Genomic DNA, 72,089 nt, shown 5'->3' with positions numbered 1-72,089 from the left:
TCGACTCCAAGACTGGATGAGCCAAAAGACAGAGAATCGGGAGTTCGGGCTCTGAGATTCGAGTCGACTCCCAGGACAGTCGAGTCGACTCGAGTGGACAAAATTCAAATTAGGATCCACGGACTACAGAGGATGAGCCGACTCCAAAATTGCCAGGTCAGCGCCAGAAGTTGGCGAGTCGACTCCGGGTTAAGTCGAGTCGCCTCCCAGTCAAGACGGCAACTTTAATTCAAACTTGGAATAGTTGCCGAGTCGACTCCGGAAAAGCTCGAGTCGACTCCTGCTACAGCCGAGCCGACTCCTGATCGCGCGAGTCGACTCCAAACCCAACGGTCATATTGTCAGGAGCTGCAGACTGGTTCCAACGGCTCTATTTTTGTCTCTAATGGCTATATTCTTGTTTCCACTCCATCTAAAGCTATAAAAACAAGAAGAGAGCTAGGGGAGAACGCATGGAAGTAGGAGAAAACATTTAGGGAAGAGATTCCAAGGGAAATCTCCCATAAGCACAATAAGGGCCATTCAAAGTGAAATAGAGAGAAGAAGAGCTTCCAAGTGTATTCCAAAGCTTTCTCACCATCCGTGTGCTGCCGCGGTGATCCTCTACTTCGTGCCAAATCAGAAGAGGGTCAAGTAAAGAAGAAGTCGAGCTCCTCCATCTTCAAAACTCGTTTGAGGGCTTCTCTTTACTTTATTTGTTTACATTGTTATATTTGCTTGTTTAAGAAGCTTTGATTTGTTTTTATTCTTTGTTTTAATATCTTGTAACTTGATTCAATCAAGGGATTGAATCAAGGGGTTAAAGGTTTGTTGGTAAGCCAAAGGGAAAACCAACGGGGTTTAAGGTTTGTTGGTGAGCCAAGGGGAAAACCAACGGGGTTTAGGTTTGTTGGTGAGCCGAGGGTAAAACCAACGTGTAAGGGTTTGATTGTGAGCCCGGGAAAACAATCGGAGTGGTTCTAGTCGGTGAGCCTGGGAAAACCGACCGAGTTTGTTGTGCGCTCGTAAAACAACAAGTTGGGTTGTGAGCTTGTAAAACAACCGGCTGTAATCTGTAGGATTATAGTGGAATTCCCAAGAGGTCTTGGGGAGTGGATGTAGGTGCTGGGATGCACCGAACCACTATATTTTTGTTGTGTTTGTGATGCTCTTTGTTGACTGACCTCCTCACTCACTTACTTAGATATTAAGCTTGCTTAACTCTTCTTCGTGCATCCTTTAGTTGCTAGCATAATCAATTTACTCAATCATTAAATTGAATAGCATACTAGGGCAAAATTAGACTAATCTTTTATTGAACCCACTGCTTAATAGTTGATTAGATTAGAATCATACTCTTGCTAAGGTTAAGCTTCACTAAGCATCCATACAACTTAGCATAATTAATCTAAAAGATTAGAAGAAGTTTAAAAGTTTTAAAAGACCCAATTCACCCCCCCCTCTTGGGTTGTCACCTTGGGCAACAAGTGGTATCAGAGCAGGTGCTCAAATATTATTTGTAGTCTTAACCGACTAGAGCCAAAGATCATGACAACTCAAATAGATAGTTTTCTAGGAGAAGGACAAGCAATTGACACACCTCCACTATTTAATGGCATAAACTATGCACATTGGAAAATACGCATGCGCATCTTTATTCAATCACAAAACTATTACTATTGGAAAATCATAATAAATGACCCTCACACACTCTCTCAAACTTTTAATGAAAAGGACTTAGCACAATTAAATGCTAATGCTATGAACATATTATATTGTGCGATTCAAGAAACAATGTTTAATAAAATTTCTGCATGCTTATCTGCAAAGGAGATCTGGGATACTTTAGAAAATATTTATGAGAAATCTCAGAGTAGCTCACATGTATTTCAATTGCATACTAACAATGAGACTGCAGAAAAAGGTGTTGAAACTTCCATCTCAGTCGAGTCGACCCCAAGTATTTTAGAGTCGACTCTCAAGTTAACCGAGTCGACTCCTATAAGGTCCGAGTCGACTCGAAGGCAAATCAGCTTCCTAAAGACAAAGAAGAAGAGGAAGCAAGAAGAAAGGAAGAAAGAGATAAAAAGGAAGAAAGCCTTGACCAAGAAAGAGTCAAGCAAGAAAATAAAAGTTAGGAGCAACAATGAAGATATTAGCTCCAAGGAACTACAAGAGGTAACTAACCTGTGCTTTATGGCACAAGAAGACAAGGTAAAAACTGAACCTACTTTTACATCAAATGATTTTCTAGAAGAATTTTCTTATGATGAATTATTAAATGCTTTTCATGATTTGTATGATGAATGTAGAAAATTAGCTGTGAAGAATAAACATCTTAAGAAACTAAATCTAAAAATTTCAAAAGAGAGGAATTCTAATGATGAAATACAAGATAAACTAAATTCTGAAAATGAAACCTTACGGTCAAACTCAGAACAATTGATCCAGAAAAATCAGAACCTAATTAAAGAAAATCAAAACTTAAGCAAAGAAATTAACCAATTAAGATCTGTTATTAACAAATTCACTGTAAGTTCAGAAAGATTAAAAATAATGTTTGAAAGCCAACATGCTGATTTTGATAAATCAAAACTTGACTTGACTCTTTTACTTAACAATAAATCTTTAGATAAAAGGGTTATCAATTCACCAAGCAAACCCTTAAATAAGATAACCTATTTCAAATATGAAAAGAATGGGCATAACAACTTTTCTCATCATTCTAACACAATTAAATCAAATGGTAAAGTTATTACTATTAAACAGATATGGGTTCCAAAAGGAACCATATGTCCTAACTCTCAAGGACTCAAGCAAGATTGGGTACCCAAAATAAAAATATGAGTATGTAGACATAGGTGTGCCAAGATACCCATGGACCAAATAGATTCATACAAATGGGTGTTCTAGACACATTGAAACTCAAAAAAAATATAGTCTTTTAGTAAACGTAATAATAATAAGAATAAGGAAATTAGTAATTCTTGCATCTCATCATTATTCTTGTTCTAGTATTTGATTAAAGTATGAATTGCATGTGTTTTGTGATATAGAAAATATTTTTGGAAATATAACCAAATCACTTCACATTATAAGATACTTTACTCACCATTGGATAAAGTTGCTAAATGATTAATCATTATTAAAGATAACTCTATGAATTCTCTATATGCTTGATTAAGAATTATTATCCACGGCATTATCCTTATTGACAATAAACACGAGAATGTGTACTTGGTGTACCTTTTGAATACATGTGCTTAAATACTAAGATCAAAGAATTCTTTTTGGCATGAAAACTTACCTTATGCTAGTATGGACCTAATTTCAAAAGACTTTGTCATAGGCTTACTTAGATTATATTCTGATAGGTCAAAGTTTGCTATGCATGATAACTAAGGAAACAAACAAAAATCATTTCTAAATCTAAAGACGTTGTTTCCATCTCTAAGTTTTTCAAAAGCTTACATTGGATTTATTCTTGGAAAAATAAAACTGAAGTAATTTTCTGTATTTACTAAATCTTGTAAAAGTGTTTCAAATAATAAAGGTTTCCAAACTGTGAAGATAAAGAGTATCATGGCACAGTGTTGAAAACCAAAATCCTGATAAAAGTTATACAGAAAATAATATTAAATCCAATGATTTCAGCACCAAGGACACCATAAGTAAAATAGAATTAATAGAATTCTTGAAGAAATGAAAAAGACAATTATGTATGATAGTCATCTACTCAAATAATTTTTAAAAGACTATCATCACTGCTTGTCATACATATGACTTCTATTAAATCTATTTTTGATGAAAATTTTGATCTTCTGAAAAATGGAAAATGAACCATTGCATATCCTTTTCAGTCGTACATGTTATGCTTGACATGCTCTTATGAAAATAATGCCAAATCTGATAAAGATATTTCTATCCTTGGATATCATTCATCAAGCAATGCATATAGAGCATTCATGAAAAGATTCTAGTTGTAGAAGTATCAATTCATTTTGATTCTTTATGAGACTAGTGATTTATTATCAAGATACTAAAATTATATAGTTAATCTTTTACATATAACAATCTGAAAAACTTGTTAATAATTAGAACCAAATTGGATTTTTCAGATATGCTCTTAATAAAAAAAAAAATTTTTGACTATTAAAAGACTAAATTAAGAAAAGATAAAATAGATCTTGATAAGATTCTTGCATAATTAGAAGTAAAAATCACCTTTATCATTTATTTGCTTTACGAGCGTTATTTTCTATCAAATGAATGTGTAGAACACACTCTTGTGTGGTTATTTCATTAAAAAGGAGATCTATGTAAAATAACCACCATACTTAAAAATACACATTACATATATGATAAAGCAATATGAGATTTGATACAAGCATCAAAAACTTAATATATAAAAGCTTAAGTAAACTTTTTGATAGAAAGCAATAGTGATAAATCTATGGATCAAAAAGAAGAATTTGTAATATTTTATTTGCTCAAAGAATGCATTGATGACATCAGTTTTGGTTCTACTAATGAAGAGTTATATGAAGATTTTACTTAGCTCATGTAAGGTGAGTTTGAAATATGTGTGATGAATGAATTAACATCTTCTCTCAAACTCCAAATTAAGACAAACAAGAAAGGGGATCTTCATTGACCAATGTTAGTCCACAAGAACACTCTTATAGAAGATTGGCATGAAGAAGGTACATCTAAGACCCCATCTTGTAGAATTTGAATAGGATGAGCAAAGTAGATCTATTGTTTAAAGTTGTATTGAAGATTGATAGAATAATTATTTCATCATACAGCTAATAGACCAGAATGTATGCTCATTATGTGACCTTGTGCAAGACTTCAATCTAACTTTAATTAATCATATTTTATTGATAACAAATAAATCATAATCTGAATTTTGATAGAAACAAATGTTTAAGATAAATTGATTAAAACATAGTTAACATATCTTATTGATAATTATCTTAAGCAAATAGAATCTAAACTAAATTGACTTAAACTATCTTGGTTAATGAATCTATCTCTTTAGTTCAAATGATATGTGCTTGCTTATATTTAGGCAATCTCTTGAGTAAAGTGACTCAACATGCAACTATTGTCATATCTTATATTGAGTCATCTAGTTAAAAAAAAAATATATATGTTGGATGAATGCTTTGTATCTTAAAGAAACTAATGACCTTCCTTCAAGAAAGAAAAATGAGAAATTTCAACTTGAAGGATATCTTCATGTAAGATACACTAAACATTCACATGCAAACAAGAGAGAGGATCTTCTTCAGCCAAAAGTTCACACATAAGAAATCTAGTTTGGCTTGAAGAACATATAATGAATAGGTAATTTAGATACCTTTCTCACAAATTAGTTGAGCAAAGTCAGTAACTTAAATCTTATTATGGCATGATTAAATTCTTTAATTATTAATTTTTGATATCATGTCTATATGTGTATTGACTGACTTATACTTTTAGAAATTATTTCATGGTTTGCCCAAACTATAATATATCTTTGCCTATGTCATAACCATGAAATACACAAGTATATGCTTAAAATGTTGATGAAAAATAACTTGTGAGAAGTTATGAAACCTTGAGCATAATGAAAATATTGTTTGCATGATATACATATATATGATACGTAAGATTAATTCTCTATTCTGCTCTCTCATGAAATTACTTGAGAATAACAAAAAGAGAGAGAGATAAAGAAAAGAAAATGGATATTATTCAAGAGAAGTAAAATCCAAGTAGAGGCAAACACTTCAACCTTAAGGAAAAGCAAAACAAACTTAATATATTCAACACATTTGTGAGACTTGTGTGAGCATTCTTTTGGAAGGGATAAAATCCATAATTAATTACACTTAAACAGGGAGGTTTTGAAGTAAACATTTTAACCTTTCTATATTGCTCATCATAGGGATGGTGCCAATGGGGAGGCTAGTGGTAGTACCCGGCACTATTTGACCCAACTATTCGGTGTAGGGCATATTAGGGACGGCACAAGAGGGAAGCTAGTGGTAGTACCTCGTGCCCCTTCCCAACTCCACCGGATAGGGAGCAAATAGAGTATAGAGCATAAGAAAGTTATAAATGAAAAACAAAGTAAATGAAAGTAGAATTAAGTCACATTTTTAATCACTTGAAAACACACTTTAAGGATGAAATCATTGCAAGATTATATTTAAATAGGGGGAGTTTATTTGAAAAGAATTGATTTTGATCCTTGACATTCTTGTACTTAGTATTTTAATGCATGACTTAACACATGGTATATTTTGCATATGGTATGATGTCTTGATTTATGGATTCTCAATATTTTGTAATGTTTCATACTTGGACAATTTGATTGAATGTTTGAATTGCTACATAACATCTTTTGTTTAGTTTTATTGAAAAGAAATTTCAGATTTGTCATTCACAATCATTGTTAAAATCTGAAAGCTAAATAAAATTGTAGAAAGGAGAAGAGAAGAACATCTCTATTTAGGAAAAATAAATTGATATTGATCTATCTTTCTACTTGCCTAACTTTGATACATAATGTCCTAATACTTATTAAAATATCCTTTATTTTGTATCGAAACTCAAAATTAAACACAAAGATTCTGAAAGTGCTTTAATGTTATTGAAATATGTATTTTTCAATCGTAACAATTTAAGATGAGCCACATTGTGAAAGATACATATCTCATATTATGACTTAGAAAGCTTCTATTGAAAATCCTATGTAATTCAGAATCCGATTTTGTATAAAAGTTTAAACTCCATATGATTACTAAATAAAATGTTAATGTAAGAAAAACAGAATTTATTTTGATTGCTCCGATACGCATCCGAAACATATCATTTCTTACCTTCAAAGTATACTAATTTTGATTCAAATGATGTGTCTTACGATGATCTTGATTGCAAGTAAATATTTTTAAAATATATGACTTTATTTTAATATTTAAAAAATTTATTGAGCTTCATGTATACATTGCTGAAGAACTGTGATTAAGAAATTGAGTTCTATAAATACACATACCTCAATGATCATCTATATGTTTTTCTCTCCTACATTCTTAGAAACTATCATCAGAATATATATATATAGAGTGAATACTATAAATTTTGAATAATTCTAGATCACTCTACATTCTCGATAACATAGAATTTCAGTTTTATTCATGTTTATTATTAAATTCTGAAATTCAACCAAAGAAAAGAATGATTAAAGAAGAATGCATCTTTTGAGGGGGAGCTTTAGATATTCAGTATCTTATCCTAAAGAAACTTTAATTTTATGGATTGATTTTGATGAACCTCCTTATATTGCAAGACATGCTTTATTCTATAAAGGCTGTCTTATCTCAAACCTTGAGTCTTATGAAAATGAGCTGAAACTTATAGAAAATATATTTTTGAGATTGACAATTTTATTGAACATTATCTTCAAATTCTAAAATCTTAAATGGAATGATCAATAGAGGGGGAGAAAGAAAATTTCAGAAGGAGAGGTCTCACGGAACTTAATTACATAAATCTATAGGAGAGGGAAAGAATACTAAATGAAAAGTGATCCTAATACTCTCCAATATGTATCATCTGAAATTTAAATATGAAAATCTTTATGATACACCTTGAGGCATGTTATTTGGTTAATATATCTTCTGCACAAATCATGAACCAAATTGCAATTCAAATAGTTGATCTTAAGAGCCTCTAATTTAATGAAAAAAGGGAAGAATAACGTGTTAAATTTTCTTGAGTATCTCGTAGAAAATCTATTTTGGAATTCACTAATGAGTCCTAATTAGCTTGCTCTTTAGAACTTCAATATTGTGCCAATTCATATTTTTATATATGTATCAAATCGTGCTTATTTTCTAGAGGAATAAAAGAAAGTCCTTAAAAGAGCTCTAAGATATATCATAAATTGCATGATTTCATAATTTGGTATTTGTGCTCAAATGCACTTATTATTATAAAGAACCTTTGAAGTCATTAAGAATTAATGACCCAACATGATGATATGTCTTTCACATATATAAGTTTTGATCTTTTACTCTGAAAATTAATCAAAATTGCTCTCATGTTTGATAAAATACTTAATAGATTGGGCAAAAGGTCTTAATTGAACAAGCTTTCATACTTATTATTGAAGAGAGGTTAGATTTCCACTCGTGTTTTCATTGAATATCATTTGTGGTACTTCTTGAATTAACCTAAGAGAGATTCCACCCACACTTGATTAGAAAACTATCTGTGGTATCAAATTAGAAAACTTCTTGAAATCACATTCAATGTGTTCTGCTCTGAAATTATCTTAATTGGCTCTGATCTGTGCTCACTAATCTGATTCCAATATTATTGCCTTGAGTTAAATGATTCATATCCTGGCAATAATGTAACATTCAAACCAGAGTACAGTAAGGGAAAGAAATATTTGAGTGTTCTGATCTTTGTGCTTAATGTTTCACTATCTTTTTGATGCTGTCAAAAAGGGGGAGAAATATCTAAGTATATGCTTATAATGCTTTGTGATAATCAGCTTGAACTGAAATATATTGATTGTGTTAAGCTGATTAAATCTAAAGCATTATCATGAAGTATGTTTTGTTTTAAATATACATGTTGACTACTTCATGCAACTTTGCTATGTATTACTTCTAGAAAACAATATCTTTTATATTGCATATACTCCAAGTTTTGTCATCATCAAAAAGGGGGAGATTGATGACCCAAAGATTGATTCAAAGATTGATTTTGATGATCACAACACCTTGAAGTATAGATACTAATGTTTATGTTGCAAGGAGAAAGATATTTATTTTGCAAGGAACATAGCAAGTTGGAAGAACACAAGAAGGCCTCCAAAAGCACTCAAGAAAAGTTAGAAGAAAGCTACAATTCATTGGCCCAACTTTAAAGTTCAAAAGATTCAAATTGGAGGAGCAAATTCAAAGGAAAATTCAAAAGAATAGTCTTCGAGTCGACTCCTGAGGAATTCGAGTCGACTCCAATGGTTGCCGGGTCGACTCCAAAGAAAGCGAGAGTCGACTCTCAGTGGTACACAAGGGAAAACTCAGAGAAGCAGTTTTTGGACACTGAGATTCGAGTCGACTCCCACAAAGTCCGAGTCGACTCCAAAGACAGCGCAACCCCAAGACAGAAGACGGTATTTTCGTCTCTGAGAGGCGAGTCGACTCCAAGACAAGTCGAGTCGACTCCAAGGCAGCGCGGCTCCAAAATACAGAGGATCAGTTTTCCGACTCTGAGATTCGAGTCGACTCCCAGACAGCTCGAGTCGACTCCAAGGCAGCGCTACACTAAGATGGCAGAAGACCAACTTTCGGAAACTGAGAGCCGAGTCGACTCCAAGGAAGTTCGAGTCGACTCCAAGACTGGATGAGCCAAAAGACAGAGAATCGGGAGTTCGGGCTTTGAGATTCGAGTCGACTCCCAGGACAGTCGAGTCGACTCGAGTGGACAAAATTCAAATTAGGATCCACGGACTACAGAGGATGAGCCGACTCCAAAATTGCCAGGTCAGCGCTAGAAGTTGGCGAGTCGACTCCGGGTTAAGTCGAGTCGCCTCCCAGTCAAGACGGCAACTTTAATTCAAACTTGGAACAGTTGCCGAGTCGACTCCGGAAAAGCTCGAGTCGACTCCTGCTACAGCCGAGCCGACTCCTGATCGCGCGAGTCGACTCCAAACCCAACGGTCATATTGTCAGGAGCTGCAGACTGGTTCCAACGGCTCTATTTTTGTCTCTAACGGCTATATTCTTGTTTCCACTCCATCTAAAGCTATAAAAACAAGAAGAGAGCTAGGGGAGAACGCATGGAAGTAGGAGAAAACATTTAGGGAAGAGATTCCAAGGGAAATCTCCCATAAGCACAATAAGGGCCATTCAAAGTGAAATAGAGAGAAGAAGAGCTTCCAAGTGTATTCCAAAGCTTCCTCACCATCCGTGTGCTGCCGCGGTGATCCTCTACTTCGTGCCAAATCAGAAGAGGGTCAAGTAAAGAAGAAGTCGAGCTCCTCCATCTTCAAAACTCATTTGAGGGCTTCTCTTTACTTTATTTGTTTACATTGTTATATTTGCTTGTTTAAGAAGCTTTGATTTGTTTTTATTCTTTGTTTTAATATCTTGTAACTTGATTCAATCAAGGGATTGAATCAAGGGGTTAAAGGTTTGTTGGTAAGCCAAAGGAAAAACCAACGGGGTTTAAGGTTTGTTGGTGAGCCAAGGGGAAAACCAACGGGGTTTAGGTTTGTTGGTGAGCCGAGGGTAAAACCAACGTGTAAGGGTTTGATTGTGAGCCCGGGAAAACAATCGGAGTGGTTCTAGTCGGTGAGCCTGGGAAAACCGACCGAGTTCGTTGTGCGCTCGTAAAACAACAAGTTGGGTTGTGAGCTTGTAAAACAACCGGCTGTAATCTGTAGGATTATAGTGGAATTCCCAAGAGGTCTTGGAGAGTGGATGTAGGTGCTGGGATGCACCGAACCACTATATTTTTGTTGTGTTTGTGATGCTCTTTGTTGACTGACCTCCTCACTCACTTACTTAGATATTAAGCTTGCTTAACTCTTCTTCGTGCATCCTTTAGTTGCTAGCATAATCAATTTACTCAATCATTAAATTGAATAGCATACTAGGGCAAAATTAGACTAATCTTTTATTGAACCCACTGCTTAATAGTTGATTAGATTAGAATCATACTCTTGCTAAGGTTAAGCTTCACTAAGCATCCATACAACTTAGCATAATTAATCTAAAAGATTAGAAGAAGTTTAAAAGTTTTAAAAGACCCAATTCACCCCCCCCTCTTGGGTTGTCACCTTGGGCAACAGCTAGCTTGCGCAGAATTTCTTGAGGCTGAAATTTGATCTTCCCAACGCTATCAACTTTTGATCCGCCTTCTTGGAAGAACTTGGAGGAAAGGTTTAAAGGGATTGAAGAGGACTTAGATCTGATCTAAAGACTCTTATCAGGGACCCCTAAAACTAATGGCACGATGGACTTAGAGGAGGAAGAAGTCAGTTAGATTGAATGCAGAATTTTTCATGCATGAACTAGGGTTCCTCTCTTTTCTTTTTCCTTTTTTCTTCTTCTTTTTCTCTCCTTTTTTCTTGAATTCGACCACCAGCTGATGGAGGTCCTTTTATTGTTGCTATCCTCTCTAACTTCATGCCAACCATCCCATATTTGTGGAGGATTTTGTGGGGTTTTAAATTTTGAATTCAAAATTCAAGTTCATGTGCCATTACATGATGAAGCTTGATCTAATCTAAACCATTCATCATGTTGCCACTTTTCTCTTTCAATTTCGAAATTCCCATGCCCCCAATCAGATTAGAGGGTCACGTGGTGATTTTGTGGTGATTAAATTCGAAATTCAACCTCAATTAGAAGTGAGATAAAGAGAAGGATGACATATGCCATGAAGAGAGAGAATTTTATCTTATCCAATTCTTTTCATGAATTTATCTCTCCATTTCGACCCATCTAATGATTAAAGAGGTCTCTGATGTTGCCAAGTGTCCCATGGCACCATTAAATAAATTAAATTAATTTTTAATAATATTAAAAATCAATATATTGCGCCATGCATGGATATGTGACAAGTGGATTTCAAGATCCAAACAGTTTTAGATCAAACCCATTTAATTTAATTAAATCCTAACAATTAGAATAATCCAATTACCATGGGTTGAACCTAATCCAATTAGGTTAATCCCTAATTAAGCATAAATTTAATCTAATTTAGTTTGGTCAACCTAAGTTCTCTTGATTCAGACCTAATCCAATCAGGTCAAAAACCCTGGTTGAGCCTAGAATTGAATCTAATTCAATTTGGCTCATCCTTAGTCTAATTACTCAATCAATTGAGTTCATTAGCAATCTAATTACTAATTAATCCTTCGATAATTACTTTAATTATTTTATAAGATAATTTGCCAATCGAATTGACCAAATTACCCCTGATTGATTCTTAATCATTCATCAGCCTTCTTGATCAATCAGGAATCTTCTATGCGTGTGACCTCATAGGTTCGAACCTAAGCCGGTAGTATAGAAACGACTTCCTACACTAATCGATGTGACCATCTAGCAATGGTACCCGACGTCCGGATAGGCCGAATATATGCGAAGCAAATATTCTGAAACCCTGAACTATGGTTACTGTATAATTCAATCCCTTTGACTCCTAATGCCAGGATGACTTAGAGCTCACTGTCAATCCTATAATTAGTACATCCATTATGTGATTAACTTTAGATATCTCGTGACTCTTCACTGGGATTACCCTGGCCAAGATTTTGCTAAATTAATCACAAGATATTATCTCCTGTTTCCAGAAGGGGTCAATTCAATCTCGACTCACAACTGACTACGCAAGTACTTGACTGCACCCAGTGACCTTCCGTCACTGAATTAGAAATCCAGGTTGTCCGGTACCAAAGTACAATAAGTTGCTTACTAGTCACAAGTTGCGGTCTCAGGTCAGAGGGCCAAACTTATACCCATATCCACTCGGAACATCTCTTGACAGTAGAGCGTTCCGGAATTGGTCACGTTCAGTGAAATGTACTCCTACACTTCACCTGTATGGCATACCAGTGTCTTGACACTCCTTGATTAAGAGGACAACCAACGTATATGTCACACAACGACCTAATCTCGATAATGTTGTCGTCCTAGTAACAACATATCATTTGGTCGCGAACAAGTTTAAGAACTCAAAGATAAATTCTCTTTTATCATAATATAAGTCCTAAGAACTTCATCATATAAGAGTTCATTTGAAGATGAAATGATGAATAATGCCAAATAATACTTTATTAATTTGTCAATTCATTTAATCATCAACATGCTGACGATTGACATTTAGGATACAATTCTAAACAAAGATGGGTATTAGATACTGTGCCGATTGGCTTTAGGCTAAGTGGGAGTTGTTAGGAATGGTATCCTAAAAGTGAATCGTTAGCATATTGATGATTGAATTTTGTAAACGAATTGATAAATTAATAAAGTGTTATTTAGCATTATTCATCATTTTATTTAACATCTTCAAATGAACTCTTATATGATGAAGTCCTCAGGACTTATTTTATGATAAAGGAGGATTTATCTTCAAGTCCTTAAACCTGTTCGCGACCAAATAATATGCTGTTACTAGGACGACAGCATTATCGAGATTAGGTCGTTGTGAGACATATACGTTGGTTGTCCTCTTAACCAAGGAGTGTGGAGACACTGATATGTCACACAGGTGAAGTGTAGGAGTACATCTCACTAAACATGACCAATTCCGGAACACTCTACTATCGAGAGATGTTCCGAGTAGATATAGGTATAAGTATCCTGATGAGAGCACAAAAGTGCGACCTATATGTCACTAAAATTAGTGTTATTGCTAACCAATAATGATAAATTCACTGGATTAATATTATATTTGGGTTTGACACAGATTATCATAAATTAGAGATAAAATGCACATTAAGTACAAATTTGACTTCAGAAGGATCCCTTCCCAGACCCGACCTGGTTGAAGATCGGGTCGGGTCCGAGCCGGGTTCAGGTCCGAATCGGGTCCATTTTGTTTGTGCTTTTGGGAAAGAATTTTGGGCAAATCTAATTTGGCCATATCATAACTATGAGGTGCTGGGTAACCCATGACTTAAAAGACTTGCACTTGACCTCCAGTCAGAACAGATGACCCGTGACGAACTGAGTTCGTCAGTCTACAAGCCAAATTTCATATCACACTATTTTTTTTTAAGTTTATCTATATGACTGATTGGACGGAACTTGGTGATTCCCACTCTCACTTCATCACAAAGAAAAAGAACTTTTTAACCTCCAATCCCATGAACAAAAGCTGAAATTACTATTTATTCCCAAAATTTCTATTCATGGCTGAAAACACTGTTCATATGAACAGTATTTGAGATGATACTGTTCATATGAACAGTGTTACGTGAAAACACTGTTCATATGAACAGTGTTACGAGAAAACACTGTTCATATGAACAGTGTTACGAAAAATATACTAATGTTCTTCTTCCTCCCGTAGTGTTCCCGCCGGATCAGCCTTCCCGAGCCACCGCTACGTCTGCAGCAAACTATTGCCACAACAACCTCCCATCATTCTGCCATCTCCTCATCCCAAACAACACATCACGGCCTCCGGTTTCCCTTGTTCGGTTCAACGCTGCCTTCTTCAACCTCGGCAGCACGTCATCTTCTTCGCGTGCGTCCTCCCGCTGCCCAATCCCGGCCGAGCCAACGCCCGAACTCGCAGCCAGCACCTCCCCGACGTCCTCCGACTCAGCATGTCTTCATCCCTGCCATCTTTCTGGAACAGCGGATGTTCTCCACGGATTTCCCATCCTCAACGTCTTCAAAGCAAGCCATCTTCTTCAGCCATTTCCATACAGTTCTTCATCAACTCCCCGGGTTCTTCTCAGCAAGGTCCCAACCGAAGCACATGTCCCCGCGTCACCAGCCGCGTCCCCGCCTTCCGTGTACCAGCCGGCACGTCTCAGCGTATCCCCGCGTACCAGCCCAACCGCGATTCCAGCTCTTCCCCGAGTATTCCGCCATCAGCAGCCGTCCCCGTCTTCCACGCGATCGTCCATCGCGTTCGCTGGCGAAGCCGCATCCCAGCTGCAAGGCATCTCCAAATCCTCCGCAATCACCGTGCTTCCCAGTTGTCGTTCTGAGCAAATGCAGTATCTCCAGCTCCTCAACCACGTGCCAGCCCATCTGCGAAGCCAGCAGCCGCGTTCCTCACACGGTTAATGTCCTAGCGCTTTCCGCATCAGGCGTCCGACCGAGTCATCCCCGCCTCGCAGCCGTCCATCTCACCGCATCCCGCACCGCATCCAGCTCCATCCGCGCGTGGCAAAGATCTCCCCCAGCGAGGCAGATCTCCAACACGTCTTCAACGTGTTTCCAAGACTCCTAAAAGAAGAGGCCACCAGGGAAGGAGAGGGGGTGTGCTCGGTTTGGGGTTGGGGCCAAGAAACAGGGGAGGTGGTCGACTGGTCCAAGGAAAAGAAGAGGAGAGCTCGGTTCGGTGGGGAGAGAAGAAGAAACAGGGGAGTGGGAGTACTCTGTTTCTTTTGGGAAGAAGAAAGAAAAAAAAAGAGGGAATTAGTATTTTCCACCGTGGGAGAAAGAGAGAGAAGAGATTTGTTTTTGTTTTATTTTTTTTTTATTTTATTTGCAAAATAGAAGGAGCATTAGGTCTCTATTTGCCATTTTTATTTTTAATCAGTTTTTCTTTTTATGAAATCCATCAATTTTCTTTTATGAAATTCTTGTTCTAGGTTTAGTTAAATTTCTGTTTTCTTTATCCAATCATTTAATTTTTCTTTTTATGCAATACATCTAATTTTCCTTTATGAAATTTATGTTCTAGGCTTTTGATCTTCTTAGCACCGTTTTCATCCAGTTTAATTTATGCCAAAGCTTTTTTTTGATTAGTTAAAAATATAAATGCTCTTTAAATCTAAGTATATGTCTTCTAGTTAATTTCAATTAAAAATAATTCTCTAATAGACTAGAGAATCATTCCACATCCTCAAAATAATATTTTTCTTCCATCATTCAAAAGTTGATTTTGAATCCGAGTGAATGTTCTAATTTTTATGCAACTCCAATCGCCTCCCTATGGATCGACCTCTTACAACCACTATTCTTCGAGTAGAAAAAGTAAGAGTAAAAATTTAAATTTAACTTTTGTTTGTCGGTTCTAACAACGATCTATCTAGCGTATTTTTAGTTAAATAGGAAACGGACGAACATATCCCTTAGACCTGAGATCACCACAGTAATTGGCAAGCAACTCACTGTACTTTGGTACTGGACTAGCAGAATTTCTAATTTTGGGATGGAAGGTTACTGGGTGCAGTCAAGTACTTGCGAAATCCGTGAGTGAGTCAAGATGGAATTGACCCCTCTTGAAAACAGAAAATAATGCTTTGTGTTCAATTTAGCAAAACCTTGGCCAGGATAATCCATGTGAGAAGTCACAGGATTTCTAAAGTTGAATCACATCATGGATGCACTAATTACAGAGTTGACAGAACTCTAAGGTCATCCTGGCATTAGGAGTCAAAGGGATGAATTATACAGTAACCATAGTACAGGGTTCCAGAATATTTGCTTCGTATATATTCCGCCTATCCGAACGTCGGGTACCATTGCTAGGTGGTCACATCGATTAGTGTAGAAAGTCGTTTCTGTACTACCGGCTTAGGTTCGAACGTATGAGGTCACACGCATAGAAGTTTCCTGATTGATCAAGATAGCTGATGGATGGTGGAGAATCATTCAGAAGTAATTTGGTACATTCGATTGGCGAATTATCCAATAAAATAATTAAAGTAATTATTGGAGGATTAATTAGTAATTAGATTACTAATAAACTCAATTTGATTGAGTAATTGGACTAAGAATGAGCCAAATTGAATTGGATTCAATTCTGGGCTCAATCGCAGTTTTTGACCTGATTGGATAAGGTCTGAATCAAGAGGACTTAGGTTGACCAAATTAAATTAGATTAAATTTGTGCTTAATTAGAGATAGACCTAATTGGATTAGGTTCAACCCAAGGTAATTGGACCATCCTAATTATTAGGATTTAATTTAATTAATTGGGTTTGATCTGAAACTGTTCGGATCTTGAAATCCACATGTCACATATCCATGCATGGCGCCATAAATTGATTTTTTAATATGATTAAAAATTAATTTAATATATTTAATGGTGCCATGGAACATGTGGCACACATAAGGGAACTTCTTCATCATCAGATGGGTCGAAATGGAGAGATAAATTCACGAAAAGAATTTGATAAGATCAAATTCTCTCTCTTCATGGTATATGTCATCCTTATCTTTATCTCACTTCTAATTAAGTTTAAATTTCAAAATTAAACACCATAAAATCACCTCATGACCTTCTAATCTGATAGTGGACATGGGAATTTCGAAATGGAGTGAGGGAATGGGCGACATGATGAATGGTTTAGATTAGATCAAGTTTCATCATGTGATGGCACATGAATTTGAATTTTGAATTCAAAATTCAAAATCCCACAAAATCCTCCCCAAATATGGGATGGTTGGCGTGAAGTTAGAGGGGATAGCAACATTAAAAGGACCTCCATCAGTTGGTGGTCGAATTCAAGGAAGAAAGAAAGAAAAAAAGAAGAAAAAAAGGGAAAGAGCCTAATGCATGGAAAGAAAAATCAGCCTTCCACTCGCCATTAATTCATCTACTAAGTTCATGTTGCCATAGCTGTTAGGGATCCCTGATAAGAGTCTTTAGATCAGATCTAAGTTCTCTTCAATCTTTCTAAGCCTTTCCTCCAAATTCTTCCAAGAAGGTAGATCAAAAGTTGATAGTGTTGGGAAGATCAAATTTTAGCCTCAAGAAATTCTTCGCAAGCTAGCACTTCCGCAGGATTGGATCTCTCCAGGAACTTCACGTGTACTTCTCGTAGAGGCCATTCATATGCGTGGCTGCGAAGTCAAGGATCAGATCCATAAGTTTCATCCATCATAAAAGGTATTAATCCTACATCAATCTTTTATTTTGGTGTTAGGGTCTAGGTCTGTTTCTCCGAGGTTTTACCCTCCTTTAGGGCTCCTCACGGAGTTATCTCCAGAATCCATTCGATGGATATTCGGAGATTAATCAGAATAGAGTGTTTAACTTTTAGATCTGATAGTTAATCATGCATAAAGTTTTAGCATAATTATTTAAACGATTCCGATATAATCCTATGTGTTCTTACAGTGCTGATTTCTAGATTTAATTTTATAAGCATGCACGAATTAAAAAGAACTATGTATGGCTTGATCCCCCTTATGAAGGGGTACGTAGGCAACCCGATCAGGTTCAGCCATGGTTTTCAAAAAAAAAAAAATTCAGCATGCTTAACACCGAAGAACCTAGAATTCACTTTCAATAACATCAAAAAACAAAATCCTTCTGAGTGCCATGGGCAACTTTCTATCTCCAGTCCACAGGATACTATCGAAGTGACTCGCTACATAAGCATGACTAAACTACCCATTCATTTTTTATTAGAATTTTATGTATGAGATTTGGATGTGAGTGTCGACTCAACATAATTAAGTCATCTTAGCCAAGCTCAACCCTACAAAGCACAATAACAATTTAGCTTAATGATGTTCGTGTGTAATTCTAGCATGTAGCTGAGTTACTAAAATAGTGGACCAATAATTGAGGAGGGGGATAATGCATGCATTCTCTAGAAAATTTTCTAGCAGAATTGGGTTAAGAAGATTAAAGGAGAGCAAATATGGAGTTTGGTAATTTAGGAAAGAATTTGTCCATTAATAGATAGAATTTGAATTAAAACTAGGAAATCGGGAACAATTGATTAGAGGTAATTAAATTAGGATAATGATGTTGCAATCAAAATGGAAACTTCTCTTCTTTTGTTGCATAAATCGCTATCCTAGATCCACATTTAACCTCCACACAATGACATTAGAGTCTACACCTGACATGTCCAAGGCCGACTAGGCGAAGATGTCTGCATTGGCATAGAGGAAGTCAACCAGCTGGGTCTAGGTTGCCTTATCCCGCTGCGAACTGATTTGAACAATTCGGTCTGTATTTTCATCGCAAAGAGAAATAAGGATGAGCTACTCTGCTAGTTCTTTTTTTTGCTCATTTTTCCCATCTTGAGCATCTAGGCCTTTAATTGGGAGAGTTTCAATTGCCAGTTTTTCCACCATAAATGAGATAACAACTGCATCATTGTGGGGGGTCTGCACTCTCTTTTGGTCGATGTCTGAAAAGGAAATGACCTTTGTAGTCCTCAACCTCTTTGGAGTCATGACTCCTGCTTGGGCAGCCAAGCATAAGTTCGTCGAGATGATGAGCTTGACACCACAACTGCAAGTTCATCGGAAATGGTGTTGATCAACCCCACTCTTGGTCGATTGTTATTCTACCACTCGAGTGTTTGCCGATCCCAACCAACGTCATCTCAGCCCTGCTAGTCATTCATATGAAAATCAAGGTACCTTTGTTAGATAAAGGCCTCAATCTTATCCTTTAGCCATAGGCACTCCTCGATGTCGTACCCATATCTCATGTGGAATCGACAATACTTCCTTCAGTCCCTTCAGCCTGCTAGTGCCTTCATCCTCTAGGGCCACTTCAAATAGCCTTAGTTTTATATCTCCATGAGTATTTATGTCCTCAGAGTATTGAGAGATGTCTTTCTCTTAAACATGTGAGATGGGCTCATTTGCCGTCAGGAGCTCCCTTCATCTCATCTAGGCTTCTCCCTCGGCTCCTTCTCTTCTTGGCTCCTTTTTCTGTTCTTGACCTTGCCATTGGTTGACTCTTGCCAAGTTGCCATTGCATGCTTAGCATTGATATACTTCTCGACTCGGACGAGACGCTCGACCAGGTCTTTTAGAAACCTCTTCTCGAATGAAAAGAGGAACCGAGAAGGCTTTATACTGCTCTTTGGTGTGGTCATCATGACGGAGTGGCTTAGGTCGCAGATCTCTAGTGTGGCTGCATTAAAGCGATCAATAAAACTTTTGAGGGACTCATCTTCCCTTCACTTCACAAAAAATAGGCTCTTCGAGCCCCTTCTTTGCCTTTAGCTTCTAATGAAATGAGTTGCAAATAGCTGACCTGCTCGAAAGAATGGATTAAGCCTGACTGGAAGCTAGAGTACCATAGCCAAGCTACCTTTCAAAGTGTTGCCGGAATACTTGACATAACACCACGTTGGTTGTGCCTTGAAGTGTCATAAGAGAGTTGAAGCTCTCCAAGTGATCCAATGGATCTAAAGTCCCATCGTAGGTCTCCAACTGAGGCATCTTAAACCTTCTAGGAAAAATAGTCTCCATAATCCTTGGTGAGAAGGAGGGTTCGATAGTGAACTCCAAATCATCCTCGAACTTGGAGTTCTTGACTTTGAGAGATTCAATGCGATTTTTTATTTCCTCAATCTTTCAATCAAGAACGGCCTCCTCTTGGAAACCCACTTTAGGTGGCGAGGGAATGAATGGCCTGATATAGAATCTACCTTGGGATGAGAACTTGAAGGACTACATCTCTAGTTTCGTCTAGGATTCTAAGGATGAGAATGATGGCTATGCTGCATTGGACCTCCATGGTGGCTCAGCTCATTTGCGTACTATAGATTGGTAGTCTACTATTGTAGGTTTTGAATAGTTGCTGTGAGAGCCTGGACCTAGTGGACGAGCAGATTAAACTGCTCAGCATTAATAACTCGAAGTGCTGGTTGAGAGCCCTAAAGAGGTTGAGTTCTTAAGGGACTATGATGGGATCCATCCGACTCCTGGGGAGCTTCCTGTTATGAAAAAATAGCGGTATCTTGGTGAATTCTCTTAGAATTCATTGTTGCATATCTCAAAATCTCTCAAACCTTCAAAAGGAACTAAGATTCTTCCTCTAATGCTAATCTGTTGTTGCCAAAATTCAAGTCAAGAGGACTGGATGAGCTAGTGCATGAAATGTGGTTGGCTATGCTTGGATTGCTCTGTTCGGATGAAGTGGTCAACTTGGACCTAGGAGCCCGAACTAAAAATAAGAGAGAAAATATCAAAGGTCATTGGATTTTAAGTGACGGAGGATCCTCCGATACCTAAGTCAGATAAAGATTTTAGAAAACGCAGGCATACCTGGAGCTTGAGAGAAAGTAATAGTAGCATGAGTGCAAAAGCAAGTATACCTGGAGGTCTTGCAGGTGTAGATTATATAGAGTGAGAGTCGGTGCTCATTACCGAGCAACGCAGGCATGCTCCATAACTGCTCGATAACTGCCCACACGTTATGCATATGCTTGGCTTAACTCCATAGGGTGTGCTTTCGTGGGCAGAGCTATAATTGTTGCCTGTTGGAAGAGTTTTTTTAAATGGCTTTATGGCACATTTAGTGGAGGCCATATGGCTAGTTGCCATTGATCGACTTTATTATCCAGCAATGGTTGGATCCGAGGCATATCCTCAACTATGGCTTAGTATAAAATGAATAATAGTCTTTATGAGTTTTCTTTTTGATATTTGCTTCTTAAAGAATTCCCATATTACTTTATAAATTTCTTGAGAGAAGGTTTCATGTTACATAACCACGAAAAAAAGCATTTATGCTCTTACTTCATTGGGTAACCAACATACTGGCCAAAAATACATCTTTTAACTTACACTGCTGCCCATCATCCTCTATCTTTATATAATGATGCAAGACAACAATTATTTTTAAGATCATAGTTTAAATTATTTCCTCCAAACTTTCTTCAAATTCTACTACTTCTAAGGACTCATACATTGCATCACTTTAACAACCGTTAATTATCTCTTTTTCTTTATAGTTTCCTAATTTTTCTGGAAGTTTTCTCATTATATGCCACAAGCAAAAATGGTGTTGAGCAAAGAGAATGACCTCTTTAACTACTTCTTGAATGCCTTTGTATTAATCTATTATTTTTGCTTTACGAGGTTTATCGTGAATGCAAGATAACTATTTTTGAAAAGCCCAATATATATTTTAGTAACTTCATTAGCAAGCAGACCATATCACAACAATACATACTATCCATGATGATTTACTCCAACAAATAGAGTGAAGGCATGCCATATTAATTAGTCAAATAAGTTGTATCAAATGATAAAACATCTCCAAACTATTTGTATGTTGCCTTTGCTCTAGCATCAATCCAAAATATATTCCAAGTGGCCTTCTTCATTTTAATCCATGCTATAATAGAAGTTAGAGTTCCAGCTCGACTATTGTGAAAATATTTCATAAGAAGTCCTACATCTCTCTCCAAGTCTTAACTTTTGTATGTTGTCTACATGGTTCTGAAGCCTTTTTCAGAGAAAGTGAAATTCTCATATCCTCCTCCTTGAATACTAATAGTATTGATGGATTTATTAAGAAGAGCACCAACATGATCATTAATTTCAACTTATCTTTCCAATAAAATGGAGTGGTTATGCTCTACTTCTAGAGCCTCAACTTCCCAATAGTTTTTAACATATTCGTACTTTACAACCATAGAGTGATAAGACGGTGCTAGAGGACTCGGAGATCGGCTGCTCAGGTCGTGCTTGGTGGAGACTTGTGGTGAATAGTTGCAGCCCGGTGTCGGATTCAGTGGCTGCACTTCGACCTGAAACAAAAAACCGAAGTTCTCTTGTTAGAGTGTGTCTTGCGGGGGATCCTCTGATGCCTAAGTCAAGATTATGCTCAGAGAATAGAAGAAGGTTCTCAACATTCAATTAGGGTGTCCGAGCACTTACTTGAAAAGTCCCTAAAGGAGTTAGTTGTGTAGGCGAAGGAGAGTACCTATCATCGTGGAATTCGGGCACATGGGTCGGCTAGGATTAGCTAACCTTTGCACGTCCCTAATATCAGGCACGGATGTTTCGTACGCAGATCATGCCCTACTTATTAAGTCGGCAGCATTTTGGAGACACCTAAGATCTCAGCTAGGCCAGTTGTAAGGATCTTTCAAAATTCAAACCTGGGCACGTGCTTTTGGGTGCATCAAGTGGCCGCTCCTGACTGATGGTGTGCAGGCTTCATGGCGAGTTCTGGTTGGACGACTCTTCTTATGAGCTATGGTCGATCCTGACGCACATCACTTGCCCCCCACTTTCATAATTAAGCCAAGCTTGTCAGCTCGAGTTTCAAAAATAGCTTTTCCGGTAGGGTCGCAATGCCTTTTTTTAGGAGAAACGAAGATTTTTTGGATCTTGCATTTGTAAGGAGTGTGGCCATGTTATCTTTCTCAAAGCATCATAATCATGAGTGAGATGCCTGCGGGCTAAATGGCTATTTGGAGTCTCACAGCGATTCAAAGAGTTGTTCTGGGATGAATGCTTGAGATTACATGGCTGAAGGTGAAACATTGCATTAAAATTGGTTGCTCAAACCCTCCATAAATAGGGAAAGCGATAATTCTAGCCCTTTCACGTTGTTCCCTTATACTCTAGAGCCTAGAGAGAGAGAAAAAGTCCAAGCATGGGGCATTCCTTGCGTGTTTCCACTCTATGGTTTTGCTTCCTTATTCTCAACCAGAGTCTTGTTTTCATCTCCGGGTGGGTTGCTCTACATCCTTTTCCTTTCCCTTGTCTTCTTCTATCCTTCTTTCGTACATCATCTATGGATCCACCTACTGGAGAATGGTCTTCTGACAGAATGGGTAGGCCAGTTCTTCCAACTGGGTCTCTGTGACTTCAGGAGTAATTTACCCTGAGATATCCTCTGGTCCAAATACCAAAGTGAGTTTCCTTGGGGAGTCCAACCTTGATCGAATTTGGGTGGTGTTTCCATCCCTTATAGCTTCATCCTCAAGTAGTCTGGACCCTCGGTTCGGGTGACTTCACCTGGGGAGAACCGAATAGCCCCATACGAGGAGTCCCTAAAGGAAGGGTTAAGGCTTCCAATCCCATCTATCATTGCTGACTTATTGGCCCAATACCAACTTGCTCCCACATAGCTCATCCCCAATGCTTGGAGGATGATAGTGGTTTTTTTCTATTTTGTTCGGCTTCAAGGAATCATCCCTAAATCAGAGATGTTTTGAGCTTTCTTCCAAGTGAAGGCTTATCCCAAAACAAAGTGATTGTGGTACCTTTCTTGCAGGACAGACTACAATATCTTTTCCCCTGACCCTTCATCTGTCCACAGTTGGAAGGGTCAATATTTTTTTGTGTCTTCGACAACTCCCTGGGGTTTTCTAACTCAGTGGAGGACACTTGGGATGTGGGCTTTAATCCTCTTCCCATTTTTGTCGGATGAAGAGCAAGAGTTTGTCAATCTGCTTCATCTAATAAGGGCACCATCTTTGGCTGAGTTGCTATGGGAGTTACTTGGTAGATACTGGCCTGAGCGCTACCTTTATTATTGGTATACCTCTTTAACTCATTCTGTTTCTTTTTTGTTGGCTTTGCTTTGCTGATTAACCTAGCTTTCATCTATGCATGTAGTGATGAAGTTCGAGGTAGACAAGCTCTTCCACTCCTCTAGAAAGAGAAAATCTAGCGAGGGTGGTTCCTCCACAAGCAAGAGAAAGAGGAGTTGTTGCCCAAGGTGACAAGCCAAGGAGGGGGGGGGGGGGGGGTGAATTGGTTTCTCTAAATTTTTACTACCATAATTTAGTCAATCGATGAGTGAGTGAAGTTTAAAAACAATATACAATGCAAACACACAAGAAGTATAGTGGTTCGGTGCTCTCCTAAGCACCTACGTCCACTCCCCAAGCGACCTCTTGGGAATTCACTATAATCCCGCGGATTACAGTTAGATTATTTTCCGGGCTCACAATCCAAAAACCTTTACACTTTGGTTTTCCGGGATCACCAAGAACCTATATTGGTTTTACGGGCTCACCAACGAACTTTCACAATTGGTTTTATGGGCTCACCAACAAACCTACACCGTTGGTTTTACGGGCTCACCAACAAACCTTTACAAGGTGATTAAAGAGAAGAAGAAAGTTGAAACTCCTAGATGAGCAAGTATAACAATTATAAGCTATAAAGAAGAGTTTAGAATATAGTTATCACTTGATGAGACTTCTCTCTTCTTTGTCAAGAATGCTTCACTCTTCAAGGATGGATGGAGCTCTTAATGTCTCTTGGAATCTGCTCAACCACTTCCTTTTAACTCTTTGAATGAAGCACTTGGATGAAGAAAGTTAGGGCTCTTGTCTTTCTTGTGTAAGCTTTGATCTTTTTCAAAAGTCTCTTTTCTCTGATGAATAGTGTCCCTTTAAATAGTTTTTCTCATTCATTGGATACCCCCCAATTGTTAGATTTCAAAAACTAGCCGTTACTTGCTGTTTGGAGGACAAAAAGTACTTCTGCAGAACTAGCCGTTATGCTTCTGCTCGTGCTTGGGTCGACCCAAAGTTTCCTGGGGTCGACTCAAACCACTGTTCATCAGACTTAGTATCGACTCAACTTTTACTGGGGTCGACCCAACTTTCACTGGAAAAAGTTGGGTCGACCCAACTTTCACTGGGGTCGACTCATGCTACATTGGGGTCGGCCCTCTCAGGAAACACAGAACCTTACATTTCACCCGTCTTTCACTTGGGTCGACTCAACTTTTTTTGGTCGACTCAAGGTTCAGGTGGGTCGACTCAATTTTCATTGGGGTTGACCCTCTCAGGGATTCCAGAGAACCAATTTTTGAATGACACAGCCTTTGGGTCGACTCATGTTCAGTTTGGGTCGACTCAGGGTGGGGTCGACTCAAGTTCCATTGGGGTCGACCCTCTCAGGGATTCCAGAGCTTGTTTTCATGAGGCTTGAAGATGGGGTCGACTCAAATTCCACTTAGGTCGACCCAAGTACTGTTCATCCGTGCCATTTTTGCAGAAGTGTGCCGGATGGTTCCTTGATGTGCCGGGGTCGACTCCACCAATCTTGAGGTTGACTCATTCCACATTTTGCTGCAACTTAAGGTTAGATTCATCCATATAATCAATGAAATATACTTCAAGCAATTTTGAATATATGTCATGGTGGTGCTACATACTCTAAACAATGAAAATTACTACCGTCCACTTAAGAGTACGTTTCACTTAAAATTTTACCGAATTGGAATTTAGAATTCACTATCCCTTTTCTATCGCAAATTTTATCTCATTGGTAATCATTGAAGTACATCTTGATCTCATTCTTCTAATGTACCGTGGGTGACGAACTTAGTAATGATGTATCATATTACCTTATAATATCTAATTAGATATTTCCTTAATGGTTGTGTTAATCATCAAAATACCACTATCATTCTCAATCTCCTCCTTTTTGATGATTACAAAATATTAAGTATGAGCAGATTGTTACTTAACTTAAAATCAGTTTTAGAAGAGCTCTAAATTTCAGCTTTTAAAATTTGAGAGTGAATTCTCCCCCTTTTTCATCCAAATATTGCCAAATTAAACTTTTTGATTTACTCCCCCTTTCTTTTATATTTGGTTAAAGATGAAACTTCAAAAATTTGAGATAAAGCAAGAGTTTCAGATTATGTATTGAGGTGTAAAAGGTATGTGCCAAATTCTGAAATGTGATTAAAAGTTTAGACTTTAACATTTTCATTGTTACATATCGCTCCCCCTTAAGTGTATATTATCCCCTTTTATTAATTTTCAACCTTGTTTGATAACCTATTGCAACTTCTTTCTTTTCTTACTTCTCCTCCTTTTTGTTATCATCAAATAGATGTATGGCAATAGATAAGTAGACGTAGTAAATAATAAACATTCAGATTTTACTGATCAAACATGGAACATTATAGTACATTAACACCAAAAATATAATGTTCTTCAATCAAAGTGCAAAGTACATGATCAACACAAAATACATATGAGAACTAGATAAATCCTAGGCACTAATCATAGTGCTAACATCAGTCTAGGGGGTATCTAATGGCTGTGATCTAGTCCTCATCCTCCTCGCATAAGTAGCGAGGGGAGGTCGAGCCTAATGGAACTGAGTCTGGTGTGGAACTCGCTGAGCTGGATGACTCTGTGCCGATACCTCTGACTCAGCTGCTCGGGGCACAGATGGACCATGAGCCTCTCTCTCCCTCTCCGTAAAGCTCCTACCTGCTCTCTGAGATCGCTAATCTTAGCAGTCATGCTAGCCATCCTGCTCCACATCCCATCAGAGAAAGTCCTCATCTGAGCTGATACAAGCTCAGTCATCTTACTCCAAAACTCCTCTGTACATCCCGTAGGTGTGGATGACGAAGGTCCAGCCTCTGAAGATGCTGTAGGATGATCCGCAGGTACCTCATCCTCAGGGATGGGGTCTCCAATCTCTGGTGCATCACCCTCTGGTGCATGTATCCCTGCTCCTGCACGCACCCACTGCCCGTTCACCTTTTCATAACCCATGCGATTTAGGGATCGTGCAGTGTAAGTGTCAGTAAATAATAGATGACTGGAGATCTCTTCCTCTACTGATATGGCATGCTGTCGGAAGACCAGGGTGAGTATCATACCATAGGGCAAGGAGACTCTCGAATTGCATATGGCCTTTCTCATCTGTCTGATCATCATAGCTGGGAGGTTCAGGGGAATGCCCTGAATAACGTGCTCCATAACAACCAGATCTCGCTCAGATATGAGATCAAATCTTCCACTTTTCGGAAACAGTATTCGACCTATGAAGTTATGCAATAGCCTCATCTCAGCTGATAGAGAGTTAGCTACTAAATTTTCTGAATAATCAAAATCCTCTCTCTCAAAAATTAGCTGTAGAGCTCTCAACTTACTTTCTAGTTTTTTCGGTGCAGCTCCTTCACAGGGGAGATGAAGCAACTCACTCAAATTTTCTTCTGAAATCCTAACCCTTACTCCTTGGACTTCAGATATAAGCCCTCCTATTCCAACTTTCAGGAAGGCATAGAACTCACGAACCAACCCTAGGTAGATCACCACATCTAGGGAGCAAAGATGCTCCCATCCTTGCCTTCGGATCCAATCACCTAATCGGAACCCTTCTTGATCCAAGAATTCGGAGTGGATCCTTCTCCCCATGGTCACCGGTCTCTCCGCATATTTTGCAAGTTGTATGAAGGGGGAGGGAGGAGGAGGAGGCTCTACACGTGTCTCACCTTGTGGAGGCACTGTAGAAGACTCTCCAGTATGTCTATCAACATGGGTTGTCTGTGAAACTCTCCCAGATCTCTTAGCAACGACTCGCTTGGGTCCCATTCCTTTCAAGATCTTGATCTAACGGCTTAGGAAAGCTTCCTTCTACTGTTTGGAGATGATTGGAAGAGATTGGAGAGTTGGAAATAGGGTTTTAGGAAGAGGACAAGATGAAACAGTGCCCTAATATCGCTCATGGGTCCCTCTTTAAAAAGTAGGATCCCGCTGTTGGGTCGATCCTAGATTTTTCTTGGGTCGACTCAACATTGGGTCGACCCCAATCTAACTTGGGTCGACCCTAGTTCAGAAAATTTTCTTTCTCTTCCTTTTCAAAAAAAATCTTCCTTTCCTCCAATCCTTACAAATTCTTTATGGGACAATGATACATGAGCAAGGAATCTATAGATGACTAGTTTGACTAATGTTTCATGGATTTTTCGAAATGGAAGGAGAGTATCATGAGACAACTTGTTCCTTTTTATATCTCCTCAATCAAAAGGATCACATATACCTAATTCCCTCCTTAAAATGCAAAATCTGTCTTCACTTAAAGGTTTTGTGAATATGTCAGCCAATTGTTTCTCGGTACACACATGCTCAATACATATATTTCTATTTTGAACATGATCTCTAATAGAATGATACCTTATTTCAATATGTTTGGCTTTAGAGTGCTGAACTGGATTCTTGGTAAGGTTAATGGCACTAGTGTTATCATACTTTATAGGAATATTATCTAATTTAATTCCATAGTCCACTAGTTGTTGCTTGAGCGAAAGTACTTGAGCACAGCAACTGCCGGCAGCTATATATTCGGCTTCAGCCGTTGACAATGCTACTGAATTCTGCTTTTTGCTAAACCAAGATACTAAGTTAAATCTTAAAATTGACATGTTCCACTAGTGCTCTTCCTGTCTAATTTGCAGCCAGCAAAATCTGCATCAGAGTATGCAAGCAAATCTAGACAGGAGTCTCTCGAGTACCATAATTCTATGTTTGTAGTTCCTCTCAAATATCTAAGAATTCTTTTAACAGCATTTAGATGTGACTCCTTAAGATCTGATTGGTATCTAGCACATATTCCTACACTGAACACTATGTCTGGCCTACTAGCAGTAAGGTAAAGCAAGGATCCAATTAAGCCTCTATAAAGCTTCATATCTATACTTTTTTCTTTTTCATCTTTGTCTAGCTTATTAGTGGGATTCATTGTGGTGCCTGTTTCCTTATGATTTTCATTCCTAAACTTCTTTAATATTTCCTTTATGTATTTAGTTTGATGAATGAAGATACCTTCCTTAGTTTGCTTGATTTGTAATCCGAGAAAAAAGTTTAGTTCTTCCATCGTACTCATCTCGAATTTTCCTTGCATTAATTTAGCAAACTCTTTGCAAAGATCATCATTAGTGGCACCAAAAATTATGTCATCTACATATATTTGAACCACTAGCAGATTTTTATCTTTTCTTTTGAGAAAAAGTGTTTTATCTACATTTTTCCTACTGAATTCATTATTCAGTAGAAATTTGCTTAGTCGATCATACCAAGCCCTAGGTGCTTGTTTCAATCCATATAATCCCTTATGTAATCTAAACACATGATTTGGCAATTCATAATTTTCAAAACCAGGAGGTTGCTCTACATATACTTCTTTCTTTATAAAACCATTTAAGAAGGTACTTTTTACATCCATTTGATACAATTTGAAATCCATGAAATATGCAAAAGCTAGAAGTAATCTAATAGCTTCTAATCTAGCCACGAGAGCAAATGTTTCCTCAAAATCTATCCCTTCTTCTTGATTATATCCCTTAGCTATAAGTCTAGCTTTATTTCTTATGACTACCCCATTTTCATCTAATTTATTTCTAAAGATCCATTTTGTTCCTATTACAGAGTTATGCTTTGGTCTCTTAGTTAATATCCATACATTACTTCTTTTGAATTGATTTAATTCTTCTTGCATAGCATTTATCTAATTTGTGTCTTTTTCAGCTTCTTCATAAGTCTTAGGTTCTAATTGTAAAACAAAAGCAAGATAATCATTTAAATTTCTAAGAGAGGATCGAGTTCTTACCCCTTGAGATGGATTATCAATGATTAAGTCTTTAGGGTGTCCATGTGCATACCTCCATTCCTTTGGCAAGTCTTGAGATTATGGTGGCACGGGATCATTTTTCATTTCTTGATTGGGCACGTCATCAAGATTCAATTTTTCAAAGTCAATAATTCCTGCATCATCATCAAGAATATTTTTTCTTCTAGGAGACTCACTATCAGACTCATCAAAAATGACATTAACTGACTCTTCAACTACAAGAGTTCTTTTGTTGAATACTCTGTATGCCCTGCTAGATGAAGAGTATCCTAAGAAGATACCTTCATCTGACTTGGCATCAAATTTACTTAGATCCTCCTTGCCATTGTTTAAAATGAAACATCTACATCCAAATACTTTAAGATATTTAGCAGTTGGTTTCTTATTCTTCCAAAGTTCATAAGGAGTTTTCTTGGTTATGGATCGTATTAGAACACGATTTAGAATATGGCAAGCAGTACTTATAGCCTCAGCCCAAAAGTACTTTGGAAGATTTGACTCGCACAACATTGTGCGTGCCATTTCTGCCAAGATCCTATTTTTTCTTTCAACAACCCCATTTTGTTGAGGCATTCTAGGTGCTGAAAATTGATGTGAGGTACCATTTTCATTACAAAATTCTTCAAAGTGTTGATTTTCAAATTCAGTTCCATGATCACTTCGAATTGCTATTAAGGTAAGCTTCTTTTCCGTTATTATATTTTTATAATATTTCACGAATGCTGAAAATGCTTCATTCTTTTGTGCAAGAAATGAAATCCATGTATATCTTGAGAAATCATCTACTATAACTAGTCCATACTTCTTCCCTCCTAGACTTGCGGTTCTAGTGGGTCCAAATAGATCCATGTGTATGAGTTCAAAAGGCCTAGTGGTTGATACTATATTCTTTGATTTGAAGGATGATTTTGTTTGCTTTCCTAATGAGCATGGACCACAGATTTTGTCCTTTTTAAAGATCAATTTTGGCACATCTTTTATCAAATCCTTCTTGACTAGTTTTGATATTAAGTCCATACTAGCATGTCCTAGTCTACGATGCCAAAGCCAACTTGTTTCACTTTTTTTTTTCTTCATTAGTAATTAAACATAATCCATTTTTCTTGCCTAATTCATGAAGATCTACCATGTAAATATTTTTTTGCCTTTGTCCTACAAGTACAATGCTATTATCTTTAGGGATTTGTGATTATGCATACTGAGGCTTCAAATGTGACTTTAAAATCTTTATCATAAAATTGACTTATGCTAAGTAGGTTATGTTTCAGACCATTAACTAATAAGACATTTTCTATAAAGATAGATGGAGTAATAAAAATTTTACCCTTTACAATGATATACCCTTTTCCATTGTCTCCATAGGTTACTACTCCATCCTTCTTAGATTCCAAGGTGACAAATTGTTCTATGTCACCTGTCATGTGTCTTGAACAGCCGCTATCTAGATACCATCGTTTATCCACCTTATTAGCTGCAAAACACTCCTGCAATCAAGATCAAGAATAAGCTTTAGGTACCCAAACTATGTTGGATCCTTTAGGGTTAGTGATTGATGTTCCTTTTGGAACTCAAACTTTTTTGGATTTTAGCTTATGATAATTACTCAATTTATTGTAGCTAGACTTTCTATAGTTACACTCATATGCTAGCTTATGATAATTACTCAATTTATTGCAGCTATGACAAGTTATATTTTCATTTTTGGCTTTCACAAATATGTTCTTTAAATATTTTTGTTTCCTATTTGTTTTATATCCTAATCCAGCTTTATCATATACAGCTTTTTGACTATCAAGAATCATGTTTAATTTAGTTGAGCTAAGTGTAAACTTGTGTACTAAGGATTTGTATTTTTCGGCATCTTCCTTTAACTTGACATTTTCAGCAATTTGGATTTTGGTTTCATTGGTGAATCTTCTACTTAATGTTTCATAGTCATTAGATAGTTTTTGCTTTTCTTTGATAAGATATTGATTTTCATCTTTTAAAACTTTATTTTTATTGATTAATTTCTTGTGTTCTTTCATGAGTTCTAAAAAATGCATCATGTAACTCTTCTACTGTAAAATCACATTCAAGTTCAGAATCTACCTCATCGTCATTGGCCATATGACAGATTTGGGCCGTCTCTTGTTGATCTTCCTCTTCCGAACTTGACTCCTCACTTTCACTCCATTCAGCTATGTGATGCGATCCGATAGAATTTGATCCGTATCTCAAGATTCTTGACTCTTCTTGATTTTTGGAAGGGTGGTTCCGACCTGATTGCAGACATAATTTCTGAAGATCCATCCGTCAGATCGATCTCAATTTTGGATATTTTGTAGATCTACGCGTTAGCTTTCCAGCGGTAGGTCGTGGGTCTAGAGAGGATGTCGGGATCTTGAGATATCAGCCTCTGACGGATGACTGCGTAGGGAAGGACGGGCTGATAATCCGACGGGATGGAGTTGTTTGTAGAGGCTGGAAGGGATCAAGGAGGAGAGGAAGAAGAGGGAGAAGGTGGCTGGCCTCTCGGGACAGAGGTGGTGCAGCCGGATGAAGGAGGGGGCGGCGGCCTTGGACGGCGGCCTAGGGAGAGGGGGAAGGTGTCGCAAGAAGAGAAGAGAGAAGGGAAGAGAGCTAGGGCAAAAGCCTTTCAATTAATTTTTTGCATGCTGAAATAGGTGCTCACCTCATCTATTTATAGGTGGCTACCTGACCCCTTAACTTGACTTGATCTAATTGAATTCAAGAAACAACTAAACCCAAAGCGACTCTAATAAAGGCCAAGTCGGCTAGCCCGAGCAAGGCCATGCTGAAATAAAATTAACATCAAGGACTCAAAAGCAAAAATAACCAAATGATTAAGTCTGAGGCGGTCTAGTGGATCCAACCGCATCACTATGAAGTTCTTCTTCTTAAGTTTTCTTGCCATCCACTTCAATTCCGGACAATCTATCTTGAAATGCCCGGGCTTGTTACACTCATAGCAAATTGGCGTTTTCTTTTTCTTTTCTTTGTCCTTACCATTTTCTTTGCTTGAGCTACCTTTGAAGAAGGGCTTCCTTTTATGAAATTTCTTCTTTTCTCTCATGAATTTTCTGAATTTTCTTCCAAGCATAGCCATTCCTTCTTCATCATATTCCTCCTCATCATCAGATTCTTCTGATTCAGTTTTCTGTTTTGGAGTAGTAGACTTCAAGGCAATGGTCTTTCTTTTCTTGACCTCATCTTCTAAATTTTGCCTCATGGTCAACTCATGGGTCATGAGTGATCCTAGAAGTTCTTCCAATTGCAATGTATTGAGGTCCTTTGCTTCTTGAATTGCTGTTACTTTGGCCTCCCAAACTCTTGGTAGAGACCTGAGAATTTTTCGCACTAAATTAGAGTTAGTATAAGACTTTCCTAAACTTTTTAGCCCATTTATGATTTATGTGAATCGAGTAAACATTTCAGTTATGGACTCAGTGGACTCCATTTTAAACAGCTCATACTTATGAACTAATATATTTATTTTTGACTCCTTGACCTGATTAGTTCCTTCATGTGTGACCTTTAGTTTATCCTAAATTTCTTTCGCGGAGATGCATGTAGATATTCTATTGAATTCACTTATATCTAGTGAACAGTAAAGTACATTTATTGCTTTTGCATTTAGTTGTGCTAGTCTTCTATCACTCTCATTCCAATCCATTTCTGGTTTGGGAATGATTGTTCCCTCTATACTGATTGTGGGTGTGTGTGGTCCTCTAGTTATGATATTCCACAATTCATAGTCTAGAGCTTGAATGAATATCCTCATCCTAGCTTTTCAGTATGTGTAATTTGAGCCATTAAACAGAGGAGGTCTATTCGTGGATTGCCCCTCATTCATAGAACATCCTACTTGGGTTGTCATGATCTTTGTCTTTTGATTGTGAGATCAACAAATACTATGTGAGCACCTCGCTCTGATACCACTTGTTGCCCAAGATGACAAGCCAAGAGGGGGAGGGGTGAATTGGTTTCTCTAAATTTTTACTATCTTAATTTAGTCAATCGATGAGTGAGTGAAGTTTAAAAACAATACACAATGCAAACACACAAGAAGTATAGTGGTTCGGCGCTCTCCTAAACACCTACGTCCACTCCCCAAGCGACCTCTTGGGAATTCACTATAATCCCGCGGATTACAGTTGGATTATTTTTCGGGCTCACAATCCAAAAATCTTTACACTTTGGTTTTTCGGGATCACCAAGAACCTATGTTGGTTTTGCGGGCTCACCAACGAACCTTCATAATTGGTTTTACGGGCTCACCAACAAACTTTTACAAGATGATTAAAGAGAAGAAGAAAGTTGAAACTCCTAGATGAGCAAGTATAACAATCATAAGCTACAAAGAAGAGTTTAGAATATAGTTATCGCTTGATGAGACTTCTCTCTTCTTTGTCAAGAATGCTTTACTCTTCAAGGGTGGATGGAGCTCTTAATGTCTCTTGGAATCTGCTCAACTACTTCCTTTTAACTCTTCGAATGAAGCATTTGGATGAAAAAAGTTAGGGCTCTTGTCTTTCTTGTGTAAGCTTTGATCTTTTTCAAAAGTCTCTTTTCTCTGATGAATAGTGTCCCTTTAAATAGTTTTCCTCATCCATTGGACACCCCCCAATTGTTAGATTTCAAAAACTAGCCGTTACTTGCTGTTGGGAGGACAAAAAGTACTTCTGCAGAACTAGTCGTTATGCTTCTGCCCGTGCTTGGGTCGACCCAAACTTTTCTGGGGTCGACTCAAACCACTGTTCATCAGACTTGGGATCGACTCAACTTTTACTGGGGTCGACTCATGCTACATTGGGGTCGGCCCTCTCAGAAAATATAGAACCTTACATTTCACCCGTCTTTCACTTGGGTCGACTCAACTCTTTTTGGGTCGACTCAAGGTTCAGGTGGGTCGACTCAATTTCCATTGGGGTCGACCTTCTCAGGGATTCCAGAGAACCAGTTTTTGAATGACACAGCCTTTGGGTCGACTCATGTTCAGTTTGGATCGACTCAGGGTGGGGTCGACTCAAGTTCCATTGGGGTCGACCCTCTCAGGGATTCCAGAGACTTGTTTCCATGAGGTTTGAAGAGGGGTCGACTCAAATTCCACTTGGGTCGACCCAAGTACTATTCATCCGTGCCATTTTTGTAGAAGTTTGCCAGATGGTTTCTTGATGTGCCGGGGTCGACTCCACCAATCTTGGGGTCGACTCATTCCACATTTTGCTGCAACTTAAGGTTAGATTCATCCATATAATCAATAAAATATACTTCAAGCAATTTTGAATATATGTCATGGTAATGCTACATACTCTAAACAATGAAAATTACTACCGTCCACTTAAGAGTACGTTTCACTTAAAACTTTGCCGAATTGGAATTTAGAATTCACTATCCCTTTTCTATCGCAAATTTTATCTCATTGGTAATCATTGAAGTACATCTTGATCTCATTCTTCTAATGTACCGTGGGTGATGAACTTAGTAATAATGTATCATATTACCTTATAATATCTAATTAGATATTCCCTTAATGGTTGTATTAATCATCAAAATACCACTATCATTCTCAGGAGTGCACCAACAGACTCTTCCGCTATCGAGGCCAGGCCCTCTGCTGCATTGAGTCTTGCCAGTAGGGCCAAGGAGGGACCCATTAGGAGAGGATTGCTAGAAGTGGAGGTGATCAATGTCCTCCCTATCTCTGTACGACCTCCTTCTATAGGGGTTGGCCAAGAGGGCCCTCTCCGTAGCATCTCCAAGTTCACTCCGGTGGCCACTCCTGCGGCTGCTCCATCTTTTGTGATGGCTTTTGTGGTCGTGCCTGTTTTGCAGGCCACAGTGGATGCAGCCGATCCTTCTTTGACCCCAACAGAGGGGTCACATTGTGCGCTGCTCTTGCCACTACCGTGCCGTAGGAAGAGGCGTCCGAACCAAACTTTGACCCTCCCACCGAGGGCACGCATGCATCGACATCTTCGCTTCGGCCTACTCCACGAAGCGCAACGTCGAAAACCTTTTGCCGAATTGGTCCATAAGGATTTTTGACTCGGTGCTGCACCAAGTTCATCCCAGCATCATGTGGGATATAGTCCAGGGGTTCATGCTTCCTAGATATGAGGAGTTGTTATGATGGCCACTGGAAAACGTGCTTACTTTATCCTGTAGCACCACTATCAAGGTAACAAGATTGGTTCTTCTTTCTTTTTGTCCTTCTCTTTTTTTCTTATTTGAATGACTGACCCTCTTTTTGTTTTTATAGGAATGTACACTGCTCGCATACTTATTGAGGTCATTTGCTCCTATCAATGAAGATTGGAGGTCTCTGACTGCCGCCTTCAAGAAAATAAGCATAGTAGGGCCCGTGCTGAGGAGGAGTGGGTGGAGGCCGAGAGGAGGGAGGAGGCTGAGGCACAAGCTCGCTTCCACAGTTCGAAGACTAAGAGTACCTAGACAAAGCTAGGGCGGATGGTAGTGCGGTTGCAGGAGATGCAGCAAGCTATCAGCAAGGAAGGGGCCCATACTAGGAGGGAGGCCGATGCAAAAATCACTCGCCTGAAAGAACTATGGCCACTGCATAGCAACCCATGCATATTGATCATCCTTCTTACCCCCATTATTTTCATAAGCTGCAGTACTTTTTCAAGTTGTCTACAAGTCATCAATCTAGACAGAATTCTCAAGAGGTCCATGCCTTGAAGGAAGGGGTAGCCCTTAATCCAAGGACTATGTTTCCTGTGAATTTTGAAGTAATTACTCTGAGAATAGGCCTAAATGGGCCGAAACCGGCAGGCTCGACCGACTTCAGCCCAAGCCCCAAATCCAGAATAGGGGATCTTTCGCTCCATCTTCCTTGGAGCGGAGAGGCCATAGAGTCGGCACGACTCCACGGGTAGTTAAACTTTCCGACCATGCGGAAAAGTTAGAACGACCACCGGCCGTTTCGTGGTGCCGTTGCCCATGATCCTCGCAGGCGGCGCAACCGCCTTGAGCTTATCCATTCAGAAACTCCATAAAACCCCCCTCATTCCTCTGAGATCACCACTCCACATCCCTCTTCTTCATCTCCTCCCTCCTCCTCCTTCTCTAGTGGTCGGCGTGCCACCCCGGCCAAGCATCACCTCTGCCACCTCCCTCTCCTCTGCTCCCCAGTTCCGAGGCTCCTTCTTCCTATCTTGAAATCCACCGTTGCTACTGCTAGCCACCAAACTGAGCCACCTCAGCTAAGACCCCTCCTCTCTGCCACTCGCCGGTGAGCTCTCCTTTCCCCTGTCCTTCTATTCCTGGGCAACCCAAACTACCCTTCTTCCTCTATTCCGACCCCAAACTAAGACCATTCTCAATTTCTCATTCTTGGCTGGCCATCGACCGGACATAGCCTCCGACCACCCAGGTCGGCCAACCCGCTAGCTTCTTTTTCCCTCTCTTCCTTTCCTTCTCCCCCTGTTTTTGAGTTTAACGAGATGTAGAAAACTGTAGGCCGTGAACATTCAATTGGGCCCTATTCAAATTTGGGCCCAACTCAATGATTTTGGGCTTGTTAGGTCGTGCCCATCATAGGTCGAGTTCGGTCCTGTTGGGTCACGCCCATCGTGGGCCGAGCTCAGGCCTGTTGGGCCATGCCATTGTGGCTCGAGTTAAAGTCCTATTGGGTCGTGTCCAATGTGGGCCATGTTCGGGCCTGTTAAGTCATGCCCATTATGGGCCGAGTTTAGGCTCCGTAGGGTCGTGCCATTTTGGGCCGACTTCGGGCCCTATTGGGCTGTCCAATGTGGGCCAAGTTCAGGCTCTGTTGGGCCATGCCCATTGCAAGCCAAGTTCGAGCCCTGTTGGGTCGTATTCACCTTGGACCTGCTCATCCATTTCGAGGTTGTGTCTAATAGTATTTTTGACTTTGTTTGGCTCTAAAATTAACAAAAAAATTAATTATATTTTAATGATATTTAAACTAGTGAACCTGATCTGCCTACCTGAAGTTAGATTTAAGCTAGAAAAGGTAAGTACTTAATACTTCAAAGTGTATTTCCTAAATTATTTGGTAAATTAATTAGTAGTGGATTAAATTTTGATATATATTTTATATTTAGTTAAAAAGGGTCAGGCATGTTAATGATCATTTTGAATTTATGTTATATGTATGCAGCTTGAAAATGTGGCTGGACAAATTATAAAAAATCTGCTTTATATGTATGTATTCTCGGCATGGCTATAATCTGTTCTGGTTTTGCTTATGAGGATTATTTGTTGGCTTTGTCAACTTATATTTGTGAGAAACTGGTTTCGACACCACACCACCGGTGATTAGAATAGTGGTATTTCGATACCATTGCCACCTGTGATTAATAATAATGAATTTGGCACTTTGTGCAACCCATGCCACTGGGTTACATGGTCGTAGCTTATTTATGTTGGGATTATGCTATCAATTTTTACGAAAATTGTAATAAATTTTTTTTAAAAAAATATGTTCATTGATGATTTATTTTTCAGTTATTATTTTATGTTTTAAAATAAATATTTGGCATGTTTGACCCTACTCTAGGGTATTATGTTGCTTACTGGGCTAGTGTAGCTTATCATTTTGTTTTTTCTATTTTTCAGATTCAGATGCATAGATGCACGATCACTCGGGGCTTTGGGAGTGCGCTAAATTTTCTGATGATTTCCTCAGTTATTGGCATATTAGTTAGATTGTTTAATTTATGTTAGAATATGTTAGTTTGAAATTATTTTTAGAACTATTTGAATAAACTAATAATTAAATCAATTTGTTATTGCTTTGATATGTTCCGTTACCCTGCATCCCTGTATACGGTCCGCCGTATAGGCATGCGGCGTCTGCCGTGCTCTAGGCTCAAGGCGTGACAATTGCTCTGGCTGAAGGTAGAGGGATGTGGCTGGCTCTTCTTCCATGTCTAAATAAAGGTTCTTGTTTGGAATTATCGGGAGCTACAAACCTCCCATTCGTTAAATATGCTAGGATGTTAGTTCGTCACCGCAGGCCTAATTTCTGTTGTTTTCTTGAGATAAGACTCTCTTTGGAGTCCTTGTTTCGAGTTCAGAGAATCCTGGGACCATCATGGGAGGTCTATATGATGCTAGAGTTAGGCCTTGCAGGTGGAATAGTCATCTCTTGGGGGAAAGATGTGGTTGAGGTCAGCCTTACCCAAATGGATAGACAGTTGGGTTGAGGTATAATCTCTTTGGGTGCAATGTGGGTTATGGGAGTGGTGTATGCCAATACTTGTAGCATTCAACGCAGAGCTGTTTGGGACTTCCTATTTTCCTTGTGGGGGACTTCAATTGTACTCTTTATGCTGTAGATAAGAAGGGGGGTAAACCCTTTAAAATTGATCAAGATATTCGGAAATTTCATGTTTTTGTTTGATTTGGGGTTTTCGGTCCTAAATTTATTTAGTGCAATAATAGATGTGGCCTAACTAGGTTGTGGAAGAAGTTGGATTGGGTATTTGTTACCGACTCATGGCTAGATCTTTATCCGGAATCCACGGTCCAGCATCTTGAATGTTTTGCTTCAGACCATTGCCCGCTCCTCATATTAATTACTAATAAAAAATAGTGGTTAGGCCCCTTTTCAGTTTGCAAAATTCTGATACATGGAGTAGGAGAAATATAGGCAATATCTTTTGTCGTGGAGAAGCAATTCAGTAGGCAATTCTCAACCTCCAAGCTCTAGAGGCTAACCAAGGAGGAGAAGAAATAGAATCAATGTGTTGAAGAATGATGCAGGGAATACAGTAGAGAGCTAGGATGGATTTCAATCATTGCTCCTACAGTATCTCCAACAGAGGTGGAGGACCAGATGGATATCAACCTCTTTTTCAAGAGTTTTGGCACATTATCAAGCTAGAGGCCATGCTTTCTATTAAATATTTTTTTCGATATATTTTTATGTCTGACTCTTGGAAGCAAACCTTCATTACTCTCATTCCTAAGTCTCTCAACCCTGTTATGGGTTGCGGATTTCAGGCTTAGTTAGTGTAACATTGTATACAAGCTAGTGGAAAAAATCCTTGTCTACAGATTGAAGCCAATCCTTCCATCCTTTGGTGTTTATTGAATAGAGGGCCTTTGTTCAGGGATGAAATATCACCAAAAATATTCTCTTGGCTCAAGAAGTATTGCATTCCCTGATGAAGGCTCCCTGCATCAGATTGTTGATGGTCCTCAAGTTGGATATGGAGAAGGCTAACGATGACTGGGTACAGTGGGACTATTTGCTACAGGATTTGTCTCAATTTGGGTTTCATCCAAAATTTATCAGATGGGTGCGGGCCTATGTTTTCCATCCACAATTTTCTCTTCTAGTTAATAGCTCGTGTACCGAATGGCTCCATTTCTCATGCAGCTTGAGGCAGGGGTGTCCTTTATCACCGCAACTATTTATTCTTTGCTCCAAAATATTTTCTAGGACTCTACAGGCCATATGCAAAGTGGGTTGTTGAGGGCTTTTAGGCCTTCACCTGCAAGTCCAATTGTTTCTCATGGCTTATTTGTAGAGGACTGCCTCTTGGTGGCCAGAGCTGTGATCAGGGATACTATTATGTTATAGTTACTTATTGACGCTTATTGCTACTTTTCTAGTTAGGCAATCAATGTTGGGTAAGTCTTATATTGTCTTTAGCCCCTCAATGCCCAGATCCATAAAGCGGCAAATCCGGAACATCTTCCAAATACCAATCCAAAGTGGGGTATGGATGTATCTTGGAGTCCCCCTCTCAGGTATGAAGCTGATGGTGACTGATTTTAACTTTATTATAGATTAAATGGCAACTAAGCTAGCTAGCTAGAAGTGGAAGGTTCTACCTTTGTCAGGCTTCACTACAGCAAAAATAGGTTTCTCCAACTTTTAGCTATTGACGTAAGAAATAAGCATAGGCAATTTGATCACCGCACCAAAATTTGTCGACGCTTTTAGTAGCATTAAGACGGATCTGGATTAGACGACGCTTATGAGCATCGTCGAAATCTAGAAGAAAATGTGTAAACATTTCAATAAAAAAATTTTAAATTTCTTTTAAAAAAATAATTATAACCATGCTTTAAAGCATCATTATAAAAAATATCAGTTAAAGGTCGCTAAAAAGCATCGCTAAAAACCGACCCTTTAGCGACACTTTCCAAAAGCGTCGGTAATTTTTTTTTCTATCCTCACATTACCGACGCTTTTGCGATGCTTCGTAAAGCAACAATAATAAATTAACGACGTTATAAGCGTCCGTATAGGAAATAAAAAGCGTCGGCAATGCCTAATTTTTTTTTTATAGTGTGTAACAACCCATCCGCAGTTTGTGTTGTCATCTATTCCTATGTATACACTGTCTTGTACTCATATGCCGGTATTTGTCATTCGTAACCTGGAAAAAGAGTATAGATCTTCTTTATGAGGGTATCTGACTGAACGAAAAGGCCTCCATCTTATCTCCTCGGGGTTAATTTGTAAGCCTAAGGGAAAAGGTATGTTTCCTCGAAAGATATGTACCATCTTGTGAGGGAGTCTTCTTCACGTGATACTTTTTCATCCTTCGTGGGGATTTGGAAACTATATGCACCCATGAGAGTTAAATACTTCTGATGGAAGCTTCTGTGGTTAAGGATACCATTCAAAGGTGTGTTACACCATAGGTGCATTAATCTCACTACATGTTGACAGTCTTCAACTGAAGAAGGACAGAGATCACAGAAAGTAACCTTTTGAATGTGACATTCGATTTGTACCTCAATCTTTGTCGGCTCTGCAAAATTTTCTTCTCGGTGCTAAGGTGGAGAAAGAGGTTCAATCTATGGTTGCATATATGGCATGGAGATAGGGACAACAAGGAGCATGCGATTGTTTCAATTGACTCCTTCAACACCAGAAGATTTGGTAAGAAGGGTATCCTCCTTTTATTTTCAGCTACAGGAACTGTGGATTGAAGGCGACTCTGCAACTATTATTCAACGGCTAAACAGGTCTCCAGTTGATCCCTCTAAGCTCCATCCTTTTGCCAAAAGACATCCTGGCATGGAGAAGCTTGCTGCAAATGCTTGTGTGGCCACCCATACCTTTCGTGCATGTAATCAGGCTGCTGATTGGCTAGCAGCACAGGCGCTTTAAAGGGATTTTCTTCTTCGCTGAGGTAATCACATTCCCCCTTCATTGGTTCGAATCTTGCTACCTTCGTGGTGTTGGCTGTATGCTATTATTATTCTACTGCTGAGAGGTTCTGTTTTCTGTTGTACAGACTGCTGACTCGGCGAATCCTTTTCCATTTTGTCTAGCCTATGGTTCCTACTGTGTACTAAAAGGGGGAAAAAAACATCCCTGGATGGATTCTCACAAACTCTCGTGATGTTAGATTAAAAATTCAAATCCAACCATAAATACTATAGATCGGCCTCAAAAAAACATATTCTATAGTGTCTCTTAGTTCACATAGGCTATAAGCCGAATCTATTTAGATACTACGTGTAACAACTTAGGACTTTACTCAAAAAGCAGGTAAGAAGTTGTATTTTGGATTCTTAATATGGCCTTACATAACTATGTAAGATCTTCATAGCATACAATCAATGTAGGATTAAAGATATGCCTCCATAAATCCTCACATATATATTATATACTTATCATCTAAAATCTATATTAAAAGGCCTAGTACAAAATCATGTTAATTATGGACTCTATAAATAAAGCATGATATACCTGGTTCGAATGTATAAGCTACCATACAATACATACTACCTACTATTGCAAGTCCAAATAAATATTGTAAGTATTTTATATGATTTTTTAAAATTTTAAATCATGTAGAGAATTACTATATTTGTACAAATATAATTTTTGATTATTTTAGTTTTATGGTGATTTAAAATCTCCGATTATTTTATATTTAATTATCTTATTCTATAACATAGACATATTTCTTAGAGAAACATGTTGGTTATTCTACTAAGAGATGCATCCAATGTTCTTGTGGTTTCTTTTTATAAAAGAGTGTGTCCCTTTATAAAAGAGTTGTATCATGAAGGACAGCTTTTAAATATCACATCTCCTAGATTACACTCATGGGGAAATCACAAAGCGACATCCTAGTGATAAAATCATGCAAATTCCCAATATATTCATTCTCTATTTTCAAAGTTTGTCATTCTGTTATCCATCAACATTCGGGTTCAAACATGAGAATGCCCCATCATGTTCATTTTCTTTGCTTCAAAGTTTTACCTTGCGTTGTCTATTAGCATTTGGGTTTAACCTGTCAATTCACCCTTGAATTATCTTATCTGAATGTACTTTAAACCAATCATGAAGCAATTCAAATTATCTTGGGAGTAGACCATTGCAAAAACATTTGTACATCTAGTCCAACTCACTACGTTTGCTTGTATCTTTATGCATCGATATAATAGGAGGTCAACCTCCTTTTCCTTATGAAGAGAGAGAGAGAGAGGATATTTTTGGAAAGCTTTTCTAATCCATTCTAATTTTTACAATAAGATCAAAGAGTGATGATATCAAAAATATTTTGATGGTCTAGTTAATCAAATTTTCTCATCTTTTAACCAATTATTTTTCTTTAATATTTATTTGGGTGTTTTTGCCTGACTTTACTTGACCACCAGTTAGAGGCATTAGTATCAAACGTTTCAAAGGATTGGTGTCTTGGCTACCTAATTAGAGAATTATTAATATTGAGTTTAGTTAGATTTTGATTTATTACCACTTTTATGAACAGTTGTGAGAACAAAATACAAACTATTATATTTTTGACATTCTAATTAATAAAGAAAAATGTATAGACATACATGCGTGTATATATATGTGTATGTGTGTGTGTTTACACCACATCTAGATCAACTATGATAAAAAAAGTCGACACACTAATGGAGAGGTAGGCCAAAACACCAAGAGTATAAACTGAGTAAATATGGTGTAGATCGAGGGAGGCGAAAACTATCGGTTTAAGACCAGAAGGGATATAATTGTCATGTATAGTGGGCCATGTGGCACAAACCAACAAGTAGTCATACTTAGCTGGCTACCATTCAAAGAAAGCAAGGTGTAGATAGTTACACCTATCTTACCACTAGTCATACTACTACCTAGAACATGGAAGAAGTGGTATAACTACACATAATAAAAGAGTAGAGTAGGGAAGACAACTATGATGCATGCCAATAATGGTCCACCAGCACAAACCAACAAGGATAAATGTCAAGGTTAAGTGGTGTTTATGCCACATTTTTACTCAAAGTGGCACCTAGGAGACACATACTCGTTCAGCTATGTGGTGGGATTAGAACATGACGTGTAATAAGGCATCAAATGAATAGGAGCTAAGGCAAAAGATAATAGATATCATAGAGAAGATAACCTAGTCAACTGAAAAGTACCATGCTATAGGCCAAATAAATAGAAGCACCCAATATATGGGACAAACTAAATGAAGACAAGTGACGATGCAAGGTCGATCAAGCAAGGTTATCAATTTGATAAACAATACAAAATCTGGCCATTATGACAACATAGGTATTGGAGTACAATTGGTGCTAGTTATCAGAACTATCAAGGAAAGTAGAGGCCAGACATAGGCTATCATCATCGAAGTGGGAAGTTACCATACCATTTGTCTTCAAGTAATAGATTATGATCTAAAGAAAGGACCTTTGGCCCATCAATGAAATCAGTTTATCTTTAAGTTATCTTTATTTTATCTTTAAATTTGTTACTCTTAGTTTACCATTTCAATTGTAATTTATCCGTAGGAATAGTAGTAGAATACTTTGATTGCACTTAGGTACAACCTATCCTTCTTTTAAACGAACAGGATGATGATAACGAAAGTTCTTGAAGGCTTTTGGACCCATGCTACTTTCATCGTTATTCTTTGATCATCTTATTGTCATCTAATCCAATACCTATGGCATACTCGTACATCTACCATGGCCCAACTATGAGACTTATCACCACTCTCCACCAATGAACCAGCATTTCTGGCATCTCCATCTTTTCCCTCTAGAGGGTTGAAGCAAGAGCCACTCTGATGGATGTCGTGTCAGGTATATATACTTTCTATGTCCAGTAATCCAGTACTTTCTCTAACTGGTACATATCCTAAGTCCATATACCGGGGGGCAAACACAGCAATGGATTTTACCTCTGTCAGATCCTCCATAGTTTCCTCTTGCTACTCAAGTTTAAATTCACCTCTACCAGATCCTTCATAGTCTTCAAATTAGCTAAGTTGAATGATATCAAAGTTCAATTAGACTAATAGATGTGGTGTCAGGTACGTCCCATCATCCTCCTGACTATCGAATGATAGGATGTGGGGGCATTATTTTAACCACATCCTGACTGACTATGATCTAAAAGTCAACACATCGAGGAAGTAGGCCGAAATACCAAAGGTACAAGATGAGTGAATGTGGTGTAGACCGAGGGGAGAAAGAGCTATCGGTCTAGGGTGAGAAGGGAGGTGAATGTCATGCATAACGGGCCATACAGCACAAACCAACAAGTAATCACATCAATTTTGCCACTACCTGGAACATGAGAGGAGTGGGGTGGTAACATCTATCTTACTACAACCTATATTACTATCTAGAATATAGGAGTAGTACAACTACTCATAATATAAGAATAGTGAAGAGAAGACAACTACCATGCATGACAATAATAGCCTACATGGTGCAAACCAGCAAAGACAAATGTTAAGGTTAAGAGGTGTTTACACCACATTTTTACTCAAGATGGTATTAGGGAGACATGCTTGTTTAGCCATTCAGAGAATTTCTAGTCAATAAAGATTTTTTATGGATTTTTGTTTTGACAATTGAAGAACTGCAATTCTCTTCTTTTTTGTTTGCCAAATCTCTTCTTGCCTATTTGGTTCTATCTCGCTATAAAATATGAACTAAAAATAGTCCCCGTGGCATCACTCGCTTCACTTCATTGTTGAAATAGCATTCTAAAGTATCTCTTTATCCCTCCCTCCTTTTTTTGTTATCATAGCTCCAAAGAACACGGTAGGCCGATTTTCATGGCTACTTGTTCTTATGGTAGCAGAGCCCTTATCATTTCCATCTTTGAGGACACAAATCTCAATCAAATTTACAAAAAAAATAGTGAAAAGGTGGAGACATCTATCTGCTACAATAGTAGAAATTAATTTAATGTTTCAAACAAGTCTAGAATGCTTGTCACGCTAATGGGCGATAAGGATGATTAGAATATGCAACAAATACATATTAACTTTAATGCGGCAGTGATCGAGATGGTTGTTAGTCATTCTCTATGCTTGACCGAAGCTACTGATGTGGTAATTGCAATGAGGTAATGCATAAAATATTTGCATCCCTTTCTGTTTTACTATTCTTAGTTCAAATTACTACTATATTGCATATTTAACTTCTTAGTTTGATTCCAGACGGAGAAGCAAAAAAGAGAATCGAGATATTGGTTTTCAGTGAGACTTATTAATGGTTACCCGCTTCAGAAATAAAAAGATACTTTCACTTAATTTTTAATTTAAATAAATATGATTTTGGCTAATTATTGCTATGTCAAACGTATTTATATAAAAATAGTGTTTTGTAAGGGCATACACGTAAATATCAATTTAGAAGGCATTCATGCAAATTCTAATATTTAGAAAGATATTTATGCAAAAATCTAAGAATTTTTTTTTGCTAGTATATCCTCCTAAATATATAAAATTGAATGAATATCCTCAAAAATTACTATTTATATGTATACTCTTATTAATTTTTCTTTTTAGATGTGTACCCATTAATGGTATTTTTGTTATTTTAATTTTAAATTATTAACTTTTTAACTGATGGTATAGGTACATAGGAAAAAGAAATACATACAAAATAAGTATTTGATAAGAATATATATATATATATTAATTTTGAGAGAATATTTATATAAATTTTAATACTTAAAAAGGAGCGTGCCTGAAAAAAAATATATAATTTGCATTTGACCGACAAACATACCAATTTTTTTCAATCCTGCCTTGGTCTCTAGTTTGCTATAACAGATAGTAGGCTATCAACCGTTTCTCCTCGCTGACCCGAAGTGATTTAGAAAAATTCTTCTTTCTCGATGGTGATCGGTCATGGTATCCATAGCGTTGCATCTTTTTCGGCCAAATCCTGATTTCGTTTTGCTTCTCCCGGGGGCAAGGCGCGAATACAAATACGAGACACTAAACCCGGTGTGAAACCAATCAACATAGCATAAGGTGTAGGGCGGTTATACCCCGTACCGTATCCCCCTTCCCTGAATTTCTTAGGTCCGAAACCCCTCAAGTGCCTCAAGTAGGTCTTGCAGTTTTCGTTTTGGATTTGATAGTACTCTTGATTCGAAAGACCTTTCCAGGATCCAGGATCGCTTTCTTCCCTTCGTTCTAGTTATATAAAATCCCCTGCAGCCCCTCTTAGACTTCTCAACGAGTAGTCACCCTCAGACCGATGGCCAGACCGAGCGCTTCAATGCCTTACTTGAAGAATACCTTAGGCACTTCGTAAGTGCCAACCAGAAGAATTGGGTAAACTTGCTAGACGTTGCTCAATTCACATTTTTTTCCACCAAGAACGTTTTATGAAACTCTTTGACCCCCGAATTTGGAGTATCCTACTTTCACGAGTGACTAATTCCTGAAAATAGGAGGCGTTGAGGACAAAGAAAGTACTGAGCTTACCGAAAGGCTAGTTTCCATCCATAAGCATTCGCAGGTACCTCGAGGGACAAAGCACGGAATGAAAGATTCTTCATCTGCGGCAATGTTAATTGGCCGATGGATTCCGAGTTACTAACTTAAAAGAAAAGCAGATCCTGATCTGCCTATTTTTTCTTCTTCACTGGGACAATGTTGGCGATCCATTCCGCGTATTTTTCTTCGCGGATTCAGTCTCCCGCATTGAATTTCTCACCACGTTCCTTTGCTCTTTTGGCTTGTTATAGTTTAACCCCGGCTCCTATGGTCTATGATTTCTCTTCTTAAGACCCGACGGCGTCTCTGGACATTCTCCATCTTCTCTTTAGCTCGAGCAACTCTACAGTCAATGTCTGAAAACTGTTCCAGTTTCTAAGCCTAGCTTTAAGCTTTTTTGGAAAGCCAAGTCAGTAGGTTTTTTCTGAGAAATACGCAGAAGCCAGTAGTGGACCGTCTGCTATCGGGACAGCCAGCCCAGTCGGCATCGGAGAATGCAAAGAAGGTGGTTTGTTACTCTGTTAGAGGTGTTGCGGAAATGTCTGCGATCGAGTAAATAGCTCTACGAATGAATGGATCGGATCGAAAATGGAAAGATTTGCGGTAAAGTCTCTCTCTCCTTTCTATCCATGATCTTTTGCTTTCGGGATTTCTTCTCCCCTTGTCCTTCTCTCTGTCCTGTTTTTTTGTGCCAACAAAGCTGGAAGCTTTTCACTATCGGTTAAGTCCTTGTCAATCTGTATCCTAAGGGATGGGATCTAAATTTCGATAGGAAGGACTGCTTCCATACCCTAGACCAATGAATAAGGAATTTGACCAGTTGGACCTTTCACTTTGGATTCGTCGAGGTCTGGTTAGGAACTTATATCTATTTGTCATCTGGACAAAAGATACTTAGTAATGGACAAAACACAGTGGTAGCTGGGGGAGGCGCGCGGAACGAATTAAGGGCGGGTTGGTGGCAACCACCCACAATGTGCTATTATATGAAGAAAAACCCAGCATCCACCTCTCATTGTGGCTGCCGTTCTGGCGACTTTAATCCGAGGAGAAAAGAGAGCGCCCTGTTCTTTGAGAGAAGAAGATGGATGGAGTAAATGGACTGGAGAAGAAGGAGATGAATTCGAAGAAGCTGAAGGTGCTCTGCCTTCATGGCTTCCGAACCGGTGGGAGCTTTTTGCGCAAACAAATCGGCAAATGGGATCCTTCCATCTTCCAAGATTTCCACTTGGTCTCTCCTCTCTCTCTCTCTCTCTCTCTCTCCCCCTCCCTTCCCCCGGGGGTAAATTGGCTCACCTTACTGCTCTAACTGCAGGACTTCCCTGGTGGGATTTTTCTGGCGGGAGGGAAGTCGGACATTGAGGACATATATCCGCCTCCATATTTTGAGTGGTTCCAGTTCAACAAGGTGAGTTCCAGACTATTAACACTTCGGCCAAATGGTCCGTTCTTTTGTGTTTATTTTTTCAAACCAAGGGCTTTTTAACTCCATATATGACCTCTCCGCTTGGCAATAAATTAAGCCTAGTGCTTCGAGGATGGATTTACTGCAGATACCCAGCCTCTTGCCTAGAGTACCATGGAGTCGTACTACATCCTAACTAAAATTTGGTGGTGTTTCTTTCTTTCTTCTTCTTTTTTTGGTGGATTAGCCTCGATTGTATTATGGTTATGGTTGATGGACGTGTGAGATGGCTGTGGCAAAGGTCGGGGATCCATGTGGGAAGGCCAACAATCAAATTTTATTTTTTTCTACCGAAAAAACATATTTCATGCCAGATGTTTGAACTGATTTTAATCAAACTCCTACCACCGATAAATTTGTTGTTAAAGGCAAGTTAGACACCGAGCTGTGGCGGAGGAGGTTATCCTCTGACTCGGGACATTTGGGCGATGATGAGAGATGGAGTAGCCTTTCAGGCTAAACATGTAGAGGCCAATAAAGCTGTGGACTGGGTGGAAGAGAGAGTTGTCTAGAATACTTCGTAACTTATTGTTTTCTAATTTTGTTGGGAGCATCTGTTGTAATGGTTGTTACATGGTTCACAGGAGTTCACGGAGTACACAAATTTGGAGGAGTGCATTTTGTACTTATGCGATTACATGACAAAGAACGGTCCTTTCGATGGAATGCTTGGCTTTTCTCAGGTACGGTGCATAACTGATGTTAGATTATTTAATACTTGGACAGCCTATTTAGGCCCTGCTAGAAACACTATTAAAGGCCTGTTTAGGAGAATTTTGCCAGATTCGGCGGGATCCGGCAGGATAGCCGGAGAGAGGAGAAAAGATGATAATTAGTGGAGAGGGAGGAAAATATAGGGAGGCTGTGGGTGACGATCCCCGCCGGAAGAAAAGAAAAGATCACCGGAGGTTCTTTATTCCTTCTTGTGAGGATTGAGCCCCACGTCCACCGGCATCACTCTCTCCCTTTCTGCACCATTGTCTCCTTCCTTTCTTTTTTGACCTATCCTACTGGATCGTGCAAGATTAATTCAAACAGGTCCTATGTTCGTGCTCTTATTCTTTGCAATCTGTCCAATATAAAGAAAGTCTTAGGAACATGAGAGGTTGTGATTTGGCTCGAACTGCATATAACTCCTTGTTTTTATGTATTTTAAGTGGAAATGGGTGGTCTAAAAAGGAAGTGCAAATTATTATAATGGGACGATGCATATTAAGGGCTGGTTTGCTAGTTTATGTATTGTTTTTAAAAAAAATATTTTAGTTTTTTTTTATCTCCCTTGCTGAGTCTGAAGTTACAAGAAAGATAGAAGCTGAATTGAAAACAACCAAAGACTAGATAGCAAGTTTCAACCTAGAAACAACTCAATAGTGCATTGGATATATATGATCGAGGATCACTTTTTTAGAACAGACTTGTGGCATCCAAAGAACTCAAGGTTGGGAATCTATGCCAACTCCTCATGCTTCTCTCTCTCTCTCTCCCCCTCCCTCCCTCCCTCCGTCCTTCCTTTTGTCCTACAGACTAATACAGGTAGGGAGTATCAAATTGATAGGGTGTTCGAGCTTCCAAAGAAGGCCTAGATCTCGAATGCTACGGTGTCTCACCAATTACTTAGCAAATGCACATGCTTGTTAAAAAGCTTTGATTGAACTCGAACACATAGCTAGCAGTATCATCTTATGTGACGTTTTATTGCTTGAATCTTCATTGCTATTATGGTATGCTGTACCGTACCATATCAGACGGTACCGGACGTACCGTACCATATCGGTTCGGTACTGGTATTGGTATGAATGGCGTACCAACCTTCAGTATACCAAAAAAACTTCATACCGTACCGTACCGATACTATGCTAGTGTGGTATTGGTACGAGATTTTGTATTAGTATAGCGAATCTTGATTGCTATAGAATTCATGTTACTCGGCGCAGCTAGCTAACTATATCTTCTCAATAAAATGGATATTCCTCTGTGTGCGTGCGCATGTTCCTATAATCCGTTTTATGCTTCCTGATTCAAATGATGGCTTGTGACTTCTCTTTCTTTTTCCAGGGTGCAACATTATCGGCTCTTTTGATTAGCTACCAAGCAAAGGTAACACACTTCATGGCAGTCCATACAACAAATAGGTTTTTCTCTTCATGTAACATCCAATAGATTAGCATTTATTAAAAACCACCTAATATTTACGGTATGTCTGAACTTGCAAAATTTGATGAGAGCATTCTTGTGCTACATTTATACTAGTATGATATATAAAGCAAACTATTAAACATCCACCGGACGTTCAAAATACCCTTACTTGTGATAGGAGGTGCTTGGGACTTAGGGAGGACATGATCTCTTGTTCTCCCAGGAACGAGGTCTTTTTATTCCCTTTCCACTACTTGAAGAAATCTCATACTTCTTTCAATTTCAAAGAGTCAGATCACATTCAAGAGTTTTGATGTGTTTCTAATTAATTATATTTGCTTGGAGAGGACTAAAGCCAAAAACCACTCTAACTGGACCAACACCATTAAACTCTGACCAGCACTAGAACTTGACCTTAGAGCTCTCTTTTCTGTATAGACCTTGTGCCTAGTTAATTTCTTCCCCCTTATGAACTGATTGATATCTACCAACACAAATATGTATAGGGACAAGGCTAAATAGAAGAGGTACGATTGAGGTAGATTTATTTATATATTTTTATATTTTCTTACATGACATTCATAAACCAAATTCATATTTATAAATGTTTCATGTTAATGACCTGCAGGGGAAGATATTGAAGGACCATCCGCCAATAAAATTTCTTGTCTCTATCTCATGGTGGAAGTTCAGAGACCCAAAGATATGTGACATTGCCTACAAAGACCCCATTAAGGTGAATTCTGTGCATTTCATTGGAGACAAGGACTGGCTGAGACACCCTCCGAGGAGCTGACTGCTGCCTTTGATAGCCCATTGATTCTAAGGCACCCTCAAGGTCACACAGTCCCCAGGCTAGGTTGGTATACACTATCTTTCACTTCTGCATTAGCTGCATTCTCAAAAACTATTAGACTGCATTTTATAGGTGTATTTAACTCGGATTCAAGTTAGCTATCTTGATCTCAAGCTTAATTGGGTTGATTAAATTCAAGCCAAACTAAACTGGTGATGGCATGAGTACCCCCAGGATTTGCTTTTTCTGTCCCTTTTGTTTCCTAAGGAAAAGAAACCTGATGACTTTCATATGCACACTTACTTGTTTTGGATGCTTTATCACATCAAATGCATTAGTATTAAATAAGTAATTAAAATAATAAAATTTTACTTATAGATAATGACTAAGATGTTAATAATATATCAAGATATTTATGCATATTTCAAGCTTGATCAGGCTGAACAAAAGGGAGTCAGGTAAATCATAGGTTTGTCTTGTTTGTATTTCGAGTTCAGATGTCAAGCTTAGGTTCAATCCATGCTAGTTGGGAGCACCTTGACCATGACAAATTTTAAGTTTAGCTTGTAATGCTTATGAATGTTTAACTCATTTGAAACTCTGCTGCACATGATGTACTAAATTTCTGAATAAAACCAAATTGGGAAGGACTTAAGCCCGGAATTTGTTTCCGTGGTTAGGCTCATATAGACCGGAGTGTTACAATAACCTATATTTATGAATATTTAGTCATGTACATCATCTTGTACAATTCTTTGACTACGGCCCGACCTAGCGTAACATGCGTTTAGTCCAGTTTGGATTTTGGGTTAATCCTGTTGTTCGTTTGTTAACTTGTTTATTTGGGGAACTAGCTCCAAGAGCATGTAAGCCAGATATGGACCAATTTTGCTGAACTGCACTAAGTATGCAGCAGATGCTAGTAAATATCATTGATGATGTCCAAGCTCCAACTAAATCACACTTAAGCATTTTAAAGCATGCAAGCATGGTTGCTAACCAAATCATTTCCTGTTTATCGAAATACAGAAGGCATTACACATCTCATTTTGGCTAATTAGATGTCTTGCATGCATTTACATAATATTTGCCTTACAGAATTTACATCTGACTAGTTTAGGTGAAGGAGGGTTACAGGAAATATCTTCATCAAGGGTGTTTAATTAGTGGATACACTGACATAATAAGTTTCATGATAACAATGATATTGCTGCGTGTCATTTAACTTCACCATATTACAATATTTAGTTCTTCTCAGCATAGACTTTGAACAATTAACAGTGGCAGATGAGATAAACGTGAAGAATCTTTCTGAATGGACAAGAAGTATACTCAAAAGTAGTATCATATATGATGCTCCTGGTGTGGAGACCTGGAAAACTGAGGCAAACAATGCCAATATAAGGCAAGCAGTTGCTGCTGATCCAAAGTGTATGGAAGCTACAGATACAGTACTGAAGGCTACATTTACAGAAGGCTAGGTTTGGACAGCATCAATGTAAGCTGGGTTAGTGATAATCAGCAAGAAGCTGCCCATGAAAGGGATGTCACCCCCGAGGTAATTGAAATAATAAGGACTTGGAGGGCCTCCAGCATTCTGATCAGGTGAAGGAACTCGGAGTCGTGAAAGAAAGGATTTTCTCCCTTCTTAACAGCTGCATGAACTCTGCTACTTAATCATGAGTGTACTACTATAACTTTGCATATTGATGTTGCCGAATTTTTAACGCTATTGAGGAAGTTATTTAAGAAACATTGTCTGCTAATCCCATTAACCTTTTCAACCCAGAGCATGTTTGGACGCAGTCTGAAATTACCAAAGTTAGAGAACTTCAGAAACTGAGTGATTAAGCCGGCAACCGGGTTTAATCCAAACCTGACCTGGTTATCTTCGGGCTCCGGACACATCGGCTGACCTGGTTGAGCCAGGCCCACGTATTAAACCCAAGCGGTCATTCCAGCCAAGCATGATCATCCAGCTGCAGCATACTATGTTTGGGTTTGCATTTGTTCCAGATTGGTTTGAACTTATGTTTGGATCAAGTATTAATTTTGCCCTAGAGATCAGGATTTTCAAGTGACTAGCAATATCAACAATGTTTTATCCTTCCTATTCTTCTCATAACAACCCAACTCAATTCAACTAAGCCTTAACCCAAATTAGTGGGAATCCTTTTTCTCTATTCCACTCTGTTTAATATCAAGTCCTTCCTCACTACTCTATCTCATATGATTTTTGGCCCACCTTTACAACTATTTTCTTCTATATGTACCAAATCATTCTCCTTCATACGGGTGAATCCTACCTTAAGTCATCCTTCTCTCAATTTCTTCTCAATTGATGCTATCTCTACCTTTCTATAAATAACTTTATTTTTTTAATCTATTTTTTTTTTGTTATCATACATCCATCTCAATATTCTCATATTAGCCATACTCATTTTGTGCACATATTTTCTAATTGCCCAATATTTTGTAATATAAGGTATGGCTAGTCGTATGGCTAACTATAAATTTTTTTCTTTAACTTGACAAGCATCTTACGATCATACAATATCCCAGTTGCAATTCCTAATTGTACCTAACTAACTTTAATCCTATGGATAATATCCTCTTCAGCCTCCCCTTTCTTATAAATATTTGATCCTAGATATCAAAAGGGATCACTCTTGGAAACTTCATATGCCCAATATTTTGTAACGTAAGGTATAGCCAAATAATTTTATTCCAAATCTGATTTCACCATTATTTATTTAAAACATAAATATCTACATGTGAAAAATGTTTACTTGATCCATTGCATTTTGAAGGTTTTTTGAGAAACACCAAGAGTTTCCTTTTAGTGGTGGGAAAGGTTGATGCAACCCAACCCCATTTGGGCCTGATTTGTACAGTGATTATCAAGTTAAATGTCAATGTTTTTGACCTTGACTTTAAATAGGTTGTATATGGGCCTTAGTTTAATCTTTAGGTCAAGAGGTTAATGTTTATTTAGGCAAGACCGGTTTGGATCGAGCCATGTCACGCCCTTAGCGGTTGGCCGTTTTTAGTACTGATTAATTATTCAATTCTCCATGAAAGTGTTAAGTCAAGCTAGCTAAGTTGGGTCTGTTAGAGTTCAAGTCATGTGAAATAGACTAATTTATTGGTCAATCAAGCTGAATCAGGTCATGCTAGTCTAACCATATGGGTAGGTACAAACCCAAGTCTATTTAAACTATTGTCAACCAAATTTCTTCTTCGTGCATTTGCCCATCAATGACTTGGCAAGTATTTCTCTTATCCCGCCTGGTGATCTATTCATTTTAGCTGATAACAAAACCCTTTAGCCTCTTGTATGTTGCTACTTGGGGGGCATCTCATGCACTTTGGAGCAATTACACGCTACTTCTCTCTGGATCAAAATTAATTCATTAATGGGGATGATAAATTGGCTTCAAAGGCATTCAAATAGGGAACCTCCTCCTTATCCTTTTTCCAACAATCTTTGTCTTCTCCCTAATGGGATTCCTCATGTACAAATCTGCCATGTTTATGGAGAGGCTAATGCTCTTAAAATGAGCCTTTACCACAAAAACTCATGTTCACATAAATGGTTTCCTTAAGGAGTTATGATCTGATCCAATAGTTATTCATTGGCTAAATATCACAGACCGGTGATAACTACATAAACAACTGCTTAAAGGCCCTCCTTGCTGGTTTACTGTTAACTAGATGAACCAAAAAATTTCTGCCATAGTTGGCCAGTTAACTAGTTTCCTAACTGCTCCAATAGAAATGGTTAATAGGAAACAATGTTTCTATTTTGTCAATATTTCTCTCGCCAAAATATAAAATTTATATTCTCCAATAGCATAAACCATCCAAAACCTTCATACACTAATATGATGAAAGCAACAAGGAGTATTTGCCGAAGTTAGCTTATAATAACGATATTGCAACAATTGTCATGCACTATGTTAAAATGTAGCAAATGATTATGATATATAATGTGATATTGTTAAGGAGATGGAGACTATTTTTTTCTGAAAAGAAATACATACATTGTACGGAAATTTGAATTCAAAAATATTTTATGTCTTCAGGCTGCGAAAATTTTCAAATAGTGACGATTTCATAGATCTATATGCAAATGCTATGCAGATGAGGCCTCCTATCATTACATCAATGAAAGTTAAATTACATTGTTCTCAAAAGGAGACATGTTCAACTCTACCAAAGAGGCGCCATTGCTCCGTTTACCGTCCTTTTGTTTAGTATTAAGATGTTCAGATTTCCCAACTATTAGAAGATTTAAAGCAAAAGAGGGTAAAGCCGTGGAGTCACTCCTAGGTTGGAAGCAGACATTCTGCTTTGGATCAGCATCAAAAAAATACAAAACAAAAAATATATATGCTCAAGACCCCAAAACAAACTCAGCCAAACAAACCACAAGCCTCGAGACTAGCTACATAACTCCTCTCTCACAGCAGAGCAATTCCGGTCCTTCTGAGAGCACTTGGTTTCTTTCTAACCTTATTACCAAACATATAACAGCCTCATCGAAACAGAACTGGTCCAAATTTGACCGTTGCATTATATTAGTTGTTCTGGGAGAAAAATTACAGTTCAGCGAAACTAACCATGCTTCTTCAGGCATCAAAATTTGACCGTTGGCTACCGAAATCTTAAATTCGAATTAGAGATCGCGTGTCATGATACAGCTGCATCCGAAATCGTTGGAAACCCAGATTAATTAGGATTCACCAAAGCCCTCTCGGGATATAACATCAGAAAACAAGAAAGAAGAGAGTATTCGAGCAGTTCAGAAAGGAGAAACCAAGAAAGAGAGAGACGAGAAAGATAGAAGAGGGTCTCCAAGCAGTTCCGAGAGGAGAAAAGAAGAAAGGAGACAGAGAGAGATGTCGAAGGTTGAGACTCATCATCTTGGCGACACGGTCATCCAGCTTCAAGCCCATGGAGTCGTGCAAGCCCGACCCCAGGTGGTCGTCCATCTTCGTGTCACCGAGTTCGACGACGTGTACATCTCCCCGGAGGTGATCTCCTATCGCTTCTTTCTGGGCCGGTTCTCGCTGCCCCGAGCCGTGCCTGCGATCGTCTCATTCGTGGCATCCAACCTCGATGCCAAGATTCGGCAACTTTGCGAGCGTCGCCTTCTCCGCTTTGCTTCACAACCCGCGGTAGAGTTGGCGACTGGATCATCTCTCGTGCTGCTCATCGACATCGGCACGTTCTTGGCACCCGGCTGCGCCCAAGACTCTGAAGACATCGACGAGTGGATGCTTGATATGCCTCTGCAGGAGGAGGATATCCCCTTCGTGCACGATTACTATCTAGGCGAAGAAGGTGGATTTGGCGGCGTGCCGGCGAGGAAATCTTTCATCGAGAGTCTGGGGTGGTCGCCGTATGGTCGAGGAGAGGGCGTTCGGGAGGAGGAATGCGTGATATGCCTGGAGGACTTCGATGCCGGAGCAGAAGTGAGCATGACGCCGTGCTCCCACTCCTTCCACCGCCGGTGCATCACCCAGTGGCTGGAAAAGAGCCATCTCTGCCCCATCTGTAGATACCGCATGCCCGCCTCCCGCTCCCATCGATAGGACCAGCCCATGATGCAGTTTGTTTCTTTTGTATTTGATTTATTTTATCCTTCTAGCTAGGTAGTTGTTTATATGAACATTGTGTGCATAAGATTGACCTAGAAAACGATATGTATACAAATACAGTGATTTGATCTTGAATTATCAATGAAAGTCTCAGATTCTTTTTCATACGACTAATGTCTTTAATGTTTCAAATTGAGCACCACGTACTGCATATGGAGAGCTGCCCATGATTTAATTTATTTAATTCTTTTTCTTGTTTTAATTTGAGTATCAACTTATTTGTTGATCTGTTTAGGTGCCAGGTTCTTGTTTCTGAATTCAAGTTCTGGCAGCCAATGTATAAGTCATCTCCACCAAGATATTGGGATAATCATATCTGGTAGTTTGCTCAATTCTGAGTAAAGCTTGTGATAAGTAATATGCACAAATAAAATTTAGATTCCAGTAAAAGAAGGCTTCCAGATTGTGTTAACTTAATGTTCCATGTCACTAATTATGAAGTTCACTGGCTTGTTTAATCAACTCATGATGTGGATGGCTTAATTTCATTACCAATTGGGCCCATTCCATATTGGATCCATCCCAATTGAGCTAATCGGACGTGTCCCACAGTCTTTGACTTGTCCACCGCTTTTAGATCCGTCGTCTCCTGTATGATTTTCTTGCTTCCATGTCCGAGATCAGAGATTCAGAGCAGACCGCAGCCGCCTCAAAGGGCGTAGAGGCGGTAGGACGGCTGAGACCCGTATAATTTCTCCTCCTGCTTGGTGACCCAAGCGGGTGTCGAGAGATTGGCGTTGGCGGATGGAGTCGGCAAGCATTTGGAGGTAGGATGTTAATTTTCTTTTTCTCTTCCCCCATCAATATCTTCTTTCCTTTACCTCATTAGGCTGATTGCATCAAAATCCAAATTCCCGATCATTTTAATGTTATTAATGGAAATTTGTTCTTCAAGAAAGTCATAAATGGAAATCTTTGGGGTTGTCAAAATCTGGCGATTCGAGCATCTCTGCAACCTACTTACAAGGAAATCCATTGTGATCTTTCAAAAATCCTGAGACTTATGCACATTGTATTTTGATAGTTCGCATGGTATTATTGGATTTACTAAGAATGCCAAGAACTTAAGTTTTTCTTTCCCCCTCTTCCACTGCCAAAACATAGTGATCTTAATCGCTTTTGTAGTCACAACAGCTTATCCTCTTTATATTGACATGTTGATGCAGCCGTAGATTACCTCTGCACAAAAAGCATGCTTGAATTGAAGGTCCTTCACAAGGAATATGAGTGTTTCAGGAGGAATTATGGCTGCTGTCCACAATTTTTTGCCTGCACTCAACCCTAAATAAAGTGCCAAAACCACTATATCAGAGTTTTCTAGGGTCTTACAGCACGGTTGTAACAAAAAGAAAGATTCAGGTCTGTCAAGAAAATCCAGCAAGCATACTGAGAGAGCTAACTTGCAATCAAGTGGGAACAAGATAGCAAATCATTGAAAGAACTTCAAGAATGTACATGATTTAACCATTAAAATATTTATTTTAGTATTAAACCCAAACTCCCAACCTCCACCTCCACCCTCTGTATGTTGCTCTCCTTCATCTTGTCAGTGGTCATTCATGTCCGCATTGCTCCTGTCATCAATTAATCTACACCACCTGCTTCAATTCTTAGTTTCAGTGAAAGAAATAAGAAAGGTGCATTTGCCTAATTAGAACTGCATTTGTCAAATCGCATGGAAAGAAGACTTTTAAGTCACTTGGGGAAATCACAACCAGCCATTCATACTATATCTCACATTCATCACATGTGGCAAACTCTGGCCATATAAATCAACAAACAAGTAAAAGAAGGAAGTAAAAATGTAATAGGGAAGAAAATAGGTTAGTCATAGTCTTTTCCTATCCTCGCCCTTTCTTTATTGGGAATAATGAAATCATTTTGGTATATATATGGTATACTTAAAATTTTGTCACAGGCTGGAAGAATGTTCATTGCGACAATCTCCGTGCGATTTAGACCTTTAATTTCAAGTGAGAAAAGCGGTTATGGAGACATTATATGCTTTCAGGCCTTAGATGCAAAGTCCTTTCTGTTCAAGGTGAGTTTCCTTTCTCTGAAATGTATCCTGCTCTTGTTAATATTGCTGGAAAAAAGAATATTATCTTGATAAAAGGTTTCATCTGTGGTAGGATGAGAAGGTGGATGATATTCTCTTTTGCTTTGATAAAGTCTTCTACCCAGATCGTGCACAAGCAGATGTCTATGAGTTCCTTGCTATGCCCATAATTGGAGGTCGGGACTGATTGCAGAAATAGGTACTCTTATATGGTTTGGTCTCTATATTTTATTTAGGATGCTCATAACAAATTTTTGAATTAACCATAGCAAAGTTATCTATATAACTTTATGTCTGAAAAATATGTGCATTGTTTCTTAAAACAGATGCCTTGGATGGTATAAATGGAATGATCATGACTTATGGACAAGTGAGCTGCAGTTTAACTAAAGCTACTCATAATAGATGTTTAAGTGTACTTACCATTGTTATCCTTCAATTTTAATGTTTTTCTCATTTATATCCCTGCACAGGTTTCAGGTGCCTCATCATTTAATCACATATTTGTGTACATATAAATCCATAATTCCATTTATCTACTTTAGATAAAAACGAGTTTTGATACAGATATTCAAAAACATGCTTAGCAGAAAATCTGTGTGATGAGCAGAAGTTGTGAATAACAAGGTGTACTGTTGGCAGCTGTACTGACTTTTTGTTTTTGATCATAAATTCTAAAGTTGATATTATTAATTACTTGTATGAACTTTAATTTCCACTGGCACTGGCAGTACTCTCAAAACTTGATAGCTTTGTGTTGTTCTGAAGAATATCCTGATATTCAAATGGAAAATATAATTGTTCACCCTATGATGTGGTGTAAGTGTTGTTTTCTCTCGTTTAAATAATTGATTTACATGCCATGGCTTTTCCATCTTGTGCTTTTTCTGATTCACTGTTTCTCTTCCAAAAACCATTAAATTTATTGTCAATTTGTGTTTACATATGTTTGGGACACCCTGAAATCTAAAGAGAATCTGAAAGAGAATTAACTTGCATGCATGATAAAATTTTAAAATATGCTGGGAACTGGAATGACTCCAAGGCCACTTATGAAATGTAAACACATTTTATCTGGAAAAATATATACACGAATATTTTATTCTTGCAAGATTCCAATTTGAAAGAAAAGGGTATATATTTCTTCATATATCACTCCGAACACATAGCAATGATGAGCATGGAAATTTAAAATTTTATAGAAGATTCATTATATAAATCTGAGTTTTGATAATATGCAGATACATGAAATCAATCTTTTAATAATTCCAACATGTACTTCAGATCCCGATCGATTCCTTTTTTTCAGTAAGAAGTTACTAGAATAAGGAAAACAACTTACAAGTCCACTTGAATTTTATCAAACAAGCTATTTCAGGGGAGAGAATTTTGATAAGGCGACTTATCTCTCCATTATTTGATATTTAAGTATTTGAGACACTCTCCTCTAACACTGCCTTTTCTAGTTAATTGATCATTCTTTTGGAGCCTATGTACGGGTTGCTCTGTCAGAGTTGGATGTGTTGAAGATTACTGTATAATATTCATTTTGCTATGGTTACATCAGATTCAAAGGGATTGGTCTCGTTATTGGAATAAATTTAGTAAACACATGAGAGACAAAATTTGTAGAGAAACTTAAGGTTTGAGGCTGGTAGTCGAACTACCAATCCGAATTTGACCATAATATCATTAATTTATTCGAGAAAGAACACACATTCCAATGAGGTAATGTCCAAGAAATTATTTATTCCGATTTGGATTTTCTTACATTCAACCCTGTTGACTTTGTATGTCAATGTGATGTAAGGCCATTGATTTTGGAACGCACCTGATTTGAAATTTTAGTTTCAAAACTCAAGCCCCTCTTTACTATTGCTACATGGTTGTGATGAGAACTCCTTAGATGAAATGTGCTCTACATAGCAAGTCTTGGGCCATATTAGATTAAGTGGCAATTGTAGATTTCATGACCTGAGACGTTAGCTCACTCAAATCTCGAGTTGCAACCATTATAGCTAGTCATATAGGTGCCAAGATAGCAATAATATAAAACCCTAAACAAATCAAATGAGCGTACGGTGCACAACTGAAACCTGTAATATAAACTAAAACTGTAAGACAAAATCCAATACAACTTTAGGATAAAATCGATTGTACAAAATTGTACCTGCAAGATCACATTTGGACAAAACTATATTAATCTACTATAGAGTTGGTGCTGCCTCAACAATCACTAGATCCCTTAAAATGCAACTAATTTTTCTTGATCCTTCATTATTCACAATCTAGTCCACTCTCATCAATCACTTTGACAAAGTTTAATGATAAACAAATCATATACCTTACCATGACTCGAAGCTTACCCACATTCTTTGAGATGCACCAAGGTAGCCGTCAAAGAGTTCTTCGATTCACACTCACTGAATTGTCACTTTTCTTGAATACTGCTCTTTGGATTGCAGGGTGGGAATTCTAGAACTGCATTGCTGTGCTCTGCTCTTCAAGCCGTTCAAATGCTTCAGAAAGCCTGTCTACTCTTCGATTTGACACTAGGCATGTCTTGCAAACATTGCATGCGGATTCTGTGACAGAAAAACAAACAGATTGTCATTGTATTGGTTATGTTGCAGAGAAATGCTTTAAAGAGAAAATTAATAGCCATTGGTAGGGAACAAAAAGACAATGATGAGCAGACTACCCAAAACAACTCATGTGAGAATGTTGCAAAAGGTCAGTGATGAAAAACTTGTAATCAGGAATTATACACATTTTGCTGGATCAGCAATACCTTTATGCATGTCAAAATGTGCGGTTGTGGGTATATTTGTCTGTGGAAGAAGGGGATTTGTTGGTGGAATTGTTCATATTGGAAGCATCCATTCTGATCCTCAGTCCCCTGAAGACATTGAATCAGTGTGTGATGTTGTCACCTTCCGGACAATTTCATCACTGAAGCAAGCTGTGAAAGATTTCAGATATTTTCTACAATTTTGCAGGTTCTTAAAACAACAAAGATTTCTAACATCTAAATCTTCTGATATTAAGTTAACAAGGGAGAACCGTGCATTGAAGGTGAAGAATAATGCACTGAAGTCTGAGCACGCTGCTTCTCAGATGGGTTTAAACCATGCAAGTGCTGAAGGAATTTTATCTTTTTTTTTTGGCATAATCATAATTAGCATGGTCATAGGCATTATTGTTTTTTGGTGTCTTTGTTTCTTCTCCTTATGATAAGAAGGTTAGGGAAGGACTCTTTTGGAAGCAGATTTAAATTTATTGAGAATGAGAGTATACCCCAATTAGCTGGCCCTGGAACATATTCGTTAACGCAATGTTTGGTTGGCCGAATGCTATCAGGATTCATGATTTTCATGTGTGTTTATTGTCACCATTTACATGGAGAAGACTATTTTAGGGGTTGAATTTAGCTGAATTCCTCTTGTTATTTCTGGGCTCTCTTTTGCTTTATCTTTCTTAGCTTTTTGCTAATTAGGCTGCACTTGACGGTGAGCCTTAGTGGTGTTGCGCCGTTATGGTTTGAAGATCGTGGATTTGAAACACGGAAACAATCTCTTTGCATAAGGTAAGGTTGCATCTTCTAATACTTCGCAGATCCTACAATGGCAAGAGCCTCGTACACTGACCCATCTGGTTAAGCTATACTTGCATATAGCCAATAAATAAATAAAATAGAAAGAAAATTAAGAACACTTGCATTAATAAAATAATTAGAACATTTGCCGGTGACAATTGTGGGCTCATCACCAAAAGAAATTTCAGAAGTGTGGGTCAGAGTTGGACTTGCCCAAGAATTATAATGGTCTACAACTCTACATATGCATTCTTGTAAGAGCTTCTGTATGAATTAGTATAGCTCTTAATTTAGTATAACAAGAAACAAAATTCATGCATATTACGTTATGACTTTTAATAGTTTATTCAAGATTTAATTGAACTTTCAGAGCAGAAATAGTTAGACACAGACAACATAATATCGATAATCTCTCATATGTATATATGCTAGATGCTTAACCAGTAATAAATTAATTATTTTATTTTAGTACCTTTTTTTTATTTCTTCTCCTATAATTGTTTCTTTTCCCTTTCCCAACCTTTTCTTGTTCTGACGATCTTTTTTGCCACACCATTTCCTTTTATGCATATTGTATGGGATAAATAGTTAAGATTAATATGAAATTTGATGGAGCAAAGTTGTGCTTAAAGATATTAAATAATCACTTCAGTGTCTCATTTTGAATCAATGTGTAACACGATCATGATTATCTGAAGCAACCGTGTATAATTATAGGATCACAGACAAATAATCCCTTCCTTTTGATTGTATTAATCAAATTATTTGTGTAAACAACATGTTAGTTGCAGAGGTAACCTAATAACAATTCCCAAACATTGAAAGAACGTTTTATTTGAAGCTTTTTTTTCAATTACAAAATCATAACTATTAAACAAACAAAAATGCTATATTAACCAAGTTCATGAACGCAGTTGGATGAAAATAACTTATGAACCAGTACATGAATCGGGAGCAACGATTACATGAAACGCTAATTCGGCAGTTCAACTGACGGACAGCCGTTCAATCGCAAAACTAGTGATGTGGGCTATCCCAATGTCTGCATTAGATTCTCCAGTCTAAATAAGCAACTAAAAGGATACCAATCTTGTTTTTTTTTTTCTTTTTTTTTCTTTTTTTTTTTTTTTTTTTTTTTTTTGCTAAAGCGGGTAATTCATACAACACGGGTACGAATACACCCAATAGAGTCAGAAAACAAAAGTTCCCGCAGTGCTCCGGGCATCTCTCTCTCTCCAGACCATAGGGTGTCTCCTGAGTGGCTCGCAACATATGCCGCCACCCAGTCGGCCGCCCCATTGGCCTCACGGTATACATGCATGGCTCGGAATGTAACACACTCCCTCGCCATCTCAAAAATATCGAACAGTAAGGGGTGGACCCCCCCATAGCTGCTTGAGCCCTTTCGGACCCAGCTGATCACAGTAGCCGAATCTCCCTCTAAAAGGATAGACCGCGCCTGAAGCACTCGCCGCGCGTAACACATGCCCGTCCAAGCCGCCCGCAGCTCTGCCCCAGGTACCGAAGTGTCAAAAAAAAGGCAGCCCCCCGCTGCCACTGCAATACCAATCTTGTTTGAAAACTATATTATATACATAAGAACTTTTAGGATTTTTTTTGCCTACATACCCTTCTAAATATTAAAATTTATGTGAATACTCTTTTAAAATTGATATTTGTATGTATACCATCATAAAATACTTGTTGTGCATGTATACTTTTCTTTTTTCTTTTCTTTTGTGTATGTGCCCATGCCATCTAATACCGTTAAGAAGTCAACCGTTTAAATTAAAAATGACTAAAATACCCTTAATGCGTTAGCATACAAAAAGAAATGTTTATAAGAGTATGTATACAAATAGCAATTTTGCAGAGGTATTTATGCAATTTCTTATATTTAGAATGGTATACACATAAAAAAAATTCTTAAATTTTTACATAAGTACCCTTCTAAATATTAGAATTTATATGAATACTCTCTCAAATTGATATTTGCATGCATGCCCTTACAAAACACCATGTTTATATCTTGGACATAGCGATTCAACTGACGTGATCCGCCAAAATCATATTTACTTAAATTAAAAATTAATTAAAATTATGAAATTATCTTTTTATTCCTAAAGCGGGTAATAGATTAACAATTCTTGCTAGAAACTAATATTTCAATCTCCTTTAAGAAATTTTTCAATCTCTCTAAATCTCTTTTTTTTGCTCCTCTATCTGAAATCAAAATTATTCCCTCGACACCCTTCTTCACCATCGGCAGCTCTTCTCCCTCTCTTTCGTCTGTCGGAGTTCTTGCCATTAGAATCTAAGTTCCTCTCATTGCTGCCGAAGTTTGCCCTTCATTGTATCCTTTTGAACATGAAAATGATTAGGTCCTGTGTTTAGTGCTATGGATTGATTAAAGAAAAGTATTGTAAGAGATTTACAATATTTATATTGTTGACCCCCTAATGGATTTTGATGAATACAAAACACTAGAGTATAATTCCATTTATCTTAACAATTTAATTGAGAAATTCATGTGTTTTATTAAGAATATTGTTAAGAAATGTCTAGGCAAGTTCCCATAATTTTTATGAATTTATTGAAGAATTTTTTTTCAGATGAAAGAAAAAGTTCAGGGACAGCCGAGACGTCTCCTGGTAGTCTCAGAGACGTCTCTGGCACAAACAGGAAGAACTGGCACACTTGGAGACGTCCCCGGCACCTGCCGAGTCGTCCCCACGACAGCGGAGTCGACTCTCTCAGTAGCGGAGTCGACTCTCTCAGTGGCGGCAGAAAGGCAGTTTTCAAGAGATATGCGCGAGACGTCCCCACAGCAAGCAGAGTCGTCCCCACAAGTAAAAAGGAGACTTCCCGAGTCGTCCCCAAGATAGCGGAGACGGCTCTCTCAGGGTTTTCCAGAGAATGATTTTTTCGGTGATAAGGCAGCGGAGACGTCCCCTGAAAGAGCGGAGTCGGCTCTCTCAGGGAATTCCAGAGGACATGTTTTTTCGGAGATAAAGAAGCGGAGTCGACCCCGAGACAGCGGAGTCGTCCCCATTCAAAAAGTGCAAACAAGCAGAGTCATCCCCGTAAAGTGCCGAGTCGACCCCAGACAACGTAAAAAGTAAAATCTTGTAGCCGAGACATCTCTCGTTGAAGCGGAGACGTCCCCGGAACGCCTGGGACGCGACTGACAACTTTTACAGGTTTGGTTTGAATTTCAAATATCTTTTACTTTATCTCTAACGGCTATATTTGCTTTTTGGGCTATAAAAGGGAGCTCTTAAGTGCTTCAAAACAACTTTTCACCAACCCAAAAGCTAGATCATTTAAGAGAGAAGCAAGAGAGAGAAGTTCAAGGGAGTGAGTGCATTCAAGTGAAGAAATCAAGTGCTTTCAAGCTTCCCAAGTGATTTCAAGCTCAACCACTCTCTTCCGCTCGTGCATTCAAAGCTCACACTCAAATCTACGCGATCCACATCGGAAGAATCACCATTTCCCACGCTTCCAACGGCAAAAGGATTCTTCCGGGTTCTATTGTTCATCATTGCCATATTTGCTTTTCTAGAGCTTTTCTTTTCTGTGTAAACTCTTTCATTGTGGTGCTTGTTCCAGTCAAGGGACGTGGAACAAGGGAAAGGCGTCCCAAGCCTAAGTGAAATTGGGGGTGTTAGGGTTTGTTGTGAGCCCGGTGTAAAACAACGAGTTAGGTAGTGAACTCGCAAAACTACCGTACTGTAATCTTGGATTATAGTGGAAATTCCCAAAGGTGATTTGGGGAGTGCATGTAGGAGCAGTGGAAGCTCCGAACCACTATAAAACCTTGTGTTTGCGATTGACCTTTCTCATTCCTCCTTCTTTACTTTAGTGCATATATTTGTGTGTTTTATTTTTAATTAGGCGAAAAGTTTTAAAACACCCAATTCACCCCCCTCTTGGGTGACCATCTCTGGGCAACAAGTGGTATCAGAGCAGGTGCTCTGTGTATTTCTTGAAAGACCTAACCGTCTTAGCCAAAGATCTAGATGGCAACACCCTTTAACAATGTTCCTGCCGAGGGGCAAGCAACCAATAGACCTCCACTCTTCAATGGGACAAATTATACCTATTGGAAGACTAGAATGAGAATTTTCATTCAAGCATAAGACTATGCCTTGTGGAGGGTTATAGTCAAGGGACCACAAGAACCATCACACGTGGTTAATGGCATTCTAGTTCCCAAACCCGAGGAGGATTGGGATGAGAATGATGATAGGATGGCTCAACTCAATTCGAGAGCCATGAACTCATTATTTTGTTCTTTAGATGTAAATGAGTTTAATAGAGTCTCCACATGTAGTTCCGCTAAGGAAATATGGGATAGGCTTGAAGTTACCCACGAGGGTACAAATCAAGTCAAAGAGTCCAAAGTGAACATTCTAGTTCACAAATATGAATTGTTTAAGATGGAACCTAATGAAACTATTACATGCATGTTTACACGCTTTACCGATATTATTAATGGTCTAAAGAGCTTGGGTAAATCTTACACTAACCCGGAACTTGTGAGTAAAATTCTCAGGTCTTTGCCAAAAGCATGGGAAGCAAAGGTCACGGCAATCGTAAAAGCCAAAGACCTCAACACCTTGGGGCTAGAACAACTTTTGGGGTCATTGATGACGCATGAGCTCACGATGAAGCAACATGAAGAAGAGTTGCCTAAGAAAAAGACAATCGCACTCAAGGCTACCTCAAGTGTGTGTGAAGAAGAGAGTAGTGAGAGTGAAGAAGAAAGCCAAGATGAGGACTTGGGTTTGATAGTAAGGAAGTTTAAGAAATTCATGAGAAGAAAGAAACCCTTCCCAAGAAAGAAATTTGGAGGGAGAAATGATTGGGAAAAAGAAAAGGAAAAAGAAAGAGACCCAATCATATGCTATGATTGCAAGAGACCGGGATACATTCGTTCCGAATGTCCTCAACAAAAGAAGTATTTTGGAAAGAAGAAGAAGAAGGCATTGAAGGCAACATGGGATGATAGTGACACATCATCCTCCGAGGAAGAGAAGGAAGAGACCGCCAATTTGTGCTTCATGGCGTTCGAAGACGACGAGGTATGTCAAAACCCAACCATAAATTTTACTTTAGAAGAATTGTATGAAGCTTTTCAAGAACTTATGGGTGATTGTAGTATGTTAGGAGCAAAAAATAAAGAATTAAAAGCCTCCAATCAAAAACTGAAGGAAGATATTGAAAACCTATTAATTGAAAAGGAGAACGTTAAAAATATTAACACTACTAACCTAGAAATCAAAAATTCAAAACTTACCATTGAAAATGAAAAGGCAAAAACAGTAATTAAGGAATTAAATCTAAAAGTAAAATTCCTACTCGATAATAATACCTCACTTGCACAAAATGTTGAATCTCTTAAAAAGGATAAGGAAGAACTAGTCAAAGAAAATTTGAATCTTAAGAATGAGGTACATAAGTACAAACCAATTGCTGAAAAATTTACACAAAGCTCTGAAAAATTAAATCTTATTCTTTCAAATCAAAGAGCTGTTTTTAATAAAGCCGGATTAGGATATAAAACTAACAAGCAACAAAAGTATCTAAAGAATTTCTTTGTAAAAGCAAAAGATGTAAAAACTGAAAAACCTACATGCTTTCATTGTGGAAAGAATGGACATAAAGCCTACTCTTGTATTCAAAGAAAGATCCAAACTAACAAGAGTACATTTGTGAAAGCTAAAAACATAACTAAAGTATGGGTGCCTAAGGGAACCAACTACACTAACCACGAAGGACCCAAGAAAACATGGGTACCTAAGAGCTTCACGTGATCATTTTGTAGGTATGCCTTGCAGCCGGAAATAAAAAGAGAATGTGGTATCTTGATAGTGGCTGCTCAAGGCATATGACCGGTGACAAGAGTCTCTTCGTCACCTTGGAATCAAAAGAAGGAGGAGTAGTCACATTTGGAGACAATGCTAAAGGCCGAATCATTGGTGTTGGTAAAATCTCCATATCACCCTCCTCATTCATTGATAATGTATTGTTAGTTAATGGACTAAAACATAATTTATTAAGTATAAGTCAATTTTGTGACAAGGGATTTAAAGTATCATTTGAATCATCACTATGCATAATTAGTAGTCCAATTGATAATGAGATCATACTCACAGGACATAGGCATGGAAATGTTTACATGGTAGATTTTGATGATCTCACCATGAAGGATGGCCAATGTCTTGTAGCCATGAATCCCAAAGTCAATGAGACTAGTTGGTTATGGCATCGTAGGTTAGGGCATGCTAGCATGGATTTAATCTCAAAATTAATTACAAAGGATCTAGTTAAAGGACTACCAAAAATAGACTTTGAAAAGAATAAAATTTGTGCTGCATGTCAATTAGGGAAACAAACAAGAAATTCTTTCAAGTCTAAGAACATAGTCTCAACAACAAAACCCTTGGAACTAATTCACATGGACTTGTTTGGACCCACTAGAACTGCTAGTCTAGGGGGTAAGAAATTTGGTCTTGTAATTATTGATGATTTTTCACGTTTTACATGGGTTTCATTTCTTGCACATAAAGATGAGTCCTTTTCCGCTTTTATCAAGTTTCATAATAGAGTTTCGAATGAACTCAATCTTAAATTAAAAGCAATTAGGAGTGATCATGGTACCGAGTTTGAAAATCAGCACTTTGAAAAGTTTTGTGACGAAAATGGTATCAATCACAATTTCTCGGCACCTAGAACACCCCAACAAAATGGGGTGGTAGAGAGGAAGAATCGCACACTAGCAGATATGGCTCGTACCATGTTGTGCGAATCGGATCTACCAAAATATTTCTGGGCTGAAGTAATAAATACTGCATGTCACATTTTGAACCGTGCATTAGTTAGATCCATCTTGAAGAAAACACCTTATGAGTTAATAAAAGGTAAGAAACCAAATATAAGCTATTTTCATGTTTTCGGTTGTCGATGCTTTGTTTTAAATAATGGAAAGGACAATCTAAGCAAATTTAGTGCTAAATCAGATGAGGGGATCTTCTTAGGTTATTCCTCATCTAGTAGAGCATACAGGGTCTTCAACAAGAGAACTCTTGTTGTTGAAGAATCCATTCATGTTGTTTTTGATGAAGCTAATGGAGATTCTTCTAGAAAAGAAGAAGATGGTGATGCAGGTATACTTGAAGACCGAATGAAGGAATTCTCCATACAAGACAAACAACATGAGGATGAGATCAAAGAAGATACAAATCAGCAAGGTGAAGAAGATCAACCTCCATCAAGAATTCAAGATCTTCCTAAGGAATGGAGGTATGCACATGGTCATCCAAAGGATCTAATCCTTGGTGATCCTTCACAAGGTATAAGAACTAGATCCTCTCTAAGAAATACTAGTAATTATCTTGCTTTCGTTTCACAAATAGAGCCTAAATCACTAGAAGAAGCTGAAAAAGATGATAATTGGATGAATGCTATGCAAGAGGAATTAAATCAATTTGAAAGAAATAAAGTTTGGACTCTAATGAAAAGACCCCCTAATGTTTCAATTATAGGCACCAAATGGGTATATAGAAATAAACTAGATAAAGATGGGATAATAATAAGAAACAAAGCCAGGTTAGTGGCCAAAGGATATAATCAGGAGGAAGGAATAGACTTTGATGAAACTTTTGCTCCTGTTGCTAGGTTAGAAGCTATTAGATTACTTTTGGCATATGCATGCTTCATGGATTTTAAACTCTATCAAATGGATGTAAAAAGTGCATTTTTAAACGGCTATATAATGGAGGAAGTTTATGTAGGACAACCTCCAGGTTTTGAAAATCACTTACATCCAGATTATGTGTATAAATTGTATAAAGCATTGTATGGCCTTAAGCAAGCCCCTAGGGCATGGTATGAAAAATTAAGTAATTTCCTAATTGAAAACAAATTTAAGAGAGGAAATGTAGACAAAACCCTCTTTATTAAAAGAAAAGGAAATGACTTATTGCTTGTACAAATTTATGTGGATGATATAATTTTTGGTGCTACTAATGATAGTCTTTGTCAAGAGTTTGCCAAGCTTATGCAGGGAGAATTTGAAATGAGCATGATGGGTGAGCTCAACTTCTTCCTTGGGCTACAAATAAAACAATCAGAGGAGGGCATCTTCATCAGTCAGTCCAAATACATCAAGGAAATGTTGGAAAAATTCAAGATGAAGGATGCAAAGGAAATCAGCACACCCATGGGCTCAAGTTGCAAGCTTGACAAAGATGAAAAAGGTAAAAGTATAGACTGCAAATTGTACAGAGGTATGATAGGCTCTCTACTTTACCTTACTGCTAGTAGACCAGATATATTATTCAGTGTTTGTATGTGTGCTAGATACCAAGCATGTCCTAAGGAATCACACTTGCAAGCTGTTAAGAGAATTTTTAGATATCTAGTAGGGACATCTAATGTAGGCTTATGGTATTCTAAACAATCTGATATAAATTTAATTGCTTATTCCGATGCTGACTTTGCTGGGTGCAAACTCGACAGAAAAAGCACAAGTGGCACATGTCAATTCTTGGGTGCCAATTTGGTTTCTTGGTTTAGCAAGAAACAAAATTCAGTTGCCTTGTCCACAGCTGAGGCTGAGTACATTGCAGCTGGAAGCTGTTGTGCCCAAGTTCTTTGGATTAAGCAACAACTTGAAGATTTCGGTATCAAAATGGATAATATACCAATTAAATGTGATAATACAAGTGCAATTAATTTAACAAAAAATCCTGTCCAACACTCTAAGTCAAAGCATATAGAGATTAGGCATCACTTTATTAGGGATCACGTGCTGAAAAATGATGTGATGATTGAATATGTATGTACTGAAAAT

At 38.2% G+C, this 72,089-nt stretch overlaps 1 pseudogene across 1 annotated transcript; it reads left to right on the top strand.

Moving 5' to 3' along the window:
• Positions 1-48,408: 48,408 nt before the first annotated feature.
• LOC120109884 (uncharacterized) lies at positions 48,409-53,668 on the top strand (annotated as a pseudogene). Its single transcript, XR_016398843.1, has 6 exons — positions 48,409-48,749; positions 48,834-48,926; positions 49,568-49,666; positions 51,039-51,080; positions 51,748-51,978; positions 53,203-53,668. The product of XR_016398843.1 is annotated as an uncharacterized LOC120109884 (transcript).
• The last annotated feature ends 18,421 nt before the right edge of the window (positions 53,669-72,089 follow it).

The sequence above is a fragment of the Phoenix dactylifera genome, chromosome 17 (assembly GCF_051530095.1).
Source record: "Phoenix dactylifera cultivar Ajwa chromosome 17, Ajwa_hap1_PhDact_Kaust_v1.1, whole genome shotgun sequence".
Lineage (NCBI taxonomy): Eukaryota > Viridiplantae > Streptophyta > Magnoliopsida > Arecales > Arecaceae > Phoenix > Phoenix dactylifera.
Note: the sequence above shows the minus strand (reverse complement) of the source record. Positions and strands in the feature narration are given on the sequence as shown.